Source organism: Lolium rigidum, chromosome 1 (genome assembly GCF_022539505.1).
Source record: "Lolium rigidum isolate FL_2022 chromosome 1, APGP_CSIRO_Lrig_0.1, whole genome shotgun sequence".
Lineage (NCBI taxonomy): Eukaryota > Viridiplantae > Streptophyta > Magnoliopsida > Poales > Poaceae > Lolium > Lolium rigidum.
This window is the reverse complement of record NC_061508.1, coordinates 17,334,067-17,406,155: the sequence shown is the minus strand read 5'-3', so window position 1 is coordinate 17,406,155 and position 72,089 is coordinate 17,334,067. Positions and strand designations below refer to the sequence as shown.

Sequence of the window (72,089 nt, the reverse complement as noted above, 5' to 3'; positions counted from 1 at the left end):
ACAACGCAAGTTCCTCTTAAAGAAGGATGATTTCCTTCATAAAAATTACAAAGGCACACTATGTGCAAGGATAACTAAGTATTTCAATCATGATGAGGTTCCTTGATCTTCTTGGGTCTTCAAATCTCTTTTCGTACCTGCCTCCATCCTAGAGATAATGATATGAGCAGGATGTCTAGCTATGGGGTAATACTGATCAAGTCTTACATTAGCATTGGTGTAAGGGTATATTGCCCCTATGTGGTTTTGGTAATTAATGACAACCCCTATGGACTAATGTTTTCATTGATTTTATATGAAGGAATATTCGATAGGTACTACTTGTATTCCATGTGTTGGATTCAAGTATGGATGCCATGAAGATAAAGATATACCTTGTGTATTGGCATCAAGATCATCGATTTGAAGATATATATGTGATATGATCAAGAAGAAATGAAGATAGAGTTCTTATGTGGAACTCAATATTAGCCACGCTCTAGCTTATGTGATAAGAAATGAATGATCAAGATCTTGAGAGCTTGATTCCAAGTGAAGAATTCAAGTTATGGCTCTAAATCGGTTTCATGGTAGTCTCATAAGTTGAGCTATGATTGACTAAGATTTAGAGCATGCAAACACATGAAGAATTCTTTATACACCTCAAGATAGTATGATAGAGTATGAGAAGATACAAGGTTGACCAATACAAAGAGTGAAGAATAGATTCAAGTTTGGTCAACACATGAAGCATGAAGAATGTGCCACGTGAAGTCACGTGGTATGGTAAGCCTTGTCAATTATGCTTTCGGTTGGGTAACTTGATCACATCGTCTTAGGGAGCTCAATCCTTTGCATACTTTGCATATCCCTATTGCTTCTTAGTGTTTCCTTGTGAGAGGTTTTTGAGCTTGTTGCTAGCTTTACAACAAGCCCAAGTTCATCGAAAACGGAATCCGCATGCATCTTCTATTGCGTTTTCGAGTTTGGACGTCTTCACCGTTTCTTGATGGTGGGAGACTCCCTCTCTAAAAACATCTAAAAATATACTGTGAGGAGTCTCCATATTTCATCGTTGGGGTTCTATTCATCGTTATCTTTCCAACAAAATTGGTTTCATGTCAATCGGGGTCCGGACACAAAAGTTATCACAGTATTTGTATAACATGTTTTCCTGCTGGCCCGGTTTCTCGCTCGGCGTGACCGGCCGTCCCACCGGATGGCCCGGTTCAAACCGGCCCCTGGACTGGTGCCAACCAGGCACTATCTAGTAAGGTTTCCAGCTTCTCCCGGTGCAGGTCCGGCCTAAGGTCCTGTTTGGACCGGCCGGGTCTGGCCCCTCGTCCGGTCTGACCGGGCGGTGGACCGGCCTCCCCGGCGCAGGTTCTGCGCGACAAAGAACCGCCTCGATCACGACCCGGCGCCAGGTCTGGTTTGGACCGGCTAGTCCGGTCTATGGCCCGGTCTGACCGGGTCCTGCACCGGACGGCTCGGCCCCAGGCCCGATTGACCGGGCTCCTCGAAGGTTTGCTGAGCTGGACATTTCCCCAACGGTTATATTTTCTTTTAGGCTATAAATAGCCCTTCTTCCACCTTGGGCTGTATAAGTTCTTCCACTCTCTCTCCTCCATTGTTGACTTTGAAGAACTTGCCCTATCTCTTGATTCCCCCCATGATTCTTGCTCATTCTTGAGGGATCTAAGAGAGGAGATCTAGATCTACAATCCCCACCAATCCATCTCTCCTCTAAGTGAGGGGGACTCTTTAGATCTAGATCTTGGAGTCATTTGTTGATTTCCTCCTTTGTTCTTCCTCTCTAATCTCATCCTAGCATTTGTTGCTTTGGTGGGATTTGAGTGTGAAGGATTTGAACACCTCTAGTGTTCTTGCTTTGCATCATTGCATAGTGTTGAGCTCTCCACCACGATTAGTTCGAGTGAGAGACCGCGAGCTTGTTACTCTTGGAGGGAGACCTCCTAGTTGGCTTGGCGGTTGGTGCTCCTGTGATATCTTCAAGGAAGATTGTGAAGAGGCCCGGGCTTCTCCTTTGTGGAGCTTGTGAAGTGGTTGTAGAGCTTGCCATCTCCGGAGTGGAGGAAAAGCTAACCATAAGGAAAGGGCCATTATCCTTCGTGGGTTTGGCTCGGAGAATAGGGTGAGCCTTCGTGGCATTGGGGAATCCTTCGTGGGACCTCCACTCCTCCAAATGTGACGTACCTTCTTGCAAAGGAAGGGAACACGGGAATACATCCTCGTCTCCGCGTGCCTCGGTTATTTCTATACCCGAGCTTACTTTCCTTGCGATAGCCATCGTGCTTGAAGTACATATATCTTGCTATCACTTGTGCTACGTATATCTTGTGCCTATCTTGCTTAGCTCTAGTTGTTGTTGTTGCACTTAGGTGAGCCTAGCATATTTAGGGTTTGTGCTTGTAGAATAAACATAGTTTAATTCCGCATTCTTACAAGCCAAATCCGTAAGAGTTTTTAATTGCCTATTCACCCCCCTCTAGGCGACATCTCGTCCTTTCAATTGGCTATGGATTCTAAATTCATGGTCGGATGACAAGCTAAACAGAAGCAAGTGCTAGCTCGGCTCCAGCAAGAAGTTCTTTGCGCACCTGAGATCGAATTCTAACAGGAGTCTTGAATCGACTAAACAAAGCTGACAGAGTCTCGGGTGCTGGATCCAATGGAAACATGGTCCTCCATACCATGGTCAGATGAGCATGGTACTTATCATAGTAGTAATGTACCTTTTCAACCCGATACTCGAACTTCACGACAGTTACGGCCTTTGACCTATCTGACCATAATTCGCACTTCGGGTGAGATATATCGGTCATCGTTGCAATCTTCTCATGGATTCGGTTGTTTTCTTCCGACTCATCAAAAGCAACGACTTTTGAAGACAAAGAGCAAGTCAGGAGAAGATTTTTTACAAAATAGAAATACCAATAAAACAAAAGAGTGATTGATTGCTTACAGCTTAGGCTCTCAGTAGCCACACGTAGGCGATCCAGAGCATGTTGTTCGACTGATGTGGCAATTTCGCTCTTCTTTTTCACCAAAGCTGCCATAGCATGAAGACCAGACATATCTTTATTTAATTGGGGAATCTGATTGTGCAGTCGACGCACAAGTTCTGATTTGTCGACAACAGAAGAATTTGACGAACTCTCGACTCGGGTAGAAGTCGAAGGAATCTGCAGCAATTTGTTTAGTATACATCCTCAGAAAATCAACGAAGGAAAATTATCAAATGCACAAAACTCCCATCCGGAGCCATCAACATCTTTTCATTCAAAAGGTTATGTTAAGAAAGTTGAGTACTGACAACATAGTCAGCATAATTTATTACAGAACAAAGATGAGATGAAAATATTCAAAGATTACAACTAAGTGAATGAATGAACTCAAGATGCTTGAGTTCGTGCAGATGAGCTTGGAGCAGTCTCGGATGCAGCCTTTTTCTTCTCTTCATCAACCAGCTTCAAGAGACGACTTGCGTGATGTTGCAGAGTCCTTGCCCTTAGCGGCGCTTGCGGCAGCACTGGAACTGCCGGTTGCCCTCCTCTTGCCCATGGTCGCGCGAGAATTCTTGTCTGCATAAGTAATCGCAAGGTGGAAGCAAAGGAAGAAGATGAGCAGTATGGAGGCGTAAAAGGTTAAAACCACAACGCCCCTCTTTTATAGTGAAAAATGGCCGGCGATCGTGGCCGTTAAATTCACATTATAGGGAAGTTGGCAAGAATCCAATCGTACACGTGTCACGAAGGGAGAGAAACCGGCGGCCCATTACTCCCACTACGCACGTCAAACGAGGAAACACATCGGTCAACGCGCAAGGATCAGTCATTTCCTAACTGACCGCGCCAAGATAGAGTGGGCCCGTTAAGTCACGCCCTGTCAATCGAGCCGCCATAGAGGCCATGTCACTGATGATGTCATCAAAAGTATCGACTCCTCATAGAGCACCCGAAGGAATCTGTAACATTGAGTTGCTCGACTTGAGTCTACGCACGGTTGCAAGCATCCGTCACTAGACTCGAGGGCTACTTCCATCGGGAGTGCTGGACGCGCACTCGATAAGAAATTATTGAAGACGAAAGAAAATGGACCCGAAGATTTCAGAAAATCCAAGATCAAGCCCGGGTACTTGATTCTGAGTAGGGTAACGTTATTTTGCCATCGGCAGTTAACCAACATCGATTTATCGAGTAAAGCTGGGCACGTTATTCCAATCCCTTAGGTACTATCATTTTACATGGATTCACTCGAAGTTTCGAAGGACCTGATATAGAAGAAGATATCGGATGATTACGACAGCTTGTAGAAAACATCGCCAGCAGAACATTCGAGTAGTACAACTTGAGTCTACACACGGTTGCAAGCATCCGTGCCTAGACTCAGGGGCTACTCCCATCGGAAGCGCTGGACGCGCACCCGATAAAAATGTGCTTTTTAAAATGATAAAAAGGATCAAGACTTTTCAACAATGATGGACATTCAATAGAAGACAATTTTAGTCCCTGCCCAAAGCTTTACTTTGGCCAGTCAGTTGGGGGCTACTGATGTGGGCATTACCCTTCGAGTAACCAGCATTATGCTACCTCCTATGGCCCAACCTGGGGCCCATGAAGATAACCCAACGACCAAGGTGGGCCAATACATCAGTTCCAAAGAAGGAGATTCATCCGAAGAAGGATTCTTGATGAACAAGGAAAGAAGACGTTAAACAAGGAAAGATTAGAAGTAGAAATCTTTGTAACCTAGTCGAGCCCGGACAAAACTCTCGAGACCTGGCCTACAATATAAGGGCCAGGAGAGGGTCTGCCGACGCACAACCATAACAGATAGATTCATCGCAAGTCTGGAGCTAGGTCATTAATTAAATCTTAGCCTCTCTACGAGATCATAGCTATTCAAAGCCTTCGGCTACCCCATTGTAACCCGATATATTCGATAATCAAGATCAGACAAGCAGGAAGTAAGGGTTTTACCTCATCGAGGGCCCCAAACCTGGGTAAATCTCTCTCCCTGACTGTTTGGTATCCGATGTCTCGTGTCAGCCTGTAGGATTCCGTCAACCCTAAGCCCCAAAAGGTGGGCATTGCCGAGGTGCACCCTCTTCAATAGCCATAAGTACTTTGACACGATGTTTCAATATAAAATATGCTACCTTGATCAAACAAGATCATCACTTTTGTCATGTGAGGAACATAGCACATGCATTCACTTTATCCCCAGTGAGGTAGCAAATGAAAAGGCAAAACCATAATAGATCATGATTTTTTTGTCACTATTAAATCGCTAAAACCATGCTACTCCATCTAATACACACATCACCCTACACGCGCTCTTGCATAGATGTTGTATCAGAACAAATACTTAAGAACGGGGTACATAATATGCATCTATCAAAATATCTTACACATGATACAATCAGTTCTCATAGCACAATATCATAGAATAAGGATCCACCACATAATTATTACAAATATGACCATAATCATGTGAGACACTAAGAACTATGAAGAACATGAGAGAAATAGATTAAGCTACTGCCACAAACCCGTAGTCCAGAGGTGGACTACTCTCCCTTGATGATGGTGATGATGGTGAAGACGTTGGAGAAGGTGGAGATCCCTCCGGCGGTGATCCCGACGGAGTTTCCCCTTCCAATCTTCTCTGCTGCAGCCTCCATTTTCGTGTTTCTGTCTTTCTGCGGCACTCTCCTCCCGAGAACTCTTCGGGACCATATATATAGTGATTTTTAGGTCACAATACGTCGGTGGGCGAAAAGAGCACGCGATTTGGACGATTGACGGCCGAAAGAGCACAGGTGTCGCGCCCTACATGTTTAGGCCCGCCACCTGCTGACTTTTGGGCCTCAGGCCCATCCAAATGTGCTTCCAGGTCCCAGGGTGACGCTCCAAAATATCACGTCAATTTGACTCTGTAGAGGTCTCTGAAAGTGAAAAATGCACAAAACATGATTTTCTTGTTCTGGAGAGGTATAAACCAAATAAAGGGGATCACTCGTAAATTCCCATAAATCAATGTAAAACATGGTATTATCATCATATATGTTGCAAATATGTGGGAATTCAATATGATAAAGGATAAAGTTCATGTATGCATTTTACATGCATCAGTCGCGCCCCCCAAATGAGGCCCTAAATTTGTTTTTTTCGGTTAGAGTATTTGAAAACACAACCAATTTATTAAACATAGCAAACAAATAAATATGTTCGCTAAAATTGTTTCCAAATTAAAATACAACAAAAAGCTCCAAACCAAACAAATATAATCCATTAAGCTAGATCAAGGTGCCGCCGCATTTGCTGATAATCCTTTGACCCTCCACAAGTGCTCAACGAGATCATGCTGCAGTTAATAGTGAACATTGGTGTCACGGATCTCTGCGTGCATGGCGAGGAAATTAGCAAAATCTGCAGGCACCTCGCGTGATCAACCTCCGCGAGAGGGCCCTGACACTCATAGGGACCAACATGTGTCCTAGCCTGATTCTTGCGGTCATCCTCGATGATTATGATGTGCATGATCACACAAGTCTGCATCACCTCCCACATTTTGTTGTGATACCAGCTTAGAGCAGGGTACCGAACAATAGCAAATTGATCTTGGAGCACACCAAATACCCGGTTGACATCCTTTCGGCAAGCCTGCTGTCGCGAAGCAAAGTGGCAACGCCGGGGAGTTTTACAATGGTGAGCCTGGAGTCTAGTGTCTTCAATGCAATTTCGAAGGACATCTTGGAGAGTTCTATAATTTACAAATCTTTTAAGCAATGACGGTGGAGGTAGTTGCCTCTTCATTTGAGCGAAGCGTAGAACCGAGGAGCTCATTGAAGGATCTGGAGCTGGTGTTGTTCACCATGCCAAAGGAGCTGCAACAACTGACAAAGAGATTGTCAGTTTCTTCATCTTGAGAGCATAAAGGATAGTTCTCAGTGCAAGAGAGTTTATGTCAAAATCTCCGCTTGTTAGCAGGAGGCGGTGTCTTTTAGAAAGCCATAAAAAGGATCTTGCACTTCAACGGGGCGGCGTTCTTCCGTTGCTTGTTCATCCTATCGCAAATGCCTGAAAGAATTGACGTAGATGTTTTTGTTCTAAAGGCTTTGTTAGTTGCACGACAAAGTTGGGAATCAGCGTAGTCCGACGCTAAGGAAACCTCTCTAAGAGTCGCCTCGAGAGTAGTCATCTCCAAGCCAGCGACACTGGAAAGGCAAAGGGTGAGGGGACTAAGGTACTAGGGATGCTGAAAGATCAGAGATGGTAAACCTAGAGGGAGGGGGTGAATAGGTTTCTACAAATTTTAATTCTTTCTTTGCAGTATTAGGCTTTGCAGAATATAAATGTGAGCCTAATACAAACGAGGTGAGGCAACCTAGATGATAATGCAAGTATCTCAAGCACGAAGGCTCTCACGGAATATATAACACAAGTAAAGAGTTCGGTTAGAGATAACCGAAAGCACGCGGAGACGAAGATGTATTCCCGTGCTCCCTTCCTTTGCAAGAAGGTACGTCATGTTTGGAGAGGTGTGGGATCCCTTGAAGGATTTCCCAAGCGCCACGAAGGCTCACCTTCTTCTCCGAGCTTATCCCACGAAGGAATATCCCTTTCACTTGTGGTAGACTTTGAGGCAGCCTCCAAACCTTCACAATCTTTGTCAGGAGCAAATCCACAACCCAGATGGTTCCGGACAATTTTTTCTACCTAGGGTTTCCAATAAATCCTAGAGAGAAGGTATCTTGAAGACAAGGGGGAACAAGATTTGGCTTGGTGAGACTGTAGATCAAGACCTCTTCTAGCTTTTTCCCGGAGGGATTTGAGTTTGGGTGGAGGAGGAGGGAGATCTGAAGCTTTTGGTGCTTGCAACAATGGAGTATGAGAGAGAGAGAGAGAGAGCTTAAGAACATAGTATAGTGTACTGCCTAACTGTTCTGAGGTAGGTGAAGGGGTATTTATAGTCCAAGTTGAGATCCAACCATTGGAGAAGGTCCAGCTCAGCTTTTGGTCGAGGTGGCCGGTCTACCGGGTGTGCCGCCGGACCAGCCGGTGAGGCGCCCGGTCTTGCCGGGCCAAAGGCAGGGCTGACTGATAGCTGCTGGGCGAGGTGCCGGGCCGTCACCGGGAGAGTGCCCCAGCCTTCTGGATTGTGCCCGGTGTGCACTGGCATAGGGGGCGGCCTATGCCGGGCCGTCCGGTGGGACACCCGGTCCTGCCGGGTCGTAGACCGGGCCAGTCAGCAGCCACCGGGCGGTACCGGGCGAGTGCTGCATGCACCCTGGATCTTGTCCGGTGTGCACCGACACCTCAGCCGGTCGGCGTCGGGCCAGCCGGTGCCACAGCCGGTGTCGACGGGCCGTGTGCCGGGCTGGCCGTTGAGGCAGCCGGTCCACCGGGGTTGTCCCAAATCTGCACATGTAAAACAAAGTGTCCCCTCTTTTCATCGAAATGGGGTATCTCCCTTCTCCTTCCAATTCCATTGATACACCATTATGCTTGATGGACTAAAACCTAGGAATAATCTTGTAGGAAAGCATTAGTCCAATACTCTAGCTACGGTGTCATTGTTACTAAAATAATAGATAAGGGTAAAATACCCTTACAGATGCCATGGCGAAGGAAAGATGCGGCATTGGCATTTGCGCGCGTCACATGCGAGAAGATGACAGAGAATTTGCCGGAGGTAGGGGAGCCAAAGATCCAGGTGTCCAACCAAAAGGAGGAGGTTTCTCCATTCCCAACCCGGGCGACCGTGATGGAACATAAAGCGGCAAGAACAACAAGGGTCTCCTTCTATATAGGAGTTGTGCGGGAGTATCACTCGCCCATATCTTTCCCTGGGGACAAGCCATACCATATGCGAAACCATCGGGCCCAGGGAGCGGAGGTGTCTGATACGTCTCCGATGTATCGATAATTTCTTATGTTCCATGCTACATTATTGATGATATCTACATGTTTTATGCACACTTTATGTCATATTCGTGCATTTTCTGGAACTAACCTATTAACAAGATGCCGAAGTGCCGCTTCTCGTTTTCTGCTGTTTTTGGTTTCAGAAATCCTAGTAACGAAATATTCTCGGAATTGGACGAAATCAACGCCCAGGTTCCTATTTTGCCCGGAAGCATCCAGAACACCCGAGAGCCGCCATAGGAGAGCCACAGGGGGCCCACACATGGTGGTGGCGCGGCCAGGGCTGGGCCCGCGCCCCCCTGTTGTTTGGTCGCCCCGTCAGCCCTCCGACTCCGCCTCTTCGCCTATTTAAAGGTCCCTGACCTAAAACACGATAGGGAATAAGCCACGGTACGAGAAACCTTCCAGAGCCGCCACCATCGCGAAGCCAAGATCTGGGGGACAGGAGTCTCTGTTCCGGCACGCCGCCGGGACGGGGAAGTGCCCCCGGAAGGCTTCTCCATCGACACCGCTGCCATCTCCACTGCCATCTTCATCACCGCTGCTGCTCCCATGAGGAGGGAGTAGTTCTCCATCGAGGCTCGGGGCTGTACCGGTAGCTATGTGGTTCATCTCTCTCCTATGTACTTCAATACAATAATCTCATGAGCTGCCTTACATGATTGAGATTCATATGATGATGCTTGTAATCTAGATGTCATTATGCTAGTCAAGTGGGTTTTACTTATGTGATCTCCGGAGACTCCTTGTCCCACGTGTGTAAAGGTGACAGTGTGTGCACCGTGTGGGTCTCTTAGGCTATATTTCACAGAATACTTATTCACTGTTATGAATGGCGTAGTGAAGTGCTTATTCATATCTCTTTATGATTGCAATGTGTTTTGTATCACAATTTATATCTATGTGCTACTCTAGTGATGTTATTAAAGTAGTTTTATTCCTCCTGCACGGTGTAATGGTGACAGTGTGTGCATCCATGTTAGTACTTGGCGTAGGCTATGATTATGATCTCTTGTAGATTATGAAGTTAACTATTGCTATGATGGTATTGATGTGATCTATTCCTCCTACATGGTGTGAAGGTGACAGGTGTGCATGCTATGTTAGTACTTGGTTTAGTCGTGTCGATCTTTCATGCACTCTAAGGTTATTTAAATATGAACATTGAATTGTGGAGCTTGTTAACTCCGGCATTGAGGGTTCGTGTAATCCTACGCAATGTGTTCATCATCCAACAAGAGAGTGTAGAGTATGCATTTATCTATTCTGTTATGTGATCAAAGTTGAGAGTGTCCACTAGTGAAAGTCTAATCCCTAGGCCTTGTTCCTAAATACTGCTATCGCTGCTTGTTTACTGTTTTACTACGTTACTACTGCTGCGTTACTACTGCTTGTTTACTTCCTACAATATTACTACCATCAACTGCACGCCGTAAGCTATTTTCTCGGCGCCGTACTATCTGCTCATATTCATTCATACCACTTGTATTTCACTATCTCTTCGCCAAACTAGTGCACCTATTAGGTGTGTTGGGGACACAAGAGACTTCTTGCTTTGTGGTTGCAGGGTTGCATGAGAGGGATATCTTTGACCTCTTCCTCCCTGAGTTCGATAAACCTTGGGTGATCCACTTAAGGGAAAACTTGCAGCTGTTCTACAAACCTCTGCTCTTGGAGGCCCAACACTGTCTACAAGAATAGAAGCACCCGTAGACATCAAGCTATTTTCTGGCGCCGTTGCCGGGGAGGAAAGGTAAAAGGTACTCACACTCCGGATCTCGGCTACTGAGCTATTTTCCGACGCCATTGTAAGTACTCGAAGCTATTTCCTTTAGATCCTGCAATTGCATCTTTTTGTTTCTTGTTTACACTAGTTAGGCATAATGGAAAACAACAAAAATATGAGAGATCTTTATGAACTTTATCTTGAATTAGGACATGATGTGTTTGAAGAAAGAATTAAGAAACCCATGGAACTTTATATGCATGCTAATGGGAATGTTATTACTATGAATGCTTTGAACACCATTGTTGCTAATGCTATGGAAAATTCTAAGCTTGGGGAAGCTGGTTTTGATGAGCATGATATTTTTAGTCCCCCAAGCATTGAGGAGAAAATTTACTTTGATGATACTTTGCCTCCCATTTATGATGATTATAATGATAGTAGTCTTTTGTTACCACCTGTTATGGAGGATAAATTTGATTATGATTACAATATACCTCCTATATTTGATAGCTACTTTGTTGAATTTGCTCCCACTACAATTAATAAGAATGATTATGCTTATGTTGGGAGTAGTAATTATTTTATGCATGAGACTCATGATAAGAATGCTTTATGTGATAGTTATATTGTTGAGTTTGCTCATGATGCTACTGAAAGTTATTATGAGAGAGGAAAATATGGTTGTAGAAATTTTCATGTTACTAAAATGCCTCTCTATGTGCTGAAATTTTTGAAGCTACACTTGTTCTATCTTCCTATGCTTGTTACTTTGCTCTTCATGAACTTGTTTATTTACAAGATTCCTATGCATAGGAAGCATGTTAGGCTTAAATGTGTTTTGAATTTGCCTCTTTATGCTCTCTTTTGCTTCAAATACTATTTCTTGCGAGTGCATCATTAAAACTGCTGAGCCCATCTTAATGGCTATAAAGAAAGAACTTCTTGGGAGATAACCCATGTGTTTATTTTACTACAGAATTTTTTTGTTTTGTTGAGTCTTGGAAGTTGTTTACTACTGTAGCAACCTCTCCTTATCATGTTTTTGTGCCAAGTAAAGTTTTTATGCTAAAGTTGATGTTATATTTGGGATCGCTGCGCAGAAACAGCATTGCTGTCTGTCACGAATTCTGGCATAAGTCTCTGTAAAAAAAAATCAAAAAAATCTGCAAAATTACGAGCGTGATCCTCAGATATGTACGCAACTTTCATTAGTTTTGAGTTTTTCCGTTTGAGCAAGTTAAGTGCCCCTTTCAGATTCATCTTTACGGACTGTTCTGTTTTTGACAGATTCTGCCTTTTATTTCGCATTGCCGCTTTTGCTATGTTGAATGAGTTTATTTGTTTCATTAACTTTCAGAAGTTTTGTGCAATGTCCAGAAGTGTTAAGAATGATTGTGTCACCTCTGAACATGTGAATTTTGATTGTGCACTAACCCTCTAATGAGTTTGCTCGAAGTTTGGTGTGGCAGAAGTTTTCAAGGGTCAATAGAAGAGGGTGATATAATGTGATCGAGAAGAGTGAAAGGTCTAAGCTTGGGGATGCCCCGGTGGTTCATCCCTGCATATTTTAAGAAGACTCAAGCATCTAAGCTTGGGGATGCCCAAGGCATCCCCTTCTTCATCGACAACTTATCAGGTTTCTTCTAGTGAAACTATATTTTTATTCCATCACATCTTATGTACTTTACTTGGAGCATCTGTTTGTTTTTGTTTATGTTTTTGTTTGAATAAATGCTTGTGTGTGAGAGAGACACGCTCCGCTGATTCATATGAACATGTGTTCTTAGCTTTTAATTTTCATGGCGAAGGTTGAAACTGCTTCGTTAATTGTTATATGGTTGGAAACAGAAAATGCTACATGTAGTAATTGGTAAAATGTCTTGGATAATGTGATACTTGGAAATTTTTGTGCTCATGTTTAAGCTCTTGCATCATATACTTTGCACCCATTAATGAAGAAATACATAGAGCTTGCTAAAATTTGGTTTGCATATTTGGTCTCTCTAAGGTCTAGATAATTTCTAGTATTGAGTTTTGAACAACAAGGAAGACGTGTAGAGTCTTATAATGTTTACAATATGTCTTTTATGTGGGTTTTGCTGCACCGGTTCATCCTTGAGTTTGCTTCAAATAACCTTGCTAGCCTAAACCTTGTATCGAGAGGGAATACTTCTCATGCATCCAAAATCCTTGAGCCAACCACTATGCCATTTGTGTCCACCATACCTACCTACTACATGGTATTTCTCCGCCATTGCAAAGTAAATTGCTTGAGTGCTACCTTTAAATAATTCAAAATTTATCACCTCTTATTTGTGTCAATGTTTTATAGCTCATGAGGAAGTATGTGGTGTTTTATCTTTCGATCTTGTCATTTACTTTTGACAGACTTTCACAATGGACTAGTGGCACATCCGCTTATCCAATAATTTTGCAAAAAGAGCTGGCAATGGGGTTCCCAGCCCCAATTAATTAACTTTCATTAATAATTCTCTTCACATGTTTTGCTCGATTCATCGGTAAGCAACTTAATTTTGCAAATAGACACTCCTCCATGGTATGTGAATGTTGGAAGGCACCCGAGGATTCGGTTAGCCATGGCTTGTGTAAGCAAAAGGTTGGGAGGAGTGTCATCCATAAATAAAGAAAAACTAAACTAAAGTACATGTGTAAACAAAAGAGAAGAGGGATGATCTACCTTGTCTGGTAGAGATAACGTCCTTCATGGGAGCCGCTCTTGAAAGTCTGGTTGATGAGGTAGTTAGAGTGCCCACTACCATTCGTTGACAACAACAAACACCTCTCAAAACTTTATTTTTATGCTCTCTATATGTTTTCAAAACCAAAGCTCTAGCACAAATATAGCAATCAATGCTTCCCTCTGCGAAGGGCCATTCTTTTACCTTTATGTTGAGTCAGTTCACCTATTTCTCTCCATCTCAAGAAGCAAACACTTGTGTGAACTGTGCATTGATTCTTACATACTTGCTTATTGCATTTGTTATATTACTCCATGTTGACAATTATCCATGAGATATACATGTTAAAAGTTGAAAGCAACCGCTGAAACTTAATCTTCCATTGTGTTGCTTCAATGTCTATACTTTAAATTATTGCTTTATGAGTTAACTCTTATGCAAGACTTATTGATGTTTGTCTTGAAGTGCTATTCATGAAAAGTCATTGCTTTATGATTCAGTTGTTTACTCATGTCATTAACATTGTTTTGATCGCCGCATTCATTACATATGTTTACAATATGATCAAGTTTATGACGGCATGTCACTTCAGAAATTATCTTTGTTATCGTTTTACCTGCTCGGGACGAGCAGAACAAAGCTTGGGGATGGTGATACGTCTCCGACGTATCGATAATTTCTTATGTTCCATGCTACATTATTGATGATATCTACATGTTTTATGCACACTTTATGTCATATTCGTGCATTTTCTGGAACTAACCTATTAACAAGATGCCGAAGTGCCGGTTCTCGTTTTTCGCTGTTTTTGGTTTCAGAAATCCTAGTAACGAAATATTCTCGGAATTGGACGAAATCAACGCCCGGGTTCCTATTTTGCCCGGAAGCATCCGAACACCCGAGAGCCGCCGGAGGAGAGCCACGGGGGCCCACACATGGTGGTGGCGCGGCCGAGGCTGGGCCGCGCGCCCCCGTTGTTTGGTCGCCTCGTCAGCCCTCCGACTCCGCCTCTTCGCCTATATAAAGGTCCCTGACCTAAAACACGATAGGGAATAAGCCACGGTACGCGAAACCTTCCAGAGCCGCCGCCATCGCGAAGCCAAGATCTGGGGGACATGAGTCTCTGTTCCGGCACGCCGCCGGGACGGGGAAGTGCCCCCGGAAGGCTTCTCCATCGACACCGCTGCCATCTCCACCGCCATCTTCATCACCGCTGCTGCTCCCATGAGGAGGGAGTAGTTCTCCATCGAGGCTCGGAGTCTGTACCGGTAGCTATGTGGTTCATCTCTCTCCTATGTACTTCAATACAATAATCTCATGAGCTGCCTTACATGATTGAGATTCATATGATGATGCTTGTAATCTAGATGTCATTATGCTAGTCAAGTGGGTTTTACTTATGTGATCTCCGGAGACTCCTTGTCCCACGTGTGTAAAGGTGACGAGTGTGTGCACCGTGTGGGTCTCTTAGGCTATATTTCACAGAATACTTATTCACTGTTATGAATGGCATAGTGAAGTGCTTATTCATATCTCTTTATGATTGCAATGTGTTTTGTATCACAATTTATCTATGTTCTACTCTAGTGATGTTATTAAAGTAGTTTTATTCCTCCTGCACGGTGTAATGGTGACAGTGTGTGCATCCGTGTTAGTACTTGGCGTAGGCTATGATTATGATCTCTTGTAGATTATGAAGTTAACTATTGCTATGATGGTATTGATGTGATCTATTCCTCCTACATGGTGTGAAGGTGACAGTGTGCATGCTATGTTAGTACTTGGTTTAGTCGTGTCGATCTTTCATGCACTCTAAGGTTATTTAAATATGAACATTGAATTGTGGAGCTTGTTAACTCCGGCATTGAGGGTTCGTGTAATCCTACGCAATGTGTTCATCATCCAACAAGAGAGTGTAGAGTATGCATTTATCTATTCTGTTATGTGATCAAAGTTGAGAGTGTCCACTAGTGAAAGTCTAATCCCTAGGCCTTGTTCCTAAATATCGCTATCGCTGCTTGTTTCTTGTTTACTCGCGTTACTACTACTGCGTTACTACGCTTGTTTACTTCCTACAATATTACTACCATCAACCGCACGCCGATAAGCTATTTTCACGGCGCCGTACTCATCGCTCATATTCATTCATACCACTTGTATTTCACTATCTCTTCGCCGAACTAGTGCACCTATTAGGTGTGTTGGGGACACAAGAGACTTCTTGCTTTGTGGTTGCGGGGTTGCATGAGAGGGATATCTTTGACCTCTTCCTCCCTGAGTTCGATAAACCTTGGGTGATCCACTTAAGGGAAAACTTGCTGCTGTTCTACAAACCTCAGCTCTTGGAGGCCCAACACTGTCTACAAGAATAGAAGCACCCGTAGACATCAGTGTCAGAGTGGAGTTTGGACAAGAATTATGAAACAAGAGCAAAGTTTTGAATTCTGAGTGGGGAGGGAAGGACGATAAGCGCACCGACATTCTTTGGGATGTAGACATCCGACCAATCGACCTTGCATTGGACACAAATACAAAATTCCTTGCCCTTCCATAGGAATTCCCTTCTGTGTTTGTCACAATCACCCTAGTGGGGAGTGTGCCGACACTCACATCATGCGAAAGCATCACAGTAAGGATAGAGTTGACCATAAGAAGTTGACCCCAATGGGGATGATCTTCCTCTCTAGCCCAAGAGTCTCATGTCACTCTTGAAATTGATGGGAACGAAGTTGGAGAAGTGGATATGGGTGGAAAGAGGGAGCCCATGGTAAGTCTAGGGGAAGGAAGGATACTGCACACCCAAAGACGTTAGATATGTTCAAGGCGATATCGTAGGACCTTTTAATAGGAAAGAAAGTGCCCTTGTGGCAATTGGTGTCAAGTGCGGTGGCCGCGGAAAACTCGTCAAGGATGGGTTTAAGGTGGCTACATGCTTAGGGATCGCGCAAACGATGATAAGGGTATCGTCGATGTATTGAAGAATAGGGAAATGAAGGTTGTCGACAAGAGGGTAAAGGAGAAGCCCTTGAAGCTAGGATTCAAGAAGCACTAATGGGAAAATGCTTATTGCCGCAATAGCACCCGTGATGCAAAACCAAAGGTTCGCCGGTGGTAACCCATACCAGTGACGGGCACAGAAAATTTCATCACTGGTACATCGTCAGGTGGTCTCCGCGATGCCTACCGCTGACGCTCAAAAATAAAACTACATCGTTGGTCGATGCTTCGGGGTGGATCAAAAATTCAGTGAAAGTGGACTATTTGTGGGCGTCACAGATCTGGTGAACGGTGACAAATAAGAGAAAGTTATACGTCGCAGGTTTGTACCAAAAACTAGTGACACATATGTTTTCGAACGAACGTTAATGGTTACACGTACAACATTGACGAAAAGTTAGAGTCAATCACTAGTAGGGAATAGCCTACCGCTCGCGTCTGTAATTCGACTACCACTCGCGGGCGGCCACCCGCGACTGGTACCCCGCCAGTATTATCAGATACTAGTCGCGTGCCAGTCCGGCCAAAGGGCCACAAGGCCACCAATGTCGATATTAAGCGTGAGGTGTTGGCCCTTGCGTTAAGCGAGACCCTGCCGAAGATGATGGCCGAGACACAAGGGGCCTTGGCCAAGAGGGATGAGAAGCGGCGCCAGGAGAAAGAGGCCACCGCTGCCACCTTCATTGACCTAACCAAGCAGGCCATAGAGGCCCAGAAGATGGAGTCCGCCGCCGAGTTGATTGCGGAGGAGAATTGGATTATGTTTGACTTGAGCATCATGGATCCGGAGCAAAGAGCATGGTTCAAGAAGAAACGATCATCAACGAACGTGACACTTGATCGTCCACATCTATCCTACTTTGATAGTGCCCCTTTTGCAACTTGTCTAGCTCGTACTTATGTGCACGTCTTCGACAAAATTTGGAACCACTATTTTAATTGGTGAAATTGGTTCAAAATTGAAACTGTTGCCAGACGGACATAAAAAGTATCGGGTCGTTAGGGCTACCCTGATCTAAACGGACATTTGTGACAATGCGAGCAATTTAGTATCTGTGGCCCGACCAAAAAACCCAAAATAGACACTTTTGTGTATGAAATAGGCCGCTCCCTTGGAGATGCTGTAAGGTACTAATAATACCTTTGAGAGTGGGACAAATTCATAGGATTGAGCTGCTGATACTACTCCCTCCGTTCTCTTTTAAGTTTTAATTAGCTTCATTAGTACAAAATTATATTAATTTAGAATGAACTGAAAAACAATGAAAGGAGTATCTTTGTTCTAGATATATCCAATCTTTATGAGATTGCGATACTTATATTTTATAGAAGTATTTTCCGCCCTACCAACCCGATTGAGAGAGAAAATCGCGCTAAATATTTATGACAGATTTAATGAATTTATATATTTTAATAACTTTTACAGAGTACATTTTCTTGTTTTTTTTTTCTTTTTTGCCACGCGCGACGTGCTGTGACGAAGAGAAGCAAAACTCCCAAGTTTTGCAGATTGTTTACCATTCCCGCCTAGGAAAACTCGAGACAGAGGGATGGTCAGGCCACGACAAGGCCACCTCAGTGTCGTCTAGTCAACTCCTGTTTCGGCGGATATGAGTAGTAGCAGATCTCGCCTTTGCTCCGCTCCTCCGCTCGCGCTGACTCTCTGCTTCTTTTAGCGGCGGGCGGTGATCTTTGCTCTACATTTCATCGGCTCCGCCGTCGCCGGGATAGAAAGATGTGGCGGCTGAAGGTCGCGGAGGGTGGGGGCGACGCGTGGCTGCGCACCAAGAATGGGCACGTGGGCCGCCAGGTCTGGGAGTTCGACCCCGACGCCGGCGACCCAGACACCCTCGCCGCCGTCGACGCCGCGCGCCGGGAGTACACCACCGCGGGGCGGCACCGGATCAAGCACAGCGCTGACATCCTCATGCGCATCCAGGTAACGGAATGCTCACGCCTGCTCGCTCTCGCCCCCTCTCTGTCCGTTCGCTGAATGCCCCGATTTCCAGTTTGGATACAAGTTCTTAATTGTGTTTCCACCAAGGACTTGTGCTTGGCAGGGATTTCATGCGCAATAACTATGCCGGTTGCAAGTTAAACCAATCAAGTACACCAATCTTGCAAGTTGCACACGTCCAGTCCAAATCCTGGATGAGAAGGGCCCTCCTTTCCCGTTGCTGATAGCATTTAATTGTATTATAATCACAAGTAGGAGTACTATATATAGTACTACACACAAATTATAGTCAAGTATATGAACATGTGATGACACTCTTTTTTTCAAACGAGAGGGGGGATGTCGCCTATTCAACTTTCAGAAACCCAGAAATAACTAGGTGTACTACAGCTCCAGTAGAAAATTAGATTTGTAAGAGCATTTGGATTGGAAGGTGTACAATGGTTTGTTGCATGTATTTCAAGAAAGGCTTTTACCAAGCCTCGGTGTACTGAGATTTTCTTTCTAAAGCCTCAATCAGTTTAGAAAAGTTTAATTGCATTTTTCTGAATTGATTCAGACTAAAGAAAATCTTATTTAACTGACATAGATGAACCCTTAAGAAACAGAACATGTTGCCGCTATCCCCACTAGTCATTTTACTTACCTTTTGGATTGAAGGCTTTAACCCAAATAATGGCCAAAGAGATGTTTAATACTCTTTGGGACTGAATTAGGAACAGAAGCTCATTTGTTAGTGTTCCAGCAGTATCTAGCAATAGGGCAGACCAATGCTGGCGTTCCAGTAGTGAGATTTTTGTGGGGAGATCTTTCCTTTTTGTTTCTACTACTTCACTTCAACTTGCTACTGTTCTATGCGCTGGCCTCGAAACTGGTGTCTTTTCTGCTGTGCGACGGCATCACCCCCGATTGCTCATAGCATTTGGGCTTTTGTATGTCCTGCAGTTCACGAAAGAAAATCCACTTGAGTTGAACCTACCTGCTATCAAGTTGGAGGAGAATCAAGATGTCACTGAGGAAGCTGTGTCGACCTCTTTGAAAAGGGCGATCAGCAGATTTTCTACTCTCCAGGCACATGATGGGCACTGGCCTGGGGATTATGGTGGTCCTATGTTCCTTATGCCAGGATTGGTACTTCCTCTGGCTGAGCAGTTCATTTAAAACTTCCTCACATCATATGTACAACTTACTCATTGTATTTTATCTTTTACTCAGCTTATAACGCTATATGTGACTGGAGCACTGAACACTGTTTTATCTTCAGAACATCAGAAGGAGATCCGCCGATATCTCTATAATCATCAGGCAAGGATCCAGTTGCATACTGTACACCCTTACAGTGGATAAATCACTTATTTCCGTGATTATGTGTAGAATGAAGATGGAGGCTGGGGGCTGCACATTGAGGGTCCAAGCAGCATGTTAGGCTCAGCCTTGACCTATGTTTCGTTGAGATTGCTTGGAGAAGGACCAGATAGTGGAGATGGTCATATGAATAAAGGTCGAAACTGGATATTAGACCACGGGGGAGCAACTTATATACCATCATGGGGAAAGTTTTGGCTCGCGGTATAGAATTAACATTTACTTGGTATGATTATTGATTCCTTTTGTTCAACCTGATTAAGGCCTAACATTCCTCCCAATTCTGACTTGTTTAAGGTACTTGGTGTATTTGATTGGTCTGGTAACAATCCAATGCCCCCAGAATCATGGATGTTGCCATATTGCCTTCCAATTCACCCAGGTTCGTTTTGCACTACGGTATCATTCTTCCGTGTTGCTAGGTTATGTCTTGGTCATATACTCATATGCTTGTTGCTCTTGTGCAGGTCGAATGTGGTGTCACAGCCGAATGCCGTATCTATCCATGTCCTACGTTTATGGAAAGAGGTTTGTTGGCCAAATAACATCATGTATAATGGAACTAAGAGATGAACTCTACAAAGTTCCCTACAGCGAGATTGATTGGGACAATGCTCGCAGTCTTTGTGCTAAGGTTTGGTTACTCAATCTTTCTTGTTGATATTGATGTTGATGTGTGTAGGCCTAATTATCAACACTATAGCACAAGTTTGTAAAAGGCCATGATGAGCCAGATTTAATGGAAAATCCCAAGTGGATCTTGTTTTGCCAATGTTGTCCTCATCGAGTTAAGAGTCAATAAGTTCCATACCAAAAGTATCAAGTCTTTAACAAGTCCCATTGCCAAAGTACAATCTTTAAGAAGTCCCATTGTCAACATAATAAGCTGAGATAGCCATTTTTGATTTGGGTAGCAGTTTGTGTTGTGAGCTGTTCTTGTTTGAATAATACAGTTTCAGAAATATCTGTTGTAGCACGCAGTTGTTTACTAGTTCTTGGTTCAAGGCTTTAACTCCATCTTCTGAAGCTATAAGCTGCCTACAGGCTTCATGGGACTGTCTCATACATATACCAGTTTCATGCTTGTTAGCTGTGTTTACTGATCACTTGATGAGTTTGACCATTTTAGTCTGTGTGACTGATTGGGGTGCATCTTCTAGGTGAATGTGGTCTTAGTCTTTTTGTTGTCCTAGTCATAACTTCTACCCAATACAATTGGTGAAAATATCTTGCAATTATTATAGTTAACCTATAACTTTATAAAAAGCTAAGCTGCTCTATTTATCTTGCTTTATCTGCTTCATGTCTATTTAGGATATAGTATCTAAGATTGTTCTTTGAAGGTTTTTTCATGTTTTTTTATTGTAGGAAGATCTGTTCTATCCGCATCCACTGATACAGGATATCTTATGGGCCACCCTCCATAAATTTTTTGAACCAGTTATGATGCATTGGCCTGGGAATAAATTGAGGGAGAAAGCTTTGAACCATGTCATGCAGCATGTTCATTACGAAGATGAGAACAGTCAATACATCTGTATTGGTCCTGTGAACAAGGTAAACTGAAGAATGCGGTTGCTTGTTGATCTCTACCTTTTTCTACTTATTACTTTCGGAATCAAGAAGATCATTGCATCTCTAAAGAGGCAAATGTCATAGTTGCAGTTCTTTGTTTTATGGCATGCCCCTTTAATATTTGTGGTGTTGCTGGGCAGATTTTCCAGTTTCTACTGTACTTTACCTGCTCCCAAGTGTTATATGTGAACCAAACTATTTCGTCTAGAGCTTGCTACTTAACTGTAGAGCTACATATATTATTGTTACTTCTGCCGCAACTGCGTATTCCATGATTACATCTTGGGAGTTACATAATTTGGTTTTGAAACATGTTCTATGCCACAAGGACTTCTAGATGCTGAATATCATCCAAGCTAACCTAGTTACTGTAGTGCCAAACCTCTACAGCCGTCTCTAAAGCATATATAAATGTCAAACAAGCACTGTTTTCAAGCTTCTTAATTATTACGAAGTTCCTTTCCCATTTTTTTCCAAATACACGATGTTAGCAAAACCAAAAACTTTCTTAAGGCCTTAATATCTATGATGGTTTTCTTAGTCATTTTGGGTCATATACATTCACATTTTGTAGTTGTTGCTTTCTCCATATCTGGTTTATTTAGTGGAGAAATGATTCTCTGTCATATTTGATGATGTGTTATTCTTATCAGTAGATTGTGAACTTGTATACCAGAAGTTTATACCTTAATTTCTAGTTTAGATTAATATTTCCATATTTTTTTCATATTGTTCAGCCTACCATTACGAAAATCTCTGTGCAGGTACTAAATATGCTTGCTTGCTGGATTGAAGATCCAAATTCAGAAGCATTCAAGCTCCATATTCCAAGAATCTATGATTACTTGTGGGTTGCTGAAGATGGCATGAAGATGCAGGTCATTTTTTTCTTATAGATAATGCTTGCTTTTATCAACAGCGGCCTCTTCATGGTAGATGTATATGCCAAACTTATCACATAGTTTTTTACAAGTCACCAAACATTGGCGTAACCAAAAAAAAAGAGAGGATAGGCCAAGATAGTAATACAAGCTGACCTAAGTGAAGCACTAACGAGAAATCCCATGACCTGTGATGAACTTTGAGGATAACTTTAACCAACGGATATGCAGCAGAAAAATTAACACTCACATGCACAAGTGGCACATGGATATAAGTGGAAAAACCTCCTGACCTTGAGGGACAAAAAGCAATGTTTATGGACCGACTGGTTTGTGCAAGTTCCACATGAGTAACCTGGGTACAATGTATTCTCTATAACCTTTAGAGATACACAGCACACTTCAGCACGTTGTCAACCAGGAACAACAACAACAATAGGAGGCAAGATTCAGCAAAGCTGAGATATCACAGTTTCTGTCCCCTTGGGCTATCAGGTGGCGTTGTCAAACCTCAGATCCAACCTGCACAAAACATGGTAGAAAAGAAGATACGTGTATTCCCAACATAGCCAAAAATCAGTTAAATAGGACACTGCTTGAGTGCCCTGCCCAAGCTGTTCCTCCGCCAAAACTATCACATGCTGAATCTGCAGCAGTCTGAACTAATAAAACTACTCTCAAATCTGATGTTCCACTCAACCAACACTCAAACCAACTAAGTAGATCGAAGTACTCAAAGTAAGGAAGTGGTAGGGGCTCCGAAGCACCGATACTTCAAAGTCTGCCGTGTCCGCGTATAATACTCCACCGATACTCCGATACCCCGATACACGGGCGATACACGTATCCCAGGAGTATCGGCTTTTCCAATTTCAAAAAGAAAGAAAGAAAATACCGATACACCGCCGATACACTGCCAGGGACATCATCGACACAGCTAGGACACATGAACGTTGGGAATACCAATCAAAGCCCACTAGTGACCCTCATAGCCAGTGCGCTATCTATCTATTTGCTTGATTAACCATGGAAGTGGTTTGGATTGAGGCCTCAGGAGTGAGCGCACCGTCACCGTCGCCGTCTAGAGTCACTCGCCGCCGTCTAGAATCGCCTCCCCGCAACCTGGAATCGTTCTCTCCTCCGCCGCCTCAATTATTCTTTGACTTCACAAGTCATTGCATAGCATTTCATTAATTTTATATGTATATTCGCCGTATCGCCGTATTGCTGTTTCTAGAAATTGCCGTATCCCGTATCCCCGTATCCGTATCGCCGTATCTGTCTCGCCGTATCGGTGCTTCGTAGGGTAGGGGCTAGGGTTCTACCGGGTCTAGGGCGGAGATTGTAAGGGTGGAAGTGAGGGCGGAGAGGTTGGAGAGCTCGGCGCCGGCAGCTGGGCGCCGTCGCGGAGGAAGGAGGCGGCGGCTAGGGTTGGTGCGGCGGGGGCGCAGAGGTCTCCGTCTCCCTTCGAGAGACGAGACGAGTAATGATACCGAATATTGTCCGATTAATCTCGAAGGGATACAAGTGTTTATATAGGCGGACGGCCTCCTCTAAACCCTAATTTACTTGGGCTAAGCCTCTAATTTACTTGGGCTAAGCCCATAACTAGCCACTAGTGGGCTTCCTACGTGTATAGGTCAAACCGACCATAACATCTCTCCCCGCCTTCTCAAACGACTCGTCCTCGAGCCGAACTTCGGAAACTGCCGGCGGAGATCTTCAAGCTTCTCCCAAGTCGCCTCGTCCTCGGGCAGATCCGTCCAATGCACCAAGACGTGCCAAACACCACGGCGCTGCCGGGCCTTCAACACGCGAGCCACACTCGCCGGGCAGGCTCGAGACGCCCATCCGAAGTAGGTGGAAGAGCCGGTGGTGCGAAGGAGGGTCGCCCCGATAGGCCTTCAGGAGACCGACGTTGAAGACGTCGTGGAGGCGCGAGCCCGCAGGCAACTCAAGGCGGTAGGCGAGCTTGCCGATGCGCTCCAGCACACGAAAAGGACCGGCGTAACGAGGGCCCAACTTGCACCGGGAGCGCGGGTCCAAGGACTGGGTCGTCCGGTGAAGAAGTCGCTGGCGCGCCTCAGCCAGTATCTCGTCGTGGGTACGCAACAGGTCATCCGCCGTCTCAGTACGGGCCGTACCAGACGCATATGGAAGCATCGCCGGTGGTGGCCTCCCGTAGACCACCTCAAAGGGAGTAGTGTGCAGCGCGGAGTGGTAGGACGTGTCGTAGCAGCATGCTCGGCCCACGCCAGCCCGGTCCACCCAAGCTCGTGGACGATCCCCGGTGATGCGGCGCAGTACACCGGCGATGATCTTGTTGACGACCTCGGACTGGCCGTCCGTCTGAGGATGAAACGCCGTGCTCATGCGGAGCTTCACGCCCGCCAACTCAAAGAGGTCCCTCCAGACGTGACCCGTGAACACATGATCACGATCACTGACGATGGAGGACGGAAACCCGTGGAGGCGAACGATGCCGTCGAAGAAGGCGCGTGCCACGGACGCCGCCGTATAGGGATGGCCGAGGGCGATGAAGTGCGCGTACTTGGAGAAACGGTCGACCACCGTGAGGATGACGGACGTGCCGCCAACCTTCGGCAGCCCCTCGATGAAGTCCATGGAGATGTCCGCCCACACTGGGACGGCACGTCCGGCGGTTGCGATAAGCCCGCCGGACGGAGCGTCTCCGTCTTGTTCCGCCGGCATGTGACACACGCCCGCACCTGATCTCGCACCGAGACGCCATCCCCGGAATGTAAAAATCAGCACGGAGACGGTGCAGGGTCTTCTGGACGCCCTCGTGACCTGCAGAATGTGCCAAGGACAAGGCCTGGTGGCGCAGGTCTCCATGATCCGGCACGAAGATGCGGTGCCCATGGAGTAGTCCCTCGTCCAGGCGCCATGGCGCGGCCAACTCGCCGTCGGCCAGGCGCTCGCGCAGCTGCTGCGCATCCGCGGCCTCGGCAGTAGCGCGGCGAACCTCGTCGATGAAGGCGAAAGATGGCCCGAGTGGATGCGAGGGCCGCACCGACCGTGGGCGCGTCCACGGCGTCGTCGATGTCGCGGCGGGACAGGCGTCGGCGACCGTGTTGAGGCGGCCGGCGGCGGTACTCGACGGTGAAGTCGAAGCCGAAGAGCTTGCCGATCCACCGATGCTTGCGACACCGTGGAGCAGGCACCGATCCAGCAAGAACTTCAGGCTGTAGTGGTCCGTGCGCACACGGAATGTCCGGCCCCAAAGATACGCCCGCCGCGTGGCGCATCGCCCGGACCAGCCCGATCGGCTCGCGCTCATATGCGGCGAGCTTGTGGTGGCGCGCGGCGAAGGGGCAGCCGAAGAAGCGAGTGGCCCCTCGCCACTGGTGAAGGACGGCGCCGAAGCCGATGCCGGAGGCGTCGCGATCCACCACAAACGGCTCGTCGAAGTCCGGCATCCGAAGAACGGGACCTGTCGTGAGGGCCCGGCCGCAGAGCGGCGAAGGTCGTGGCCGCCTCCTCGTCCCGGAGAAGCCGTCGCGGCGAGCGGTGCGCGTGAGAGGCGCGGCGATGAGGCCGAAGTCCTAGATGTACCGCCGGTAGTATCCCGCGAGGCCCAAAATCCGCGAAGAGCTCGCGGCGACCGAGGCGTCGGCCGGCGGCGACGGCGGCGACCTTGTCCGCGTCCATCGCGACACCGTCGGCGGAGATGACGTGGCCCAAGTACGCGACGGAGGTCGTGCCAAACGAGCACTTCGAGCGCTTGAGATGAAGACGATGCGCTCGAAGCTCGTTGAAGATGATGGCCACGTGCTGCAAGTGCTCCGCCCAGGATGCGCTGTAGATCAAAATATCATCAAAGAAAACAAGCACAAAGCGGCGTAAGTAGGGGCTGAGCACGTCGTTCATCAAGGCCTGGAAGGTCGCCGGCGCGTTGGAGAGGCCGAACGGCATCACCAAAAACTCGTAGTGGCCATGGTGAGTGCGGAACGCCGTTTTGGCGATGTCGTCCGGGTGCATGCGCACTCGATGATAGCCCGAGCGCAAGTCGAGCTTGGTGAAGAAGCGCGCGCCATGCAGCTCTTCCGGGAGCTCATCCACGACGGGGATGGGGAACTTGTCCTTGGACGTGACGGTGTTGAGGGCGCGGAAGTCGATGCGAAGCGGCACGTGCCGTCGGCCTTGCGCACAAGGAGCACGGGGCGGCCGAACGGCGACGTCGAAATCCGAATGATGCCTCGTGCTAGCATGATCGCCACCGACGCTCGAGCTCGTCCTTCCGCAGCTGGGGGTACCGTGACGGCCGCACGGCCGACGGGCGCCGTGTTCGGCGCGCAGGTGTATGCGGTGGTCGCGGGGCCGCGAGGAGGAGGCCCTGCGGCTCATCGAAGAGGTCGCCGTCTTGCCGTCGAAGTAAGTCGGCCAGGAGCGGGTGCGCCTCGTCAAGCGTGGCGGCCATCAGGCGTAGCTGCGGGGATGCGCCAGTGCTGCCCAAGCCCGTCCAGTGAACACGGCGGCCACCCTCGCGCCAGAAGATGAGGGTCAGCACGTCGAGGTCCCACAGGATGGGGCCTAAGGTGCTCAGGAAGTCGAGGCCGAGGATGAAGTCGTAGCAGCCCAAGTCGATGCCGACGCAGTCGATGGAGAACGGCTCGTCGCCTACGAGCACGGGAACCTGTCTCGCCACGCCCTGGCACGTAAGGCGGTCCCCGTTGGCGACGGTGACGCTGTACTTCTCCGATCCCGCCGGCTGGAGAGCGAGGCGGCGCATGGCGGTGTTGGACAGGAAGTTGTGCGTCGAGCCCGTGTCCACCGGCGCGATGGAGACGCTCCCCATTGATAGTCACCGGAGCGGCATCGTCTTGGCCGTCTTGATGCCCGCCATAGCATGAAGAGAGACGACGAAGGCGGACGCGTCGACCGGCGCGTAGGTCGTGACACCGGCCTCAGTGATGGTGGCGGCCGCGAGCTCGGCGGTGAGGGCCTCCACGTCGGTGTCGTCGACGGTCTCCAGGTAGAAGAGGCGGGCGCACGTGTGGCCCGGCGCGTACTTCTCGTCGCAGTTGAAGCACAGCCCCTGGCGGCGCCGCTCGAGGCTGCTCCGGCGGCCGTCGGCCCGCTGGAAGGGGCGAGTTGGCGCAGGGAGGGCCCGTGGGCGCGGCCGGCCGGCGCGGGCGCGCGCGGGCCGGTGGGCGTCGGGGCCGGGCCGGAGCGCGGGACGAGCGCTGCCACGTTGCGCGTAGACCTCGCTCGCATGGCGATGGCGCGCTGCTCGTAGGCCCGTGCGTAGTACATGGCCGTCTCGCGGGTCCGCGAGGCTCGCGCATCTCGACGTCGACGCGGATGTAGTCGGGAGGCCGCCGACGAAGAGATCGGCGCGCGCTGCCGCGCCGAGACGCCCGGGCATGGCACGCGAGCGCCCGAAAGCGATCGGCGAAGTCCCGGACCGTGGTGGTGAAGGCGAGGCGTCCCGGCTCGGCGAGGCGGCTTCCGCGTAGGGTCGGCCCAAACCGGCCGGAGGCACAGGTCGCGAGCGCTCCCGGAGCCGGCATCCCGCCCTCGGGACGGCATCCCGCCCTCGTCTCGCTCGAGGCGTAGTACCAAGTCCGCGCGGCGCCCGTAGGTGATAGGAGGCGATCCACGTGCGGTCGGCGCCGAGCGTCCGCTGCCCCGAAAAACTGCTCACACTCGGTTCAGCCGGTTCGGGGGATCGGTGGCGCGGTCGTAGGTGGCGAACTCCGGCTTGGTGAAGCGGGGCGGGCTGCCGTGCCAGAGGCGGGACCTCGGGGGCGCCCTCCTGGCGGCCCGGGTTGAAGGACGTGCTCTCGGCGAAGGGGGCCGCAAACCCGCCCGGACCGCCAAAGGGGTGGCGGGGCTGCTGAACCGTCGTCCGCGCCGCAGTCTGAGTGTAGACGGGCGACGCGTCGATCCATGTGGGAATTGGCGAGGGCGATGGCGGCCACCACGCGGGGCGACCGTTGCTGGCGGCGGAGGCGGGCGGTGGGGGCGGCGGCGGAACAGCGGCCGGTGGAGGCGGCGGGTGCTGGCCGGCCTTGATCTCCGCGAGCTCGAAACGGATGGCGCGGAGACTGTCGGCGAGGTCCGCCAAAGTAGCGGGCAGGAGGTCGAGGCCCGTGGGGGCGGCGGCGGCCTGGTCTCCGTTGGCGGCGGTGGCTCCCTGCAGCGCGTGGGCGCCTGTCATGGCGGCGGCGGTGGACGTGGCGGCGATGGGGTCGACGGGGGGGCTATTGGAGCCCATGAGACCTAGGCAATCTGATACCAAAGTGGTAGGGGCTAGGGTTCTACCGGGTCTAGGGCGGAGATTGTAAGGGTGGAAGTGAGGGCGGAGAGGTTGGAGAGCTCGGCGCCGGCGGCTGGGCGCCGTCGCGGAGGAAGGAGGCGGCGGCTAGGGTTGGTGCGGCGGGGCGCAGGGGTCTCCCGTCTCCCTTCAGGAGACGAGACAGTAATGATACTGAATATTGTCTGATTAATCTCGAAGGGATACAAGTGTTTATATAGGAGGACGGCCTCCTCTAAACCCTAATTTACTTGGGCTAAGCCCATAACTAGCCACTAGTGGGCTTCCTACGTGTATAGGTCAAACCGACCATAACAGGAACACACCCACCAAGTTTGGAGCCAATCCAAACACCTTTGAGACTCCAAACACCAGCTTGAAGACAATTCAGACATCACCAATCTAGATAGAAATCACCTCTATTTCTTCCACTCTTCTCACTACGTTGTGGTGTTCTTTTGTGTTCTCTGATCCTCAAAATGGAAGCCACATCTTGGTCCCACTCACTTGCCTACTCTCACAGCCACAGAATGGTGGCTAGCATTTTCTTCTAATATCCTCTATCACGGATATCATCAGCCATTGGATGCAACCTGCAATGAATGGCTCATGTGTGCTGGACTTTATGGGCTGAAGTTGGGCTGCCAGCTGACCTCCATGTGGAGTGACATAACCCAACAAAATCCCCCTCCTGACATCATGGAGTGTCTCACTGCCTACTAGCAGCCATGCTGGTGAGCTGACGGCATGCCTCCAGCCTCTCTCTTGTAGCTACATTGGTCAACATATCAGCACCATTGTGTGCATCTTCTCAATCTGCATTTGCTTGGAATCTATCACACCTCGAATAAAATAATGGTGGACATCAATATGCTCTAAACTAGAATGAAAACTTGCTTTCTTACTTTGGTTTGTTGTCACAAAATAGTACATACGTGTATTTCTAAAAATTAACCTCACAAGCCAACAGTTTCAGCCATAATAGCCCTATGCTCGATACTGTTATATCTTTGCCTCGATGTAGACCATGTCACAAAATTTTGCAACCTACTTTGGCATGCCACGACTCCATCTGAAGTAGACTTTCTGATATCAGCATCTCAAACCATGTGTGCATCTGAAAATTAATCAACTTCGGCTCGCTACAACATCAAAGCTTCATATTAATGGTGCTCCAGAGATACTTGAAAATCCACTTAACGGCCTTCCAATGCAGTCTTTCTAGATTAGACATAAATATGCTTACAGTGCTAAACGCATGAGCAATGTTAGGCCATGTGCATATTATAGCATACATCAAAACTCCCACCTGCCGAGATATAAGGAACATTTTGCATTTTCTTTTCAATCTAATCAGTGGAGGGACATCGTTTTGTGCTCTATTTGAAATGAGATACTAGTGGACAGCTCATTACCTTTGCCTTGTCCATCTTAAACTTGCAAACTACTTTCTTAATATACTTTTGTTCAGACAAGTACAAGTTGGAATTTTTGCCTCTCTATTCTGGTAACGAGAATGCACTTTGCACTTTGCTGGACCTAAACCTTCAATAGCAAAATTTTTGCTCATCTCTTTCTCTAGTCTACAAATCCTAGATACACTCTTGCCAACAATCAAGATATCATCAGCATAAGCAACAATATAATGAAATCATCACCTAAGAACCTCTGAATGAGCACACAATGGTCTGAGCTACACCTCTCGTAGTCTTGTAGCCTTGATCCTCCATGATAGGTTCAAACTTCATGTACTATTTTCTTGGTGCTTGTTTGAGGCCATAGAGACTTTTCTTCAGCTTGCAGTCTTGCTTGGTAAGCAAAAAAACCTCAGGCCGCTCCATATAGATTCAGTCCACCAACTCACCATGAGGAAAGTCTAATCACATCCATTAGCTCAACCACCAAGTTGAGACTTACCGCCAAGATAACAATCATTCTGATTGATGTTATCTTCACATAAGAGGAAATATTTTATCAAATTCGATACCTTTTGTCTCGCTAAATTTTTCACAACTAGCCTGGCCTTCTACCATGAATGCTAGCCTTATTCAACACTTTGTTCCCATCTATCATTGCATCTCCAAAGCACTTAAGTTCTGAACCTTCGGACAATATTACCACATATTGATCTGATGAGTACTTTTTAGAAGAAGGGATTGTCTAAGTGGAGCCATTGCTGGACTATGTAGTGCCGGTGCCTACTGGTCATGATTATTATCTTCAACATCGTACTCGTGCTGTTGGGGAGCTTATTCGTCACTTGCACCACCATGTGAATCATCATACACATATTCTTCATCATTAGCTTCAGCTTGTTACTGAGTTGAAGTTGCAGGAACTGGGTTAGAATAAGTTCAGTCTTGCTGCTATTTTTTAGAAACTTGCACTGTAATTTGCTGCAAAACTTGCATGTAGATTAATAAGGTAAACTGCGGTCATCAAAGCCTCAATAACTCTTAGGAAGCTTTGCACTTGATAGCAAGCATCTAAATTTCTCAAAAAATGGCATCTTCATCCTCTGAGCAGGACCATTTAGTTGTGGCTTCTTCAGGGGACTAAATTGGTGCCTAGTGCAATAGGTATTAATAAATAGGCCTCCCTTGTTTTCAGTGCGAATACACTTGACATTCTTCTAAGTTTCTCTCTCAATCGAGATGTGGAACTTCTTGAACATGATTAGTAGTGGACCTTTGGTCATCAAAGTATAGGCCAAAACCTTCATGGAAAGGTGACAAAATAATTTGCTACACCCATTGACCATATGACATTGCAAAGATCGGAATCTAGCAAGTCCAACACCTTGGCCTTCTTGTGAGGAGGCTGGCTCTTCAAGGCAATTTGTGTTGCTTCCCTGCCAGTCAATTGAACATTTATTGATATGATTATCTTTCAACATTTTTTTCTTCACTAGCACTGTCATCCCATTCTCACTCATGTGTTCAAGTCTCTTGTTCCACAAAGCACAACCATCTTCTTTCTGTGATGCATTAACACAAGCACGGAAAAGCTTTGTATGAAGATGATATAAACGTGTAATCTTGTCACCTTTTGCAGCAATCAAGCTTCCCTAGTAAGCTTGTACTGTTAGCTTTTCCAAATCTGCTCAAGCACCAATCTGCATCAAGCAACCTAATGAAGATTATGTTGAGCCGAAGTGTCTCAACATTCCCCGGGGACTTGAAGACTTGCCTTGTACCATTTTCTATCTCCAAGTACACCTCCTATTCCAGTGATTTGAGCTCTTATCATTTTTTCCATCTTCACAATAACAAAATCATATTCTATGTAGTTTCTGAAGAGCTCTCTACGAGATGAAACATGTATGGTAGCAGCATTGTCTAGAATCCAAGTCATTTCATTTCAATCTACAAAGATGATGGTGTCATTAATTATAAAAAGATGATGGTGTCATCAGAAACTACAATAATCCTCTCGGCAACAGTGGAAACCAATTCCGCCATCATATTCTTCGGGCATGAGAAACATGATCTCCTCAACTGCAGTAATCCTATTTACCTCATTGTCACTCTCCTTTGGGCTTGTTTTTTGTTCCTTTTTCCGTTGTTCTTAATGTCACTTGATGTGGCCCTTCTCATTGCAATGATGACAGCCAAAATTAGCATACCTGTCTTTGCCTTTTGATTTGATTCTACCTATTCCTGCTCCTTTGCTTAGACCTATGCTCTTGCTTCTCCCCTATGGCCCAGTCAGTAACACTTCTGGATGCGAGGTAGAACTATCCTTATCAGCCAGTTTTACGGACTTTTGGTAGAACTATCCTTATCAGCCATCAAGAACATCTTGCTGGTATATCTTTGTGGGCATAAAACTCCAATTTTTGTCATAAGGTGTGTACATGTGTCTCATCAAAGATATGGTTCAAAACATCGTCATCGACCCACTTTCGAATGAACCCACGAGCTTGGTGATAAAGTGCCTCCTACCAATCTTGCTTCATGTACCCCAACATCTTAGTGGAGAACACTGGCACTATAATCTTTCACATACAACAAGTAATGTATCTTCCTCTTCCAAGCTTGATATTTTGTACCATTCCGAGATAGCATTCTAGTCATATTCACTTCTTCCCAAAACAAACTTTGCTTTGAAACTTGAGTACAAATTAAACCTCAACTTGGATATCACTTTGTTGAGAGACAAACTGTGAGGATAACATCAACTAGCACATATGCAACGGAAATAATAACGGTCATGCACAAGTGAGACAAGGATTTACGTGAAAAAAAACCTCCGCGACTTGAGGGGTAAAACCCATGGTTGTGGGACTGACTAGTCCACGCAAGTTCCACTACGGAGTCTTCTCTAAAACCTCTAGAGATTTACAACACACTTATACATGTTGCCAACCGGCAACGATAATAAGAGGCAGGGTTACATCAATTCAGAGATAACACAGATTCTATCACGCCATTATCAAATCCCAGATCCAAACTGCACGAAACTTGGTAGAAAAGCATACATATGTGTTCAAAACACACTGACCATGAATCAGTTCAACCGAACACTATTTCCTCGCCCAAACTTTTCGCGTACAAAAAACATCTTTGGGCTGAAACTGCAGTAGTCTGAACTGACACAGACCGCTCTCAAATCTGATGTTCTGCTGATCAAATGCACAAACCAGCTAACCAGATTGAATTACTCAAAGTAAGGAACAAGCTGACCAACTTTGGAGCCAATCCAAGCACTCGTTTGAGCCTCGAAACACAATCTTGAAAACAACCGGTCAAGAATCTCCAATCTGGACAAAAATCACCTCTTGTTCCTCCCTTCTCAGTAGGTTGTGGTGTTATTTTGTGTTCTCTTATCTTCCCACAGTGCCAGCCACGTTCTGGCCTCGCAATCAACAAGAGTGGTGGCTAGAGTTTTCTTCTACTAGGTCTCCTTTCTTGGGTCGAGTTGTAATGCGGGGTGTTGGTCCCTTTGTGGACATGTACATATAACCTTTTTCTATCTATCAATGCATCGAAACGCAAGTCTTTTGCGTTTTCGCGAAAAAAAAGATATCTCAGCCATTGGATGCAATCTGCAATCAACGTTTCAGTAGTGTTGGACTTTGTGGGCTGAAGTTGGGCTACCAACACACCTCCATGTGAAGGAACATAGCCCATCACTACTATGCCCTAATGATTATTTTTTTACCTCTTTTACTTTCCGTTGTCAGCCATTACAACAAAACCTATCGATATGTATGTTTTGTAGTCTTTAGATGGCAATGGAAAATTGTGGTGTATCATATTCAGCTAGCTAGTAACCATTTTTCTGTTTATCTCAGTCCACCTTTCAAAATGTATGTAACCAAGTGCATCCATCACTAGCTTTTCTTTTACTTTGACAATAAGCAATCAAGTTTCTGTATATTGTAGTGCTATGGTGGCAGCCAACTCTGGGACACCGCTTTCACAGTTCAAGCTATTGTTGCTACTGGCTTCATTGATGAGTTCGCTCCCACTCTTAAGCTAGCACATAACTACATTAAGAACTCACAGGTATATTCTACATGCCTTTTTGTTTACCAGCCAACATTTTAAAAAAGTCAAGTACTTAGTACAGAGAACTTACCTTTTGCTCTTCTATTGAAGGTTCTTGAGGACTGCCCTGGAGATCTGAGTTATTGGTACCACCACATATCTAAAGGTGGATGGTCCTTTTCTACTGCTGATCATGGTTGGCCTGTATCAGATTGCACTGCAGAAGGACTAAAGGTGATTTAGGTTGTTAGTATTACCAACAAGCAACTTTATTTTGAAATTAAAACTTTTTATCTTTTGTTCTGCCATCATATGGAAGCTCTGTGTCATGCATAAGAATCATTGTAACTCTCAGGCATATATGGTTGACAGAGTGTTAGCGTCAACTGTCAAGTTCATCAGCATAACAATCTTAAAATATTTTAATCCTTGATATTACCTTTACCTTCAGGCTGCATTATTGCTATCCAAGATTTCTCCAGAAATTGTGGGCGAACCAATGGAAGTTAACAGACTCTATGATGCTGTCAATGTTCTGATGTCTTGGATGGTAAACATGTTCAAACTTTTTGATGGTCTTAGTTGTAAGTATTTTATGATTTTTCCTGCAAGAAGGTTCTTATAAACCTGCCATCTTGTGTGAGTACTCAACCTTGGAATTGTAAAATGGCAAAGGTTTTAAAATATTATAAAGTAGCTCTATGTTCCAAGAATCTATGATCACACCGTGTAACTTTATCTGCAAGTGCTTTGCGTCTTCAGGACAAACTGGTAACTGGTGAGATATTTGTTCATATTGAGTAATGTTTTATGATTTATGGGGAAATACCATGTGCAAATCATAAAGCAACACTCAATATTGGAGTAGTGATATTTAGTAAACACCAAACCATCTTGCTTTGAAATTTGCATTTTTCATTTCTTGATTGCTCTGGTTGCTCTATCTATCTTCTTCTGTGAACAGACTCCTTGAAGACCAAAAAAATATATTTTGAACTCATCAAAGTTTTTTCGCCATAGTTCTCTTCAATATGTTTTCCTTGTATATACCCGATGCACATTTCTTTCATAGGAACCACACCTAATTAGAAAAAAAATTATCCTTCACAGAATAAAAATGGTGGCTTTTCAACATATGAACTCACAAGGTCTTATGCCTGGCTAGAGGTAAGTTCAACTGTTCAACTTCTTTATGTCCCTGAATTTCTCATGCTTTGCTGCAATTAATTAGAGGTGGCCGTGTGCTTTCTAGTTCCTAATTCAAATTATGGAATACCAATTCAGAGAAAGCAGGCACTTCTGTTAACAATTCATGTTGAATTAATACAAGTTTGCTTGACACTTTGACTCAATGTTGCGTTTGTTCGAAACATCAACCGAGCATGAATAATATTATGATCTTCAATTTTCATTTACGAACATTTTTCCAACTGGTTGTCCAACATCCTTAACCTATATTTGTATGATTTATTGAATTATTAAGCTCATCGGCCCTTCTGAGACCTTCAGCGACACTATGATTGATTACCCGTAAGATCCAATAACCCTTTTATTGTCGGTTTTTATGCTGCATCCAGACAGAAGATAAACTGAAAAAAATGTAACACTCAATTCGTGGCAGGTATGTGGAATTGACTTCAGCAGCAATTCAGGCCTTGACATCATTTAAAAAGCTCTATCCTAGGCACCGCACGGAAGATGTAGATAACTGTATTAAGAAAGCTGCTAAGTACATAGAGAGTTCTCAAAGAAGTGATGGTTCATGGTTAGTTTTCAGGCTTCACGTGAAAGAATGCAAGTACAGCATGAGTATAACATTCTGCATTGTGCTCTATATTTTTTCTGTAGGTATGGGTCTTGGGGTGTTTGTTTCACCTATGGCACATGGTTTGGAGTGAAGGGATTAGTTGCTGCAGGTAGGACGTTCAAGAATAGTCCGGCAATCAGGAAGGCATGTGACTTTCTGATGTCAAAAGAGCTTCCTTTCGGTGGCTGGGGAGAAAGCTATTTGTCATGTCAAGATCAGGTAGATTCATTTCTATGTAGTTTGTGGATATACATTCAATCTTGTTTCCTGGAGTACATTGATATATGTTCCGATGGTCATCATCATGTGATCAAGATTTTACGTTTGTGAGGATATTAGGGATAATTTCCTGATGGGTTGGTCCCTTGGACCTCCACACCATCTTATATATGGCTCAACTTAGGCTTACATCTTGACTTATACACTACTAGAACACTCTAAACTCTAGCAAAACAGTAAGATCCAACAGTTCACTAGAATACTCAAGACTCCCCTAGGACACTACTTTTACACTAACTCAGACTCAAACTCTAACTCCATGGCACTTACTACCATGGCCATCTTGCTACAACTCCATGGCACTTACTACCATGGCCATCTTGCTACAATTCCATGGCACTTACTACGGCTTAGTATGGGTCAAGGAAAAAGGCATTAACTTGAGATAAAAATTCCCTCATGTATATATATTGTTTATGTAAAGTCATTCGTCCTTTTTTCTCCCACTTTCACCTTTATTAACAGCTTCCCCTGTACATGATCTCACACAATAAACATCACTTCAAAAAATAATCAGCTATCAGTTAAAGTACTGTGTTCGTGCATCTTGATTCTTAGATCGACATAATTTCTCTGGGATCACAAGAAACTTTGTTCCAAGCTATAAGCATTTTTTTACTTGTCAATTAGGTTTACACCGATCTTGAAGGCAAGCGTGCTCATGCAGTCAACACTGGTTGGGTCATGATGACCCTAATTGATGCAGGACAGGTGCGTTTACAATTATCTTGAGGATTGTGATACCATACCGTAATGAATTGATTCAAAATGTTACTTGAATCTCGATTTGGGTACAGGCTGAGAGAGATCCAACACCTCTGCATCGAGCAGCAAAGGTTTTGATCAACTTACAATCAGAGGATGGGGAATTTCCTCAGCAAGTAAGTCATATATAAATGCTTTTCGTCTCATGGATTCTCAATGTAAAAAAAACTTTGCTATAGATCCAAAAGAAAAGGTTCCTTGTAAACAGAAGTTCTAATGTGAACGTTTTTTAAGCAGTTTGCCATGACAAGCCCAAGCAGCAAAAACCTTGTTACAAATCGACCATAGAACCAAAATTAGCAGATTATTGATAGTACACGACTGATTTTGTATTTGCTGCACTTAACAGGAGATAATGGGAGTCTTGACCAAAAACTGCACGATGAGTTACTCCCAGTACAGGAACATCTTCCCTATCTGGGCACTCGGAGAGTACCGTCGAAGAATGTTCGGTGCGCCCAAGAAATAGTACCACATTTTTTTTTGGGTGTGTGCATTATGAGGGTCCAAATGAGTCGAGATCTAGACTACTGGGCTCAGCTCGTATCACAAAATGAGCGAGCTCAGTTTGACTTGAGCTGGAGGCCAAGTGGCAGAGTTTGTTCATACTCCTGTAATGATGTTGAGTTCTTTTGAGCTGAAAAAAAATAGTAAAAGCCTAGTCGTGATAATTAAGGGATAACTTAAACAAGAAAATAGAATAAAAGATTAGACTAAAATATGTATGTATCAAAGTTAAAAGATTTTTTTCGAAATGGGGATGTAGTCCCAGCCTTTGTATCAAAGTGATACATACAGCCTTTATTATTTATAAAAAAGGTATCAATCTTCGCGTGAACAGAATATAATCTTATTACATCTCAAGGACCAAGTAAAGTTGCAACGTTAATTAACCACCTAAAGAAAGAAAAACTAAAAAGGCACCAATGGATCAACATGTGAACCTTCTATCAAGCTGACAGCAGCACTGGCTAGCCGCACTGGCTGAATAAATCCTGAGCCACCGTTTTCAAAATGTTGCACCCAAAATCTATATCCTGGCGCTATGTTTCTGGTTGGAGACATAACCACATATCGGTTCAGTGATCATTGCGCACATGCCACATTGCCCACAGGAGAGCACGAATACTGACTCTAATCTGGCATTTGATCCTCTTATCAATTCCATTTAACCAATTTCCCGAAGAAATTACTAGTATTCTTGGGAGGTGAAACACCAAAGGTCATATAAACAATATGCCATGTATTTTTTGCAAGAAGGCATTGGAAGAACAAATGTTATATAGTTTCATTATGATCACAAAAACAACAAGTTGCTCTACCGGTTTCTGTTGGATAGGTTATCCTTAGTTAAAATAATTTTCGATGCAGTAACCACATGAAGATTTTGATCTTAAGTGGTAGGAGTACCTTAATTTTCCATATGTATTTATGAAGGTACTTCGTGTTGTCATTCAGGTAATCAAGGTACATAGACTTAATAGTGAATTTCTTCGAGGCTGTCAAGTTCCACACAAATACATCATTGTCTTCCGTCAGCCCAACTTCTATAAGCCGGCTGACCATATGCATCCATCTCGCCCACTTATATTCATCAAGGTTACCTCTAAAAGCTATATTTAGAGGATATTCCTATAAAACGTTCGCAACCAAAAGGTCTTTATGCTGAACAATTCGATATAGGGAGGGATATTGCTGTGCTAGAGGCTTATCTCCTAACCATCTATCCTCCCAAAATCGAGTATCAAGACCATTCCCCATCTTATAAGACCCCCTAGCAAAGAACTCTTCCTTTAATGTCATAAGATCTTTCCAGAGAGGAGAGTCAGTGTTGGAATGAAGATATTGTTCTATAAAAGCTCCTGCCAAACACCATGTTCATTTAGAAACTTAAACAACCACTTGCTAAGCAAATATTTGTTTTTAATCTACAATACCTCATTGCCTATTCCTCCATGGTCCTTTGACCGACAAATGATGCTCCACTTGATAAGCCTATACTTCTGCTTGTGGTTGTCATTTTACCAAAAGAAACGAGATCTAAAGAAATCTAGCCTTTTACGAATCCCTTTGGGAATTAAAAGAAAGGATAACATAAACATAGGAAGACTAGTGAGGACTGAATTAATAAGTGCTAATTTATCTCCATACGATAGTAACTTAATGATGCATGTAAAATGCATACATGAACTTTGTCCTTTATCATATTGAATTCCCATATATTTGCAATATATATGATAATAATACTATGTTTTGCATTGATTTATATGGATTTACCAATGATCCTCTTTATTTGATTTATAACTATGCAGAACATGAATTCCCTATTCGCGTACTTTTCACTTTCAGAGACCTATATGGAATCAAATTGACCTGAGATTTTTGGAGCGTCATTTTCAGAGAACCTCGAAGCACACCTAGATGGGCATGAGGCCCAAAAGACACCAGGTGGCGCACCCAAACATGTAGGGCGCACCACCCGGGGTCTTTCGACCGGCGATCATCCAATTCACTTGATTCTTTCACCCACCGACGTATTTTGACCTAACAATCACTATATATATGGCCCCGAAGAGTTCTCGGGAGGAGAGCGCTGCAGAAGACAGAAACACGAAAACAGTGGCTGCAGCAACGGAGATTGGAGGGGAAAACTCTGCCAAGATCACAACCGGAGGGATCTCCACCTTCTCCAATGTCATCATCATCATCATCACCATGATCAAGGGGGAGTAGTCCACCTTTGGATTACGGGTTTGTGCCAGTAGCTTGATCTATTTCTCTCATGTTCTTCATAGTTCTTAGTGCCATATGAGCTACCCTACATGATTGTGATCATATTTGTAATAACTATGTGGTGGATCCTTATTATATGATATTGTGCTATGAGATCTGATCATATTATGTGCAAGATGCATTGATATATGCATATTATGTACCCCGTTCTTAAGTATTGGTTTTGATCCAACTTATATGCAAGAGTGTGTGTGTGCATTAGATGGAATAGCATGGTTTTAATGATTGAATAGTGACAAAAAATTCATGATCTATTATGGTTTTGCCTATTCTTTTGCTACCTGACTAGGGATAAAGTGAATGCATGTTCTATGTTCGTCACGTGACAAAAGTGATGATCTTGTTTGTTCAAGGTAGCATATTTGATATCCAAACATCATGTCAAAGTACTTATGTCTGTGCTCTGTTAATTCTTAATACAAGATTGCATGCAGTTTTCCCTTTCTTGTGGAGTATAAGAGAGATATGTTGCATCATCTCTATGTTAGGACGTGATGCACATATGAATGTGTATCTTTCACATGTTATTATTTTGCATCTTCATATCTCATTGATGAATTGCTATTGTCCACTACAACTTAAAAGAGAGAACAGTCAAGTGAACCCATGAATCCCAGTCCACTTTTTATAATAAGAAACATTTTTATATTGTTTTTATCTTGTTTTCTATTTGATGCACTATTTTAATCCAAAAATACAAAAATATTTACTCGTATTTGCATCCAAAACATCAAAAACAATCAACCATTTTACTATTTTTTTACGTAGTTACTTTCTTCTATCTAGTTTTACTTGTTTTATTATTACTTGTGTTTTATTTACTTATGCGAAACCTTGTGCTTGAAAACCACACGGTGGAATTGGGGACACAAGGTTTTATTTTACTTTGCAGGATTGCTGGAAGAAGAGAGAGAGAGACAACTCTTTGCTCAGTTCCTGAGAGTTTGATATAAACTCCCTTGTGCGGAAAATTACTTCCTAGACTACACACTCTGCACTTGGAGTTCCAATGTTTCAAGAGATTTTTTTTGGTGTTGTAAGTGCCATCACTTACCAATCCAACAAACTGAGCTTTTTTTAAATCTATCTTCCACCATTTTCCACTCACTATTTTTCAGTATTTTTTTTGAAATGGATGGGTATTCCCAAATACTTAAAAGGAAACGACCCAGCCTCACATCCAAAAATATCCCTATATTGATCTTGCACTTCTTTGGCCTTTTCGAAGCAGAAAATTTCTCTTTTGTGGATGTTAATTTTTAGGCCAAATAATTTCTCAAAAAATGCATAGGACCAGCTTCATATTATTGCCTTTCCTATGTCAATCTCCATGATAATAATAGTGTCGTCCGCATATTGTAGAATAGAGATAGCCCATCAACTAAATGAGGGATTAAGCTATCTACATGGCCATCTTCTTTAGCTCTAGCAATTAAAATGGCCAACATGTTCGCAAAAATATTAAATAAAATAGGGGAAAGAGGATATCCATGTCTTAATTAAGCCCTTCTTAGTTTGTAAGTAATGCCCTATGGCATCGTTGACCTATGGCATCGTTGACTCTAATACCAACACTTCTCTAGTATACAACTATTGATCCAATGGCACCACTTAGGATCAAAGCCTTTCATAGGGAAGAGCTTGCTGCTAAAAGGACCATTTAACTTTGTCATATGACTTTTCGAAGTCAATTTGAGAAGCACTCCATCTAATTTATTGCGTTGAAACTCATGAATTATTTCATGAAGAATAACCACGCCCTCAAGAATATGCCTGCCATACATGAAGGCAGTTTGGGTTGGCCTAATTACATTATGAGCCATAGTAGTGACTTTATTCATGCCGACTTTTGTAAAGATCTTAAAACTCACGTTTAGTAAGAAAATATGTCTATATTGCTGATTTAAATAGCATCCTCTTTCTTAGGAAGCAATATAATGGTCCCAAAATTCAGATGGAACAAGGGAAGTTCACCTTTGTGAAACATCTTGAACATGTTCATAAGATCATTTTTAATAATATGCCAACATTTTTGGTATAATTCAGCGGGAAACCCATCAAGTTCCGGCGCTTTGTTCTGCTCCATCTGCATGATAGCCTCAAAGACCTCTTCCCCCCTTAAAGTCGGCAATCAAAACTTGATTTTCTTCTTGCGTGACCTGGGGAATATCTAAATTCTCATCTTTGACAAGAGAAAATTATTTATCTCAGGTGGACCGAAAAGCTTTTTTAATATACGAAAATGTAAACCCAAAGGTTTTCCTCTCCAATAATGGTGCCTTCATCTTTGTTCTAACTGAAATATCTTCTTTCACCTATGCTTACCATTAGCCACTAAGTGAAAATATTTCGTGTTATTACACCCTCTTGCACATGCTTAACCTTAGCCCGCTGAGCCCACTTTGACTCCTCATCTTTTCTAAAGTTTAATTCTTTCCCATTAGCATCTCTCATTGCCTCTCTCGCAGCTGCATTTAGACGGATAGTTTCAGCTTTGCGATCAAGGGTATCAATAATTTGTAGTAGTCTTTCCTTTTATTTTTTATAGTCACCACTTAAATTGATTGCCCAACCTCTAAGAAAACACCGGAGATGGCGCGTCTTATTTTTCCAAATCTGCATAGGGCTATCCCCATGAGATATAGTGTTCCACACCCTTTTTACCATGTCCAGAAAACCATTATGGGGTAGCCAAGATAATTCAAGAGAAACTGAGCCTTGTTACCAAGGTGACTAGGTGAGCATGTACACATGAGTAAGTAGCTGAGAGGGGTGATCGGAACCCGAACGTGTCAAAGCCCTGACGCTAACTAATGTATACTTTTGTTCCCACTCTGCTATAGCAAGAAACCAATAACTCTATCAAGTTTTTCATAAGTCGGAGTTTCTCCATGGGCCCATGCAAATTGTATTCCTGAAAGAGCTATTTCTTTTAGGTTAAAACTTTCAATATAACACTAAAATGAATGGCCAGCGGCCATTGAAAATGTCATTGTTTTTCTCCTCCTTCCTACGGATGATATTGAAATCTCCTCCCACTAGTATAGGGAGTGTGTATTTTGAGCTTCCTGTCACATATACGGACCTACTCAGCCAGAAACTCAGCTTTCTGTGCATCTTAAGTTGCACCGTATACAACGACCAAACACCATTTAAAACTATCGAATTAAATATAAAATTTAACACATCTAGCTCCCACCTGTACCTCCTTAACACGTAACGTGGCAGAGTTAATACCCACAAAAATGCCACCAGACCTCTCATAAGCGGCAAACAGTATCAAAGTTAAAAGACATAAATAATTGCAAAAAAAAGTTAAAAGACATAATACTTATAATAATGCTAGTTCCAGCGCATTTTAAGTCTAACTCTCGATGCTTGCAATACAAGGAGGGGAAGTCGTTTGATGGATTAGTTATGAAACAAGTGAGTTTGTACATCCGAATCTGATGCTTCTGACGAGTTATATCATTCATTAGAACATGGTCGTGGCTTGTGGCTCCTTAATTCTTCTGATATATTTTTGTTGTACTAAAGTAGGTACGCCTTTTCCTTTTTTCAAAGTCAAATATTTTCAAATTTGACTCATATTTCACACAAAAATAGCAACATATGTAACATTAAATTACTATATTATTGAACTCCATGTCAAGATGAATCTAGGGATATTAATTTAGTGCCATAAATATTGCTACTTTTTTCTAGAAAATTGGTCAACGGTTAATAATGTTTGACTTAGGATATGTCTAAACGTACACGCACACTTATTTGAGGACGAAGAGAGTACAATGATTTTACTAGGGCTTTTCAAGACATGTTGGGAGGTTTTTAAGGAGAGCCTTTTGGCTGCCATCAACCGTTCAACAATCTCCACGCGGCTCACCTCAAATGGCTTAACTCGGCAAATAATATCCTATTTCCCAAGGAAGCCAGAGCAGAGGGCATCGGCAACTTTAGGACGTTTAGCCTCATCCACGCCATGGCCAAAATTGTTGCACCCCCCATCCTCCCTATTTAGCCTCATCCACGCCATGACTTTAGAACAATCTTCTCTCCAACGCGCAAAGTACCTTCATAGAAAAAAGGAGCATTCATGAAAACTTCATGTAAGCATGTAATCTCGCAAGAAGGCTACACGTGAGGAAAAATCCTTCTCTCCTTTTTAAGCTCGACATTCGTAAGGCGTTTGACCTTGTGAGATGGGGCTTGATCCTCGAGCTTTTAAGGAGGCACGATTTCCCCCATGGTTCAACGATTGGATCGCCGCAATCCTAAACTACTCATCCTGTAGAGTGCTTCTTAATGGAGTGCTCAGCAACCCTATGAAGCATGGGAAAGGCCTAAGACAAGGAGGCCCGCTCTCCCAGCTCCTTTTTGTGCTCGCATTGACCATTTACAAAAGATTCTCGAGGTAGCCACCAATAACGATCTGCTCCACAAGATTAGAGGGCTAGGAGCCATCCTTCATACCTCACTTCATGCGGACGATGTGTCTGCTTTTGTGGCCCCTCACAAGGCGGATACCCAAAACCTCTCTGCCATCCTTGCAACCTTCGGTGAGGTCGCCGGTTTGGAGACCATCTTCCAAAAGAGCTGTCCATCATCGACTGGTGGACGAGTATGTCTAGCAGAACCGTGCCTAAGGCATGACCTCAATCGCCATGTTTGTTTGTTGGACGGTTTGGAACGAGCGTAACGAGCATGTCTTCCGCAACAATCCGCGCCGCTGGCTATTCTCCTAGCATCTTCGGCGAGGGAAGCACGCCTTTGGATCACCGTGGGTGCCCAGAATATCGAGTGTTGTAATAGTAATCCCATTTGTTGAACCTTGCACTTTCTATGTCCCAAAATAAGACTCAGTTTCTTCTTCATTGATGAATGAGGGAAATCTTTTGCCTCTATTGCAAAAGAAAATTTAATAGAAAGATCCTTTATACCCCTAAAAAAACCACTGCCTTAATTACGTGCAACTTTGATGCAACCAGCGTGTATGTGCAGTTGTGAGCCGGCAGTTTTGCCAGCACGTACACAAAGCGCACCAGCACGAGAGCGGCGAATTTACCGGCGCCGGTAGGTAAAGGAGTCTAATCCAGCATCCACTCTCTGCTTTGAGATTGGTGAGCCTTTTGACATTTGTCTAATATAAAACTAATAATTGAAACAGAAGTGAAACTTTTATGAAACTAAAGTGATACATGGAAAATATTGTGAAACAGTCTGACAAAAAGTGAAACTGATGACATCATTGCTGACGTCACTATGGTTTGTTTCACAAAAATATTAATGTTTCAATTATGTTTCACAATTTGGTACAAAAATTGGTCAGCACATGGCTGACGTCATTGCTGACGTTACTACGGTAGGTGTAAAAACAAGTTTTCGGCACTAGCTAACTTTGTCCTGCCTCCTGCGACTGCGAAGTGCGAACACACACACACACAAGCTCTTGTCGCCATGCCACACCATTACGGCAGCCCCAGCTAGCTGCAACCGCCGAAAGCAGAGAACGGAAGTGGGCGCCGTGGAAGGAACATGCGACTGTAGAACAGAAAGGAGAAAGTGCAGTACGAGCCCAGACACATGGACGGCCAGCCAGAACCCCCACCACCGGCGGTCAGGGTGCGTGCCCCACGGGCCACGGCGAGGTCGAGCGGCGGAGCAGAAGCAAAGGCAACCGGTCAGCTGGAAAGCGCGACGACGATTGGCTTTCACCGAGTGGCGAGTGGCACTCTTCAGTCCCGCTGGGAAACAGCCAAGCGGAGATCGCGAGGAGGCGTCAGTCACATGAGCCATGCAGGCCGCAGCGGGCCCGAATCGATCGCCCACCGTCCCTCTCCCAGCATGCACGAGGAACGGAGCGGGTAATGGGGAGATCGGGGTGTGTGTGTCACCGTGCTTGAGTGAACGCAACGCCACGGCGCGGGTCTCCCCACCCCCGCGAGGCCGCGCCAGTACAAATAACCTCCGTCTCCGGCTCCTGCGCCCACCGTTCGTTTCCTTCCACTCCCTCGCCCACATCGCCCGCGCGCCATTGATCGCACAGTCCTAGGACGCCGACCGGAACAAGAACCCTACCTCTGCCTGTGAAGAAGAAGAAGAACACTCCGCGCATCGAACCATCAACGTCCTTCCACAAGAAGAACGAGAGATCAGGTGTTCAGGTACGCGCACGCGCGCCGCGCGCCCATCGGCTAGATTAGTTGCCATTTGGTCGAGGCTGAGAAATATTTCAGTCCGTGTGATTGTAGATCCGAGTATCCACGTTCAGGAGCTCACAGATTCCTAGATTTATAATTGTGTTGTAGGATCTCTTTACTTAATGATCGATCAGGTCCTAAAGGTTAAATCGACATACCGCATAGGTTTATGATTATATGTATAAGATAATGCTCCTCCTGTGGCCTGTGGGTGCCAATCAGCAGATTACATGAGGTGCATAACGATTTCTATTCTCCAACGGAGTTTTTATATATGCCAGGAAATTTAAGCCATAGATTTGTTTCTGGCGTGGATCAAGTCGATCGGGGGTTTATTATCATCAGAGTCCATACAAGTAAAATCAAGTAGATTTATAATTGTGTTGTAGGATATCTTTACTTAATGATCGATCAGGTCCTAAAAGTTAAAATGAACACTAGAAACATGATCGATCGTTCCATTTTTCCTCTCAGATTAATAGTAGAACTGGGACCTTGGCGGTGTTTAATTAGGATTCATAAATTAAATTTAGATCCATGCTTGATGTCTGGATTTTACTACTCAGGTAGGTGTCGTTCCTTTATACTAGGAAAAAAAAAACAGATAGGTGCCGCGCGTTCATCTCTCCACAAGACTTGCCTGCAAAACTCTGTTTAGTTCACTCAAGCCCTCACTGATTCAGTGAAGTTGTCTCGTTTCTCACAACAGCTAGCCGCGCTCAACCCTGCGCGCGCCATGGCAGCTCTGGCTACATCCCAGCTCGCCACCTCGGGCGCCCTCCCCGGCCTCACCGACAGGTCGGCGCCGTCCTTGTTCCGGCGCGGTGGCTTCCAGGGCCCGAGGCCACGTAACCCGGCGGACGCCGCGCTCAGCATGAGGACCAGCGCGTGTGCGACCCCCAAGCAGACGCGGAGGACGCAGCAACGCGGGAGCCGACGGTGCTCCTCTGTCGTGGTACGCGCCACGGCCGGCATGAACATTGTTTTCGTCGGTGCCGAGATGGCGCCCTGGAGCAAGACCGGCGGCCTCGGTGACGTCCTCGGTGGCCTCCCGCCAGCCATGGCCGTAAGAACACGCCATCTCTTCAACTCCCATTGTCTACTTACCGCCACCGCTATGCCATTACAACGTGTGCCACTGTGCAGGCGAACGGGCACAGGGTCATGGTCATCTCCCCGCGCTACGACCAGTACAAGGACGCCTGGGACACCGGCGTCATCTCCGAGGTGCCCGACATGATCAGTAACAAGTCCTTGCGTGTTCTCATCGATGCTGCACGTTTCATAAAGATTTTAACTTGGTTTTGCAGATCAAGATGGGCGACGAGTACGAGAGGGTGAGGTTCTTCCACTGCTACAAGCGTGGTGTGGACCGTGTGTTCATCGACCACCCGTCCTTCCTCGAGAAGGTGATCACAGCTTTTTCTCATCTACACCATTGAACATGCATGGTGATCGATCCCAGTGAAGTCTTTTCTTGCTGAATCTTTATTTCTGTTGGTTATAATTCCTTTTCAGGTTTGGGGCAAGACCAAAGAGAAGATCTACGGGCCCACTACCGGCACGGATTACCAGGACAACCAGCTACGCTTCAGCCTTCTCTGCCAGGCAGCACTCGAGGCGCCCAGGATCCTAAACCTCGACAACAACCCGTACTACTCCGGACCTTACGGTATGCAAGATTGATCAACACACATAGTGCAAGCCAGAGTGTACCTGAAGATTTTCTTTCAAGCATTGTATGATCATCATCCGTGCATCAGACTAGTGTAATTTTCTTTATTTTGGGGTGCTGCCGCATCGATCGTGATGCAGGGGAAGATGTGTTGTTCGTGTGCAACGACTGGCACACTGGCCCTCTTGCTTGCTACCTCAAGAGCAACTACCAGTCCAATGGCCTCTACAAGACTGCAAAGGTTCTGCATCTTTTGACACTGTAATGTTCCGTCTGTACATTGCTGTTCGATCTGAAACTGACCAGAATTAGCTTTGCAACTTGGCTTAATTAGGTCGCATTCTGCATCCACAACATATCCTACCAGGGCCGCTTCTCCTTTGATGACTTTTCGCTCCTCAATCTCCCCGAGAGGTTCAAGTCGTCCTATGATTTCATCGACGGGTAAGCCTCAGTTAAAAAAGTGAAAATTCCAATGTCTGAACCTGAACATGAACCTGAACCTGAACTTGAATCTGAAATTGTGCGAGTTGAGTTTGATTTGGGTTAATACATTTGGTGCAGGTACGACAAGCCGGTGGAGGGGCGGAAGATCAACTGGATGAAGGCTGGCATCCTTGAATCCGACAGGGTACTGACGGTGAGCCCGTACTACGCGGAGGAGCTCATCTCCGGCGAAGCTAGGGGCTGCGAGCTGGACAACATCATGCGCCTCACCGGCATCACCGGCATCGTCAACGGCATGGACGTTAGTGAGTGGGACCCGAGCAAGGACAAGTACATCGCCGTAAAGTACGACGACACCACCGTGAGCACCCACCCACAAAACTATCTTATTGTTTCATGTGTCTTCTCCGGTGATCGCCGGTTCTGAGTTCTGACGAGGCAAAGTGTGCATGATCGATGGTGCACTATGACTGACAGGCGGTGGAGGGAAAGGCGCTGAACAAGGAGGCCCTGCAGGCGGAGGTGGGGCTGCCCGTGGACAGCAAAGTGCCGCTTGTGGCGTTCATCGGCAGGCTGGAGGAGCAGAAGGGCCCCGACGTGATGGTCGCCGCCATCAAGGAGGTGCTAGAGGAGGTGGAAGACGTTCAGATCGTGCTCCTGGGCACCGGAAAGAAGAAGTTCGAACGACTGCTGAAGAGCGCGGAGGAGGATTTCCCGGAGAAGGTGAGGGCCGTGGTCAAGTTCAACGCGCCGCTGGCTCACCAGATCATGGCCGGCGCCGACGTGCTCGCCGTCACCAGCCGCTTCGAGCCCTGCGGCCTCATCCAGCTCCAGGGGATGCGCTACGGAACGGTAAACTTGCCCTAGTCCATTTCTCACCCTGCTGCACGCGAAATCCTGAAGCGATTCCATGGCCATGATCAAAATTTCTTCCTGAATTCCAGCCATGCGCGTGCGCTTCCACCGGCGGACTCGTCGACACGATCGTGGAGGGCAAGACTGGGTTTCACATGGGCCGACTCAGTGTCGACGTAGGATCATTGTCCTCTGTCTAAATTCATTGATCTCCATGATTCTTGCAGCTCGGATCATCAACTAATATCGTTTTCTTCGTGGCCAGTGCAACGTCCTGGAGCCGAGCGACGTGAAGAAGGCGGCTACCACCCTGAAGCGCGCCATCAAGGTCGTCGGCACGCCGACATACGAGAAGATGGTCAAGAACTGCATGACCCAGGATCTCTCCTGGAAGGTATGCAATCAAGCTATCGACACTTGACAGCACAACTAAGAGCAAATCATATACGGAGTAGCTATATTGGCTAGTGCATACGGTGCATCCCTGGTGTTGGTGATAAAATCGATCAATGGTGCTTTGCAGGGCCCTGCTAAGAACTGGGAGGACGTGCTGCTGGACCTGGGGGTCGCCGGGAGCGAGCCAGGGATCATCGGAGACGAGATCGCGCCGCTCGCCCTGGAGAACGTCGCTGCTCCATGAAGAGATCCGGCAAAATGGAGCTTGGATGCAGAATGGAGCGTCGATCTGCAGGGTTCTCGTATATGGTGAGACAGAGCCGCTTGTTGTAGTGAACGACATATATATAGCCAGTGCAATAAGTAAGTTCTGTTGTGGTGCTTGCTCCTTTGCAACCGAAAAAAACAAGTTTGAGGTTGTGATTGTGAGTGTGTGTTGAACTTACATTTTGGTGTGGTATATTGGGAATAACTCAAGGATTTATTATGTTTCTGCGTTATGGAGAGAGTACAGTCTGGTATCTTTGTGTTTGATTTACGACCGAGTTACTTTTTGGAGTCTATCTCGACCTCTTCAGCCTCAGGACATGCTCTTCGGGTGAAATCTCCGAGACCCTTTGGTTTGGGCGACGAGTGTCGCCCTCGCCTTGAGGATCTTGCTCCCTTCCGCGGCTCTTGGTGGGCTAGACGCAGGCGGCATCACGGTTGGCTGAACCAGCCGGCGGTGTGGGTGTTCTGTGCGGCAGCATGTGTGTCGACGATGACGTTGAAGACTGAAGTTTGGTCGCAGCAAGACCTTGTTACTTGGTCTCTGTCCCGACGTATTCGAGCTTCCTCGATGCAGGGTTTTGCGGTTTTCCCTCCGAAGATCGTCAGCGGAATTGGAGCAGCCGGTCCCCTCGCGATGTGTCATCTGCTTGGCATAGGCCAATATGGGCTTCACGTTGCTGCACTTGCAAGGTGTTCGAGAATGTTGGAGTCGCCGCTGCATGAAGACCTAAAAGTCCTGGGAGGCAACCTCCACGAAGACATTGGCTCGTTTTTGTGTGTGGCTTGTGTGGGTAGCTAGGGTGGTTGTGTACCCTCACGACAGTCATGTTCTATCTATGATGGTCGGCGAGGTGATGTTACGGTCTTAGGTCAGTTTTCCGAAAGTTAACCGGCCAAAGATCTTCTTCTTAATTACTAAAAAAATGGCGGTCTTGTCTTATTCGAAAAAAAAAACTTTACTGGGTCGAACGGCAGTAGGATCATGGCTCATTGGGACACAACCTTACATTTCGGGTCGAGGACAGTAGAATATCTTGCTGCCTACAGCGAATAACCATAAAAAACGTTCACCATTTCGCTTTAAAGCAATACCATAGGGCATAGCCATAAGTTTCAGGATGGTGGCGTGCCGACCATCTAAGACTAGCACGACAGGTCAGAGAAGGAACCCTACTGTCAAGACCATGAACGTGATTCATGACAAGGAAAGGGGCAACCAAGCGCCAGCCACCACCTTCGACCGATGAGTTAGCAACATGTGAGTCATGTGAATCCCAAATAAATAATTATGTCTTGAACAAGATATAGCCCTTTACCTTTTATTTTTACAAAACCAACAACATTATATACTCCCTCCAATCCATAATAAGTGCAAACCAACTAAAGTTTTCAACACTTATTATGGACCGGAGGGCATAGGTTCGGTCTGTTGCTGAACTGGGATGTGCTGAACTTATTTATTACGTACCACAAAAGTTGACGTATATTGGTCAAATCAGATTATAACCCAAATAACTCCTAAACTTAAGTGGTTGCTATGATGACGCATACATCTGTTATGCTTTTCACTGACGTTTCCAGCACATGTTTACTCAAAATACACATAAGGATTCCAGTACCTCATTCCCTCGAAATTGTAGTCTGTATAATAAACCAAAGTCTCAACAGTGCACGAAGTAGGTCAAGAGCACAAAACTTCTGAACAAAATGGATAAATCCTACTCAGATATACTGTTTCTCAAGATATAAGATCAACCCACGACATATAGAGAAAACCCCGATCATCTTGAGCAGCAAAACAAAACCAAAACTCCAGGATTGCATTCTTATTACAGTACCAAAGCGTTACTTTAAGAGCACATCTGTTTTGAAGATCTTGTTATTGGCATGGTAGCTACATCGGAAAATTAAAAGAAAACGGAACACCTGGTTCTGATACGCAGTTTCCCGTCAGTGTTCGGCCACGGTTCTGACCTGCAGGCTTCCCTCATGCCCTTAGCTCAACATAGGACCCTGAGATCCCTGAGGTGCCAATCAGGGTGATCTGCGAGAAAATAATTGGTTCATGAGCATGGACTACTGAATACAAGTAATAATTATTTTCCACTAACTTCAGACCAGGCAACAAGAGTAAATCAGCTGGAGACCCTCGCATGTTATGAAATTGATCAGGAACACCGTGAAAACAGGGAGCCGCAGAAGATATGCACATGATCAGGATCATATCCCATGTCACCAGGAAACAATAAAGACAAAATGAGCAAAATGTAATTGTTTCAGCATCTTCCGGTTGCAACAATGGCTTGTGAAGCCATGACTACACCAGAATAAGTTGGCGATGTTTGAGCATCCACTACTATGGTCCTTCCTGAGCTAGCAATACTGCCTAGATTCTCTGTGTAACTGGGTACAGGGAAAAAATGGGGGGACACTAGAAAACACTTGGCCAAGAAATAGCAAAAAAAAAAAAATGGCTGTATCTTGCCAGTTTATAGTGAAGCTTCGGGAAGAGAAACTAGTTAGCAATTTAAAACCTACTTCAAGCTAGACTGAACTTAATATAAATCAGTCTAAGTTAGCTGTTACACATGTAGGCTAGTTCGAATTGCCTAGTAGCCTGAGAAAAAATGTAACGTCAAGACAGGGTTAACAGTGGTGCCTTGGTGGTAACCAAACAGATGATTTATTTGGTTAATTCATTATGGGCAAGAGGAGACCGTTCTTAGTCGTCGGATGTGACAAATGATCAGGGTTATCAGCCAATATTTACAAATAAGACAGAGCAGTTTTCAACTAGGTTTTCTATGATGTATATCTAGTACAGGTAGATATGGTTTACAAATAAAAATGATAAGGTAAACAAGACAATAATCATAGTTGAATTTATGGGTTTGTTAGACAAAGATGAAGCATTCATAGCCATTCAGAGTTACCCCTTGTCATTCTTTTTTCTATATAAACAATACAGCATAATTGCCTCACATATACTCCCTCCGGTCGTTATTAATCAATGCGGAACTACAGCTAAACCAGCGTGTCCTTGTGTATAGCTAGCGTCGATTAAATCGGACCAGAGGGAGTACAACCTAATCCAATAATAAGTTACTGGCATTGGATGTTGTTTGACATTTTGCCCCTTAGCAAGAGAAGGGGGTAAATTGATAATATCAACATAAAGTAAAAAATTGTGACAGCAGAAATTGAAGAAACTAATTCAGCCAAATAATATCATGAGAACCATATGCAGACACGGCTGACATAAAAAGGAACAGGCTAACATCATCATAAGTGGAATGACAAGATGATCAGAACATGGATATATGAACATATGTTTTACAACGGAAGCTGGGATAGGCATAAACTGTACTTTAGGTACAAGTAGCTTTTGAAAGAAACGAACCTTTCCCCACTCAGCCCCTATGCCACTGCATCTCATTTTCAGGTGTATCATTTTTGTTCCCAACTCAGTCTCCACCTTTTTCCGCAGATGGTGCTCTTCAGGACCAAAGGATGCCAGATATGTCATGTATCGATTATATGCAGATTTAACAGCTTCTTCTACATAGCCAGGCAAGGGGCCCACGTTCTGCAAGAGTTAGGGTTCTTAAGACATATATATAGGCAGAAGGAGAAAATGAGCCAAAACTCTGCAAAGATCCATACATAAATAAGGGGATAGAGGTAATTAAGTACTGACCTCTCCCGTAATGCCACAAAGATCATCAAGAGCCATTCTTAGGGTAACTAAAACTCCACTAAACTCTTCACATGCTTCAGCTGCACGAAATACATTTTCCAATGCCTCTTGACCAGCCTTATCATCAGTAGCTTTAGATACTGCTTTCTGTGCTTCCTCAACAAGTGAATCTGGCAGCTCATTCCAGCTAGCAGCCATCAAATCCTTAAATGCAGCCTCAATTTCTGGGTCAGATATTGCAGGAAGATGTTTTTCATTTGAACTGAACATGCGCTTAGAGTTCCATGAGAAAGCATTGTTGCCATCTGAGTTTACAACATGCAAAAGTTAATCAACAAGGAGCACAGAGAAAAAGAAGAACATGGATAATGCATAACATTACAATATTAGGATTGCAGCAAAATGAATACTGATACTATCTCTGCATTTATTTGCTATGAAGTGAACTAGTAACACCTCAACACTGCACAACTCTGAAAACGATGCTGATCAAGTTTACTGTTCACTACTATAAAATGATCCCTAATTGATCAGATATTATGAAGAGCAAGAAATAGAAGATCTCAAAATGAATGGTGTATACATGGTTCACTAGTATGGAAGTTCTCAAATTACTAAATCTTCACAATCTCAATCTGGAGCCACTGGTATTGACAGTCAAACGGTGTATACATGGTTCTAGATAAAGATTATTAACGTTGAACAAGAACTAATACAATGACTTAGGTGAGGACAGCCGATACAAATCTCCCAAATTCAACAAGAACAAGAAGATCGTTTAACAGCATGGTGCTAAAACAATGGATATCAACTGTAAGTGGTATTAGAGAATATCAGCCCTCAATGTGTTCTTGTATCATAGATGCAGTATATGAGGTCATAATATATTCATAGATATTAAGGTTAATAAACTACAAAAGGAAGTGTTTTTAAGTATGATAAACCAAGAGTTGACAGCAGTTATCATCAGCAGATACTTAATTATTCACAAATTCACGAGTGTTTAACACTGACTCTCTTCAAACTACTAGTATGTTTCATTATGAAAATGCAGATCCGTCCTGCAGAATCAACAGGATTCACAAACTTATTTCTAGGTTCATATGTTGCATGAAGAGTTGAGCACAACAACAAATCCATACACTTCACAATATCACCAACTGTAAGTGGTATTAGAGAATATCAGCCCTCAATGTGTTCTTGTATCATAGATGCAGTACATGAGGTCATAATATATTCATAGATATTAAGGTTAATGAACTACGAAAGGAAGTGTTTTTAAGTACTATGATAAACCAAGAGTTGACAATAATTATCATCAGCACATACTTAATTATTCATGAATTCACGAGTGTTTAACACCGACTCTCTTCAAATTACTAGTATGTTTCTTCATGAAAATGCAGATCCATCCTGCAGAATCAACAGGATTCACACGCTTATTTCTAGGTTCATATGTTGCATGAAGAGTTGAGCACAACAACAAATCCGTACACATGACAATCACCAACTACTCCACTCGACTGAAAATTATGCAGACTACAGAGTCCACCATGCATCCACAGCGTTGTGCCAATTGCCATTGTTGTTGGTAGGGAAATCAACTCGAGAGAACGTTCCTGCGTTCGGGATGAATACTGTTCATGCCATACATACCCTAGAAATCCCGTTACGCAGAACCAATCACACATAGATTTCGTTGCAGAACCAATCGCACAGATAATCAAGATCCAACCGAATGGTGGCTAGGTGTCACCTCTACAAGCGCTATACTGAACCTAGAAATACCGTAACGCGGAACCGGGGAGGAAGAAGAGAAGAGGCCCTGCGCAGGTTTACCTTGGGTGGCGCAGGATCCGAGCCGCGCCGCCGATGCCGCCGCGCTGTGCAGGGGCATCCGCGTCTCCAGCCATGCCGCCGCGGACCTGCAGGGAACCTCGACGTGAGCACGCACCCCACGGCCATCCGTGATCCATCGATCGATCTGTTGGACCGCGAATTAGAGACCTACCTGCGGAGGATCCCGGCGCGGGAAGAGGGCGCCAGGTGCGGGAGCGACGGGCCGGCGAGGGGCGCCCGGCGTAGCGCCGATCTGGCGGCGGTGGCCGCGGAGCGGGCCGATGCTGCCATTGTTTTCCCCTTTCTCTCCTTTCTCTGGCGGCGTTTGGGGGGTCGTTGGCGAGTTTGTTCGACTTTTTTTTTTCGTTTTCTATCTATCGCAGTCTGAGCCCGGGGTACCGTGCGGTGTCAGCATGCTCAATGGAGCTGCGCAATTATTTTTCCTCAGAAAATACATTACATTGAGAAAATATGTTACGAAATACTTAATTATTTTTTGGCAGAAAATACATTACATTGGGCACAAACAAGGGTGAACCGTGAACTGGTGATAAAATTTTCTAAATTCGCCATACCACCATTTGGGTGATCGCGTCCGTATTTTTCTCTTGATCACATTGTATGCATATAATGCACGGCAGCGCATGAAAGATCACAAGGAAGTTTCCTAAGAGGAGAAACACAGCGTCTTTGCACCAACCGCTGATGAGAGACTCAACGAAAGCAATTTTGGGATGCACTTAAAACTGAATTGCCCCCTAACAACGGAGATGATTGTGCCAGTAAAATCCAAGGCCATATTGCATCTGAATCAGCGCTCGCACGTCCAGTGTTGTCGGGAGTCATGTTTGGCGAAATATGCCCAGATGAAGAGCATATTAAAGGTCATTATGGTAATCGGGCTAGGTTTACTTCTATCCCGATGCCTCCAATTCCGATCATATTCATAATACATTGGTATCTCATATTGTCACCTATATATTTTCGATAAAGATATTGTCACCTATGGTGTGCTACTATATCAAGCAAAACATGTGGTGGTAACGAGTAGAGATAAGTCGAACACTAGACACCTAGTGATCATGGAAAAAAGTGAAGAGATATATAGATAGAAAACATTATCTACTCAAGCAAAGGTTGGTGTGGTATTTAATATATTGGTGTGCTTTGGTGAATGTCCACCAACAAAGCAATATGCGGGTTTACTTGATACCTTAGTAATTGAAACGATACAGTTTTACTCTTTGCATATGGATGACCATCTTCGTCGGGTTTTCTATTTCATATTTCAATTTAGAAATGAAAGTTTTACTTGGTAGACATATGTATAAAGAAAGGTTACTACTAACAAACATGAAAATAACAGGTTTATCATGTGTATAAAACCACTTTTAATTCTAAAAGGTAGAGAAACTGATTACAAATCATACTCATTTTTAGTAAAACCCATGGAGTACTAAGATCTTGTTAGCATGTCTTTTATTGCTAAATTGTAATAACACCACAATAAAAAAAAGCTCTCTAGGTGTACATATATCTTATTTTTACCTTAAGGTGTAGACTATGACAACACATCTCTTTGCATGACATGTGACATTATTATGGCAATTGTTGGCGCAAAAATTGCCGAAACATGATAACATGGGATCTAGTTTCGGAGATGTTATCATAATTAAACCACTGATGCAATTTGAATATCATTCGAGTTAGCGGTTCAAGAGATAATAGCATTGGCTAGTACACCAGCGGCAAAAGGATCAGTCAGATTGTATCGAACAACATGCTTAGAGGCAAAATGAACATGAAGTATAGCAATCAATTAGCTTACGATGTAGAGACTGACTAATAGGAGGCCTGAAAGTTCCACTACTAATGACGCTACGTAGGAGGAAAATACATGTACATCTTGGTTTGAATTAATAAGGCTCGAAATAACATCAGGAAGTGTGTATATGCAACTTATTTCTTTAAATAGATAAGACCCATACAAATCAGAAAGTATAGCAGAAAGAAACACATGACTGAAAACCAATCATCATAGGCCAAGTCACCGATAAGGTTAAGCCTTCTCCAGGCAAGGTTGGCCGTATCAGGAAACTATGTAGTATCATTTTCTCATCATCAATATTGTATTCGTAGTATCACGATGCAGTGAGATTTTTATTTTTTATAAAACACATGTATATATTAATAGTATACCTGAGATGAATTTAAATCTAATTGTTAATTCAATTTTGAGCATATTCTATGTCTTTCATAGAGTCTGATCACTTAAATGATGTGTTTATATAATATAAATATGAGTCGACTCATCTAATGCATGACGTAAATATAATTAATTAGGAACAAAACATAAGACTAGATATGATTGACAATTGGTACGAAAAATGGCTAGTTGACTACTTTCTCGCACGTATAAACTTTTTTTTAAACCCATCTTGCTCAAACTTATTGACATTTTATTGTTTAAATATTTAGTTGGCCTTGAGACTACAAAACAATGTTTACTCTCCCGTTTGCCACGCCGTTATGTCCATATTTTGGGATTGTATGGTATCTCTTTTGTATCCGGATACTAAATATACCACGATACCTATCAAGATACAAGTAAGATACTACCAAATTAAGATACCATCATGAATTCATGATACGTATCAATTGGCCGCGGTAGTATCGTAAAATCATAAGATACTAAGATACGCATCGGGATACGGATAACCATGTTTGTCGGTGCACACTTTAGGCCCCACAGAGAGCTCATCAATGTTGACATGTGGTATGCAACTCACCACCAAACATGATTTCGTCTCATCGCCGGCGAGCTGCCTCAATGGTGCCGACGAAGAGGGGAGTTTTCCAAATGAAGATAACCAATGTTCAGATGTAGCCTTCCATGGTGTTGGGAGTAAATATATCGTTAGATCAACATGTGTGCTTGCTAGATTAGCATGTGTGCTTGCTAGATTAGCTAAATAAGGCTGAGGAAGAAGAGGAGTTGGCAAAGACCAGACCTTGTTGGAAAGATTTAGAGAGGCAGAAGTTTCTATAGAAGGCATGAAGAGGCGAGCAGAAGACCCAATGTGATTGGAAACTGAAACGGAAAGGAGATGAGAATTGTCTTGTATTTAGACCATTTTTTCTCAAGGTGGATATGGTGCATATCAAAAAGTTATGTGCTTACTAATGTGTTGCTACCTTGCATGCATGTGAGAAAGTGCGAGGTACCGCCCAGAAGCACATATGGTGCTACTCCGTGTTCCCGTTCAAAATACGTGACTTTCAGACAGGTAAAAATTGGTAGGTTGTAATTTGTGGCTCGTTCACAATGCTTTCCTAGTTTATGTGGCCCATGTTGCGCTACAAACCTATTTTCTCTCTTACGACGAAACGTGCCAAGCTAGATACGTTCAGGGCACTGTCACCTTGGAACGAAATATTTCCCTGATAAGCCCGCCTATTCCTGGTTGGAGGCATGGTTGGATTGTGTAGAGACCAAGAAAACACTTGTGGCAGATGGATCCTATAAGCAATGTCTATTCCCCTTCCGATGCCTCCCATTTCCCCATGTTCTTATTACACATGAGAAATCTACTTATATTATGCGTTATGTACTTTTTTGTCAAAGAAGATATGGTGACAATGACTATGGAATGGAGATAAAGCAAACAACAAATATTTCTATCTAGCTACTATGGTGAATATAGTGGTATATGTAGCAATAAAACATTGTTCACTTAAATAAAGAGGGCGGTGGAGCATTAATTCTGTTATTGCAATGAATGTCCAATTCTAGTTAGAGTACTCCCTCCATACCTGTTTGCACGGCATTACGCATTTTGAAAAAAAAATGACTACAAATTTTGTCAACAAAATATAAGATATCATTGGATTCATATTCAAAATAAGTTTTCAATAGTATAATTTTTGTGATATATGTCTTATATTTTAAATTAGTAATTAAAGTTTTTTTTATCAAAATACGTAATTGCCCTGCAGACCGGTATGAAAGGAGTGCAATAATGGCTTTTGCGTTGGATCGTTTAATTGTTATTTAATGTGTACACCGGAACATGTGTTATTTAACGTGTCATTGTGTACTTTTGTACACATATATCGTTCTACATAACACTATTTATCCTTTAATATCATATGCTAAGATTTAGATCATTGGTTCATATTATTTTAGCATATATGGGGAACGGACCTGACTGTGTTTTGCTATTTCACTTAGAGGTCCTTTCTATTAAAATGCATGGACCAATTTATAATATTATTTTAGTATTGTTGTTATGTTTCACGTTGGGACACACCAGGCACTCTGACCCGACCTTTTTCATGGTGCTACTCCAGGACGGCGTCGGTGGCCTCCAGGTACATCGTCAATATTGGCGACTTCGTGCAGCTGATGTCCAACGACAAGTTCAAGAGCGTGGAACACCGTGTGGTGGTCAAGAGCATCGGACCTCGGATCTCGGTGGCGTGCTTTTTCCAGCCGGCCACGTACACGAGGGTGTCCGGCCCGATCATACCAGAGGGTGACCTGAGCCCTTCGCCGTACGAAGCACCACGGCGAGGTGTTGCTCTGACGCTTCATGGACAAGGGCCTCGATAGCACCTCCGTGCTCCACCATTTTATGCTTTAATTAGCATTCAAGCTTATACGAGTAATTTGATCGCTCATCAAAATGTAGCCGCCTTGTATTTGTGATCCGAATTGGTGTCTTGATTTGTATGCGCATCTGTATCGTTTCTTGAACACGTGAAATAGAATTAGCCGATGCCGCCGCGCTGTGCAGGGGCATCCGCGTCTCGAGCCACGCCGCCGCGGACCTGCAGGGAATCTCGACGTAAGCACGCCCCACACGGCCATCCATGATCCATCGATCGATCTCTTGCGCCGCGAATTAGAGACCTACCTGCGGAGGATCCCGGCGGCTCCGGCGCGGGAAGAGGACGCCAGGTGCGGGAGCGACGGGCCGGCGAGGGGCGCCCGGCGTAGCGCCGATCTGGCGGCGGTGGCCGCGGAGCGGGCCGATGCTGCCATTGTTTTCCCCTTTCTCTCCTTTCTCTGGCGGCGTTTGGGGGGTCGTTGGCGAGTTTGTTCGACTTTTTTTTCGTTTTTGTTGATCGCTATCGCAGTCTGAGCCCGGGGTACCGTGCGGTGGCATCATGCTTAATGGAGCTGCGCAATTATTTTTCCTTAGAAAATACATTACATTGAGAAAATATGTTACGGAATACTTAATTATTTTTTGGCAGAAAATACATTACATTGGGCACAAACAAGGGTGAACCGTGAACTGGTGATAAAAATTTCTAAATTCGCCATACCACCATTTGGTTTACCGTGTTCCGTATTTTTCTCTTGATTACATTGTATGCATGATGCACCGCAGCGCATGGAAGATCACGAGCATGTTTCCTAAGAGGAGCAACACAGCGTCTTGGCACCGACCGCGGATGAGACTCAACGAAAGCAACTTTGGGATGCACTTAAAACTGAATTGCCCCCTAACAACGGAGATGATTATGCCAGTGAAATCCAAGGCCTTATTGCATCTGAATCAGCGCTTGCACGTCCTGTCTTATCGGGAGTCATGTTTGGAGAAATATGCCGAGATGAAGAGAATATTAAAGGTCATTATGGTAATTGGGCTAGGTTTACTTCTATCCCGATGCCTCCAATTCCAATCATATTCATAATACATCGATATCTCATATTGTCACCTATATATTTTCGATAAAGATATTGTCACCTATACGGTGTGCTACTATATCAAGCAGAACATGTGGTGGTAATGAGTAGAGATAAGTCGAACACTAGACACCTAGTGATCATAGAAAAAGTGAAGAGATATATAGATAGAAAATATTATCAACTCGAGCAAAGGTTGGTGTGGTATTTAATGTATTGGTGTGCTTTGCTGAATGTCCACCAACAAAGCAATATGCGGGTTTACTTGATACATTAGTAATTGAAACGGTACGTGTTTTACTCTTTGCAGATGCATGACCATCTTCGTCAGGTTTTCTATTTAGCAATAAAAGTTTTACTTGCTAGACATATGTAGAAAGAAAAGGTTACTACTAAAAAACACGAAAATAACAGATTTATCATGTGTATAAACCCACTTTTAATTCTAAAAGGTAGAGAAACTGATTACAAATCATACTCATTTTAGTAAAACCCATGGAGTACTAAGATCTTGTTAGCATGTCTTTTATTGCTAAATTGTAATAACACCACAATAATAAAAATAGCTCTAGGTGTACATATATCTTATTTTTACCTTAAGGTGTAGACTATGACAACACAACTCTTTGCATGACATGTGACATTATTATGGCAATTGTTGGTGCGAAAATTGCCGAAACATGATAACATGGGATCTAGTTTCGGAGATGTTGTCATAATTAAACCAATGATACAATTTGAATATCATTTGAGTTAGCGGTTCAAGAGATAATAGCACTGGCTAGTACACCAGAGGCAAAAAGATCAATCAGATTGTGTCGAACAACACGCTTAGAGGCAAAATGAACATGAAGTATATCAATCAATTAGCTTATGATGTAGAGACTGACTAATAGGAGGCATGAAAGTTCCACTACTAATGACACCATGTGTACTAAGTAGAAGGAAAATATATGTACATCTTGGTTTGAATTAATAAGGCTCGAAATAATATCAGGAAGTGTGTATATGCAACTTATTCTTTAAATAGATAAGACCCATACAAATCAGAAAGTATAGCAGAAAGAAACACATGATTGAAAACCAAACATCATAGGCCAAGTCACGGATGAGATTAAGCCTTCTCCACGCAAGGTTGACCGTATCAGGAAACTATGTAGTATCATTGTCTCATCATCAATATTGTATCGTAGTATCACGATACATTGAGATTTTTATTTTTAAAAAAGTACATGCATATATTAATAGTATACCTCGGATGAATTTAAATTAAATTGTTAATTCAATTTTGAGCATATTCTATGTCTTTCACAGGGTCTGGTCACTTAAATGGTGTATTTATATAATATAACACTCATCTAATGCATGACGTAAATATAATTAATTATGAACAAAACATAAGACTAGATATGATTGACAATTGGTACGCACAAACGGCTAGTTGACTACTTTCTCGCACGTATAAACTTTTTTTTAAACCCATCTTGCTCAAACTTATTGAAATTTTATTGTTTAAATACTTAGTTGGCCTTGAGACTACAAAACAATATTTACTCTCCTGTTGGCCACTCTGTTATGACCATATTTTGGGACTATATGGTATCTCTTTTGTATCCGGATACTAAATATACCGTGATATCTATCGAGATACGAGTAAGATACTACCAAATTAAGATACCATCATGAATTCATGATACGTATCAATTGGCCGTGGTAGTACCGTAAAATCATAAGATACTAAGATACGTATCGGGATACATATAACCATGGCTGTCGGTGCACACTTTAGGCCCCACAGAGAGCTCATCAATGTTGACACGTGTTATGCAACTCACCACCAAACATGATTTCGTCTCATCGCGGGCAAGCTGCCTCAATGGTGCCGACGAAGAGGGAAGGAGTTTTCAAAATGAAGATAACCAATGTTCAGATGTAGCCTTCCATGGTGATGGGAGTAAATACATCGGTAGATCAACACGTGTGCTTGCTAGATGTGCTAGATAAGGTTGAGGAACAAGAGGAGTTGGCAAGGACCACACCATGTTGGGAAGATTGAGAGAGGCAGAAGTTTCTAGAGAAGGCATGAAGAGGGGAGTAGAAAACACGATGTGCTTGAAAACTGAAACGGAAAGGAGAGGAGAATTCTCCTGTATTTAGATGTGACTCGGAAAAAATATCACCATTTTTTCTCAAGGTGGATAGGGTGCATATCAAAAAGTTATGTGCTTACTAATGTGCTACTATCTTGCATGTGAGAAAGTGAGGTACCGCACAGAAGCACATATGGTGCTACTCCCTAGCTATTCCCGTCTAGAATACGTGACTTTCAGACAGGTAAAAAAAATTGGTAGGTGGTAATTTGTGGCTCGTTCACAATACTTTCCTAGTTTATGTGGCCCATGTTGCGCTACAAACCTATTTTCTCTCTTACGACAAAACGTTCAGGGCACTGCCACCTTGGAACGAGACATTTCCCCGATAAGCCCGTCTATTCCTGCTTGGAGGCATGGTTGGATTGTGTAGAGACCAAGAAAACACTTGTGGCAGATGGATCCTCTAATCAATGTTTGTTTCCCTTCCGATGCCTCCCATTTCCCCATGTTCTTATTACACATGAGAAATCTACTTATGTTATGCGGTTATGTACTAGTTTGCCAAAGAAGATATGGTGACAATGACTATGGAATAGAGATAAAGCGAACAACAAAAATTTCTATCTAGCTACTATGGTGAATATAGTGGTATATGTCGCAATAAAACATTGTTCACTTAACTAAAGAGGCAGTGGAGTATTAATTCTGTTATTGCAATGAATGCCCAATTCTAGTTACAGTACACCCTCTATACCTGTTTAAAGGGCAATTACGTATTTTCAGAAAAAATTGACCACAAATTTGATCAACAAAATATAAGATATCATTTGATTCATATTCAAAAAAAGTTTTCAATAGTATAATTTTTGTGATATATGTATGATACGTCCAATTTGCATCACTATTTTGTATCATAATTTGCTGTTATTCATTGATATATTTCATATTGGGATACAATACTTATGTTATTTCATCTATTTTGCATGTTTCATCATTATTGGAGGATCAAGCACCGGAGCCAGGATTCTGCTGGAAAAAGCACCGTCAGAACGCAATATTTCGGAAGATCAACCGTGGAAGGAAATTTCACGTAAATTCCTATTTTTCCGGATGACGGAGGGAGCCGAAGGGGAAGAAGAGGGGAGCCACCGTGGCCTGCGACCACAGGCCGGCGCGGCCCATGGCTCCGGCCACGCCATCCCGTGGTGTGGGGGCCCCACAGCCCCTTTCGCCTCCTTTTCTTCGCGTACTCCTTCGTCCCGAAAACCTAAGCCACGAGAGAGGACCTCACGAAGGGTTACAGCCGCCTCTGCGGGGCGGAGAACACCAGAGAGAAAAGAGCTCTCCGGCGGGCAGGAATCCGCCGGGGAAATTCCCTCCCGGAGGGGGAAATCGACGCCATCGCCATCGTCATCAAGCTGGACATCATCTCCATCATCATCATCATCATCTCCACCATCTACACCGCCATCACCACCGCTGCACCTCGTCACCACTGTAACAATTTGGGTTGGATCTTGATTGTTTGATAGGGGAAACTCTCCCGGCGTTATTCTCTACTTGTTATTGATGCTATTGAGTGAAACCATTGAACCAAGGTTTATGTTCAGATTGTTATTCATCATCATATCACCTCTGATTGTATTCCATATGATGTCTCGTGAGTAGTTCGTTTAGTTCTTGAGGACATGGGTGAAGTCTAAATGCTAGTAGTGAATTATGGTTGAGTAATATTCAATGTTATGATATTTAAGTTGTGGTGTCATTCTTCTAGTGGTGTCGTGTGAACGTCGACTACACGACACTTCACCATTTATGGGCCTAGGGGAGTGCATCTTGTATTCGGTTGCTAATTGCGGAGTTGCCGGAGTGACGTAAACCTGAGCTCCCGTTAGTATATCGATGCAAGAGGGATCGCAGGATCTCAGAGTTTAAGGTTGTGGTTAGATTTATCTTAATTACTTTCTTGTAGTTGTGGATGCTTGCAAGGGGTATAATCACAAGTATGTATTAGTCCTAGGAAGGGCGGTGCATTAGCATAGGTTCACCCACACAACACTTATCAAAACAATGAAGATTATTTAGCCACATGAAGCGAAAGCACTAGACTAAAATCCCCGTGTGTCCTCGAGAACGTTTGGTCATTATAAGTAAACAAACCGGCTTGTCCTTTGTGCTAAAAAGGATTGGGCCACTTGCTGCAATTATTTCTCTCGCATTTTACTTACTCGTACTTTATTCATCTGTTACATCAAAACCCCTTGAATACTTGTTTGTGAGCATTTACAGTGAATCCTTCATCGAAACTGCTGCCAACACCTTCTGCTCCTCGTTAGGATCGACATTCTTACTTATCGAAGATACTACGATACACCCCCTATACTTGTGGGTCATCAAGACTATTTTCTGGCGCCGTTGCCGGGGAGTGAAGCGCTATTGGTAAGCGGAATTGGTAAGGAAAACCTTTACTCGTTTGTGCTGATTTTATTTCTCGCTCGCTGCTATAAATCATTATGGAGAGATCTTCTCTTCAATTTCTATTTGGGAAATCTACTACTATCGCAACGGTAGTGGATGAAGCGCCAGTGTGAGGAAGTAGTACCATATAAAATACCTATGAAAATTATTGAACGTGTTATGGATAACCGCTATGAAGGGGATGGAACTCGTCCATCCCGGTGATCATTTATTGTTTTTGCATGAATTATGCGGGTTATTCAAATGTGCAGGTATTTCTATGAATGAAGTTAGAAAGAAACTATTCACTATATCGCTGTCTGGTAAAGCGGCGCACTGGTATAAATTGTTGAAGAAAGGTGATTCTATTGATTGGGAGGACATTGTGCCTTTATTTTATTCCAAATTTTATCCTCCAAGTGAAATTCACAAAGATCGGAACCGCATATATAATTTCTGGCCTCATGATGGAGAGAGTATTGCCCAAGCTTGGGGAAGATTGAAGTCTTTAATGCTCAAATGCCCCATTCATGAGCTTCCCGGTAATGTTATTATTGATAATTTCTATGCAAGACTTTCTTTTCAAGACAAGACCTTGCCGGATACTTCTTGTTCTGGATCATTTACACGCAACAAAGAAGAGTTTAAAAGGGACCTTCTTGATCGGATCCAAGAAAATACTGAAGGATGGGAGAACGACAAAGATAGAGAATCAGGTATAATTTATGATTATAAATGCATTGAAGCTTTTATGGCTACTGATAAATTTCATAATATGAGTGCTACATATGGTCTTGATTCCCAAGTTGTTGCAAATCTTTATAAAGCTTTTGCCTCTCATTATGAATTGCCTAAGAAGAATTTTGATAAGTATCATGAACCGTATAAAGATAAAGTTGATTCATCGGTAAACAAATGTGTAGTGGTTGAAACTGCTGATAATGTTATTCCTGAAGCTTATATTGAAAAAACTCCTTACCCGGCTAAAATGAAGGAGTACTCTGTCATATCTAGTGCTGTTAATAAAAGTGAAAAGAAACCTAAAGAACCCGAAGAACAGATTAAAATTGAACCCGCTCGTTGCAATAGTTAAAGATCTTGTGACCGAAAATGTGGAGGATGGTCATATTATTTTCTGTGAAGATGCTTCTAATATTGTTTCACATCCTAATAAACCCAAACAAGTTAGTGTTCCTATGCTATCTCGTTAGAATTGGTGATCATTGCTATTATGGTTTATGTGATATTGGTGCAAGTGTTAGTGCTATTCCTTATGAGCTTTACACGGAGATTATGCACGAAATTGGTTCTTGTGAACTTGAAGATATTGATGTGGTTATTCATCTCGGCTAATAGAGAAACTATTTCTCCAATTGGTATTGTTCGAGATGTGGAAGTTCTATGTGGTAAGATTAAATATCCTGCCGACTTTTTGGTACTTGGTTCTGTCGCTAGTGATCATTGTCCTATCATTTTTGGTAGACCTTTTCTAAATACTTGTGGAGCTATTATAGATTGTAAGAAAGAGAAAATTTTGACTAGATTTGCTGGTGAACCTTATGAATTTAACTTTTCTAAATTTACCAAAACTCCTTATAAAGCCGACTTGCCTAGTAATGATTTTAAAATGGAGCAAGTGTGCATCTATTGTTCTTGTTCCTAATAATCCTTTGCAAGAACATTTGGAGAATAGTGAAAGTGAAGCTTTTAGGAAAGAAAGAGATGAGCTTGAGGAAATTTTTCTTCGCCAACCTATTCTCAAGCATGATTTACCTAAGTGGAAGATTTGGGTACAACACCGCCACCAAAGGAAGATCCTGTTTTTGATCTAAAGCCTTTACCCGATAATCTTAAATATGCTCATATTGATGATAAGAAAATATATCCCGTTATTATTAGTTCTAAGCTTTCGGAGATTGAGGAAGAAAGGTTATTGGAAATATTGAAGAAACACCGAGGAGCTATTGGCTATACTCTTGATGATTTGAAAGGGATTTCTCCTTCTATTTGCCAACATGCTATTAATATGGAAGAAGATGCGAAGCCTGTTGTTGAACATCAACGTCGTCTAATTCCGAAGATGAAAGAGGTGGTAAGGAACGAGGTATTAAAACTTCTTGAAGCTGGTATTATATATCCTATTGCTGATAGTAGATGGGTTAGTCCCGTGCATTGTGTTCCTAAGAAAGGAGGAATGACTGTTGTAGCCTAATGATAATGATGAGCTTATCCCTCAAAGAATAGTTGTAGGTTATAGAATGTGCATTGATTTTCGAAAAGTTAATAAAGTTACTAAGAAAGATCATTACCCTTTACCCTTTATTGATCAAATGCTAGAAAGGTTATCTAAAAATACTCATTTTTGCTTTCTTGATGGTTATTCGGGTTTTCACAAATTGCTGTTAAAGCTAAAGATCAAGAGAAAACCACGTTTACTTGTCCTTATGGAACTTATGCTTATAGGCGTATGCCTTTTGGTTTATGTAATGCTCCCGCTACTTTTCAAAGATGCATGTCTGCTATTTTTCATGGTTTTTGCGAAAGTATTGTAGAGGTGTTCATGGATGATTTTTCTGTCTATGGGAATTCTTTTGATAATTGCCTCGCGAAACCTCGATAAAGTTTTGCAGTAGATGTGAAGAAACTAACCTTGTTCTTAATTGGGAGAAATGCCACTTTATGGTTAATGAAGGAATTGTATTGGGACATAAAATTTCCGAGAGAGGTATTGAAGTTGATAGAGCTAAAGTTGAAGCAATTGAGAAGATGCCCTATCCGAGGGATGTTAAAGGTATTCGTAGTGTTCTTGGTCATGCTTCGGGTTTTATAGGAGATTTATTAAAGATTTCTCTAAAATTTCAAAGCCTCTTACTAATCTTCTTCAAAAATATGTACCTTTTGTTTTTGATGATGATTGTAAGGAAGCTTTTGAAACTCTAAAGAAAGCCTTAACAATCGCTCCCGTAGTCGAACCTCCCGATTGGAATTTGCCTTTTGAAATTATGTGTGATGCTAGTGATTTTGCCGTAGGCGCTCGTTCTTGGAAAGCGGGTAGATAAAAAATTAAATGTTATTCATTATGCTAGTAAGACTCTTGATGCCGCTCAAAGAAATTATGCTACAACCGAAAAAGAATTGTTAGCCGTAGTCTTTGCTTGTGATAAGTTTAGACCCTATATTGTTGATTCGAAAGTTACAATTCATACCGATCATGCCGCAATTAGATACCTTATGACAAAGAAAGATGCTAAGCCAAGGCTTATTAGATGGGTATTTCGTTGCAAGAATTTGATTTACATATTATAGATAGGAAAGGTGCCGATAATCCCGTTGCCGATAATTTGTCTAGATTGGAAAATATTGCTTATGATCCCGTTCTCGTTAATGATAGTTTTCCAAATGAACAATTGGTTGTAATAAAGGTGAGCTCGCGAGAGAGCCCTTGGTATGCAGATTATGCTAACTTTATTGTTTCGAAGTATTTGCCTCCAACCTTTTCAAATTCAAGCAAAGGAGGAAATTCTTTTATGACTTGAGGCATTATTTTTGGGATGACCCACACTTATATAAAGAAGGAGTGGATGGTATTATGCAAAGATGTGTTCCTGAATATGAACAACAGGAGATATTGAGTAAATGTCATGGTAGTGTTTATGGAGGACATCACGCTGGAGATAGAACCGCGCAAAAGGTTCTACAATCACGTTTTTATTGGCCAACACTTTTCAAAGATGCAAGGAAATTTATTTTATCCTGTGATGAATGTCAAAGAGTTGGTAATATCTCTAGACGCAATGAAATGCCTATGAATTATACTCTTGTTATTGAACCATTCGATTGTTGGGGATTCGACTTTATGGGTCCTTTCCCTTCTTCAGAAGGTAACACTCATATACTTGTCGCTGTTGATTATGTTACTAAATGGGTAGAAGCTATACCTACAAAAAGTGCCGATGGTGAGACCTCTATAAAAATGCTTGTAGATGTTATATTTCCTAGATTTGGAGTACCTAGATATATTATGACCGATGGAGGTTCTCATTTTATTCATGGAGGTTTTAGAAAAACTCTTGCTAAGTATGGTATTAATCATAGAATTGCTTCCGCTTATCACCCTCAAACTAGTGGTCAAGTAGAATTATCAAATAGAGAGATTAAAGCTATCTTAGGAAAAACTGTTAATAAATCTAGAAAGAATTGGGCTAGTAAGTTAAAGGAAGCACTATGGGCTTATAGAACTGCTTATAAAAATCCTATGGGAATGTCACCTTATAAAATGGTTTATGGAAAAGCTTGTCATTTACCTTTAGAACTAGAGCACAAAGCTTATTGGGTCGTTAGAGAATTAAATAAAGATCCAAAACTAGCCGGTAATAAGAGGTTGTTGCAATTAAGTTCTCTAGATGAATGGAGAAGTGAAGCTTATGAAAATGCTAAACTCTTTAAAGAAAAAGTTAAGAAATGGCATGATAGAAGGATTATCAAAAGAGAGTTTAATATTGGGGATAAAGTCCTATTGTATCGGTCTCGTCTCGCATTCTTTGCAGGGAAATTACTCTCGAAGTGGCAAGGACCATATGTTGTTGAGGAGGTGTATCGTTCAGGAGCAATTAAAATTAGCTCTCTCCAAGGCAATGCCACACAAGTGGTGAATGGACAAAGACTCAAGCATTATATCTCTGGTGATTCTTATAATGTTGATGTTGATATTATTCAAGTGGAAACACCTGAGGCTTTTATCAAAGGACAAATTGACAATCCGCCGTAACCGGACTTTGAATAGGTAACAAAGACAGTAATAAAAGTCCGCGTTTACCTTTCCGAACATTATTTCTGCTGTTTTTGGGAAATATGAAAAATTATGAGTTCGAAACGAGTGGAAAGGACGCACGAGGGCGTGCCACCATAGGCCGGCGCGGCCTGACCTGGGCCCGCGCCGACCTATGGTCTGGCCGCCTCGTTGCCCCTTTCCGACTCTGGTTCGATCTGGTACTTTCCTTATGTCGCGAAAATTTTTGCTATATAATCCCCCGGACCCCTGGAGGTCCGTATATCGTTTTCTCGTCGTGTTTTGTTTCGAGCTGTTTTCTGCCAGGATCTGCTTCGGATCTAGATCCACCATGTCTTCGTCGGGAACTCAGAAGGACAACTTCTTTGAGGACGTCGTCAACCCGTACATGAACGAGCTGAAGATGCACCCCAAAGAGTTGCTGCTCGTGGATGGAGAGTTGCAGATCAAAGATGTCCAGGGTCCTAAAAGAGAAGGGAGTTTGGAAGACAGGATGGAGAAACTGGAACAAGAGGTTTTCAACTACAAGAAGATGGCTGAGCGTGAAGTGGATATCTTTCACAAGATTGTGTCTGAACTCATTGATGGACACAAGAAGGAGACTCGCAAAGTTGTGGGACGATATCTTCTCACTTCACGACACCACCAACAAACTCCAAGCTCAACTCTATGATGTTCATAATCAAAACCGTGAGTATGAAAACATGTTTAAGCACATAAGTCATGCCGCTAGTTTCAGTGTTTCCGGAGACCAAGATGTCTTTTGTTGATGGAGGGCCTCTTCCATGGAAGTCTGATGACGATAAAGATTCACCATCATCACCGAAGGAGTAATTCATCATCGGTATTGGCATCCCCTTGGTTTGTTCCAAGCTTGGGGGAGTGCCGCGGTATCACATCATCACTACCTTTATCTTTTACTATCAAGTAGTGTCATATCATGAGTAGGGAAGTTATCATATGGAATAGTATGCAATGTGGAAGTATCTCTCTTAGTTAGTTATCTATGTATCCGTTGGTGTGAGTTATCATTATGGAATATTAATGAGAAGTCTTATCATTTACTTTTTGCACACCTTATTTTAGTTTGCAATCTCCATTATATGATTACTCTTGACATGAGTATTGATATCACTTTCGGAGCATCAAGTAAATCTATTTGGTTTTGGCAAACTTAGCATTGGTCAATAGCAACAACATCTTGATGTTTAAATAGAAGAGAGAAATACACTTAGATATATTACTCTATTATCTCTATGCTTATGAGCTTAGTATTCTTAAGTTAAAATTGCTTGTGCTTATGAGAAAGATGCATGATTGTTCTATCATATGTATATTTGTTTGTTTCCCTCAACCTTTATGCTTGCTATCAAACCTTGCTAGCCAAAGACCCGTATCGAGAGGGAATGCTTCTCATACATCCATAACCTTAGACCAAACCTATGCCATTTGTGTCCACCATACCTACCTACTACATGGTATTTTCTCGCCATTCCAAGTAAATACTTCATGTGCTACCTTTAAATTATTCAAACTACTACTCCTTATTTGTGTCAATGTTTTATAGCTCATGAGGAAGTATGTGGTGTTTTATCTTTCAATCTTGTTGGGCGGACTTTCACCAATGGACTAGCGGCACATCCGCTTATCCAATAATTTTGCAATAAGAGCCGGCAACGGGGTTCCCAGCCCCAATTAATAACTTTCATTAATAATTCTCTTCACATGTTTTGCTCCGATTTATCAAGTAAGCAACTTAATTTTGCAATAGACACTCCTCCATGGTATGTGAATGTTGGAAGGCACCCGAGGATTCTAGTTAGCCATGGATTGAGAAAGCCAAGGTTGGGGGGAGTGTCATCCTTAATAAAACTAAAATACATGTGTAAACAAAAGAGAAGGGGGATGATCTACCTTGCTGGTAGAGATGTCGTCCCTCATGGGAGCCGCTCTTGGAAGGTTCGTTTGGCAAGGGGGTTAGAGTGCCCGCTACCATTCGTTGACAACAACAAACACCGCTCAAAATCTTACTTTTATGCTCTTTATATGATTTCAAAACTTGAAAAGCTCTAGCACATGATTTAATCCCTCGCTTCCTCTCGCGAAGGGCCTATCTTTTACTTTTAT

General features: G+C 43.8%; 2 protein-coding genes and 1 pseudogene across 2 annotated transcripts; 2 read left to right on the top strand and 1 right to left on the bottom strand.

Annotated features, from left to right (window-relative positions):
• Positions 1-18,093: 18,093 nt before the first annotated feature.
• Positions 18,094-37,228, top strand: LOC124668205 (cycloartenol synthase-like). The gene is made up of 18 exons (XM_047205379.1): positions 18,094-18,297; positions 19,261-19,446; positions 19,531-19,620; positions 19,690-19,884; positions 19,978-20,062; positions 20,148-20,314; positions 21,049-21,237; positions 22,020-22,133; positions 33,804-33,926; positions 34,020-34,142; positions 34,360-34,458; positions 35,019-35,075; positions 35,392-35,438; positions 35,530-35,673; positions 35,757-35,934; positions 36,625-36,705; positions 36,792-36,875; positions 37,109-37,228. Exons 1-18 carry the CDS (start codon positions 18,094-18,096, stop codon positions 37,226-37,228), a joined length of 2,286 nt encoding a protein of 761 aa, XP_047061335.1.
• A 9,257-nt stretch (positions 37,229-46,485) lies between these two features.
• On the top strand, positions 46,486-49,550 carry LOC124668193 (granule-bound starch synthase 1, chloroplastic/amyloplastic). The gene is made up of 11 exons (XM_047205369.1): positions 46,486-46,815; positions 46,896-46,976; positions 47,060-47,158; positions 47,268-47,421; positions 47,565-47,665; positions 47,759-47,868; positions 47,989-48,232; positions 48,349-48,723; positions 48,816-48,902; positions 48,992-49,120; positions 49,250-49,550. Exons 1-11 carry the CDS (start codon positions 46,486-46,488, stop codon positions 49,364-49,366), a joined length of 1,827 nt encoding a protein of 608 aa, XP_047061325.1. The 3' UTR covers positions 49,367-49,550.
• Positions 49,551-52,798: 3,248 nt separating this feature from the next.
• On the bottom strand, positions 52,799-60,015 carry LOC124684994 (annotated as a pseudogene).
• Between the last annotated feature and the right edge of the window lie 12,074 nt (positions 60,016-72,089).

Excerpts from the sequence above, each read along its gene's own strand:
- LOC124668205 (XM_047205379.1), top strand. The coding sequence starts at position 18,094 with ATGTGGCGGCTGAAGGTCGCGGAGGGTGGGGGCGACGCGTGGCTGCGC. Across the intron at positions 35,076-35,391 it reads GGTCTTATGCCTGGCTAGAG|CTCATCGGCCCTTCTGAGAC; the intron begins GTAAGTTCAACT and ends TGAATTATTAAG. Across the intron at positions 35,439-35,529 it reads GACACTATGATTGATTACCC|GTATGTGGAATTGACTTCAG; the intron begins GTAAGATCCAAT and ends AATTCGTGGCAG.
- LOC124668193 (XM_047205369.1), top strand. The coding sequence starts at position 46,486 with ATGGCAGCTCTGGCTACATCCCAGCTCGCCACCTCGGGCGCCCTCCCC. Across the intron at positions 47,422-47,564 it reads GTACTACTCCGGACCTTACG|GGGAAGATGTGTTGTTCGTG; the intron begins GTATGCAAGATT and ends ATCGTGATGCAG. Across the intron at positions 48,903-48,991 it reads TGGGCCGACTCAGTGTCGAC|TGCAACGTCCTGGAGCCGAG; the intron begins GTAGGATCATTG and ends CTTCGTGGCCAG.